Source organism: Dasypus novemcinctus, chromosome 10 (assembly GCF_030445035.2).
Source record: "Dasypus novemcinctus isolate mDasNov1 chromosome 10, mDasNov1.1.hap2, whole genome shotgun sequence".
NCBI classification, from domain to species: domain Eukaryota; kingdom Metazoa; phylum Chordata; class Mammalia; order Cingulata; family Dasypodidae; genus Dasypus; species Dasypus novemcinctus.
The window spans coordinates 9,468,247-9,529,746 of record NC_080682.1 but is presented as its reverse complement, the minus strand read 5'-3'; the positions used below and the strand labels follow the sequence as shown (position 1 = coordinate 9,529,746).

Sequence of the window (61,500 nt, the reverse complement as noted above, 5' to 3'; positions counted from 1 at the left end):
TATCCATCCATTTATCCATTCAGCTGAGGACATTTTGGTTGCTTCCAATTTATGGCAATAAAGAATAAAGCTGCCATAAACATTTGTATGTAGGTTTTTGTGTGGTCATACATTTTCAGCTCAACTGGGTAAATACCTAGAAGCACGATTGTTGGATCATATAAGACTATGTTTAACTTTGTAAGAAACTGCCAGACTGTCTTCCAAAGTGGCTGCACCATCCTGCATTGAACGTGAGTTCCTACTGCTCCACAACCTTGTCAACGTTTGGTGGTGTCAGTGTTTTGGACTTTTTTACCATTCTGATGGATGTGTAATGGTATCTCTTTTGTTTCAGCTTACAGTTCCTTAATGACATGATGAGCATTTAAAAAATTTGCTTATTTGCCATCTGTATGTCTTCTTTGGTCTAAAATAAATTTTTTATTTTTATTTTTTAAGAATTTTAGAAAGTCTAAACATACATAACCAAATACGCATATATACCTCCCACAACATGCTTTTTTATGTAGATGAAATTCATATAACATAAAATTAACCACTTTAAAAGGAACAATTCAGTGGCATTTAGTATATTCATAATGTTGTGCAACCGCTACCTCTATCTAGTTCCAAAACATTTTCCTCACCCCAGAATGAAACCCTGTACCCTTTAAGCAGCCACGCTCCACTCGCCTTGGCAACCACCAGTCTGCTTTGTTTCTGTGGATTTACCTGTTCCGGATATAAACAGAATCATACAATATGTGACCTATTGTGTCTGGTTTCTTTCACTTAGCATAATATTGTTTTGTGGTTCCTCCATGTTGTAACATACCAGTACAATCCTTTATTTTTATGGCTGAATACTATTTCATTGTATGTACATACCACAATTTGTTTAACCATTTCTCTGCTGCTGGACATTTGGGTTATTTCCATTCTTTGGCTATTGTGCCCCACACCCTTAAAAGGTAGAATTCCACATATCCTGTTGTGCACTTGCATTCAGTACATCTTGAAGATACCCATATATTCCTTTTTACAGCTGTATAGTGTTCCATGGTATGGATGTACCATAATATATATAACTAGTTCCCTCTTGATAGACATTTATGTGGTTTCCAGCCTTTTGCTATTCCAGACAGTGCTCCACAAGAGTGACTTTTAAAGGACCTCATGATTCAAATGTGTAAAGATGTGTAGAGTGAATTCCTAGAAGAATTGCCAAAAGGCATGAGCAATAGTCATTTTGATGATTTTTTGCAAGTGGCCTTCCATAGAGACTCTGCCTATTGGCTCACCTTCCCACCAGCAGTGCATAGATGCCTGTTTTCTGTCACACTCCTGAACCAGAGGTACCAGATTATTGATCTTTGACAAACTGATGAATGGACAATGGTATCTCAGTCAAGTTTTAATTTGTATTACATTTTCTTTCAAGCAAGCTCTAGCACATTTTCTTTTTTTTTTTTTTAAAGATTTTTTAAAAATTTATTTAATTCCCCTCCCCTCCCCCGGTTGTCTGTTTTCTGTGTCTTTTTGCAGCGTCTTGTTTCTTTGTCCGCTTCTGTTGTTGTCAGCGGCACGGGAAGTGTGGGCGGCGCCATTCCTGGGCAGGCTGCACTTTCTTTTCACACTGGGCGGCTCTCCTTACGGGTGCACTCCTTGCGCGTGGGGCTCCCCTACGCAGGGGACACCCCTGTGTGGCAGGGCACTCCTTGTGCGCATCAGCACTGTGCGTGGGCCAGCTCCACACGGGTCAAGGAGGCCCGGGGCTTGAACCGGGGACCTCCCATGTGGTAGACGGACGCCCTAACCACTGGGCCAAAGTCCGTTTCCCAAGCACATTTTCATATTCTTAAGAACTATTGGTCTATTGTGAACTACCCTTATCTTTTGCCCATTTCTCCACTGTTTTTGGTTTCTTATTGATATGGGATTTTCTATGAATGGGGGAAAGTAATTATTCAAGATGCAAATCATAAATATTTTCTTCAGTTTATCATTTTGGCTTTGCAGTATAGATTTTTTTTTTTTTTAAAGATTTATTTATTTATTTAATTTCCCCCCCTCCCCTGGTTGTCTGTTCTTGGTGTCTATTTGCTGCGTCTTGTTTCTTTGTCCGCTTCTGTTGTCGTCAGCGGCACGGGAAGTGTGGGCGGCGCCATTCCTGGGCAGGCTGCACTTTCTTTTCACGCTGGGCGGCTTTCCTCACAGGCGCACTCCTTGCGCGTGGGCTCCCCCACGCGGGGGACACCCTTGCGTGGCACGGCACTCCTTGCGCGCATCAGCACTGCGCGTGGCCAGCTCCACACGGGTCAAGGAGGCCCGGGGTTTGAACCGCGGACCTCCCATGTGGTAGACGGACGCCCTAACCACTGGGCCAAAGTCCGTTTCCCTGCAGTATAGATTTTTAATGTAGTCAAAAACTTTTTTAACAAAATGGCTTCTGGATGTTGTGTCATAGTTTAAAAAGGCCTTTCCCACACAAAATGATTTTTTCCAAAACTTCCCTTAGCTCCTGACTGTACTTTTGTGGGTTTTTTTGTTTTTGTTTTTGTTTTACATTTAAATTTTGGGTGGGCTTATTCTATAATGTGGGTTATGGATCCAACTTTATTTTTCCCAGATTGCCCCCCACTGCTTTCATAAAACCTTTTATTGAATAATTCATCTGGCTACCTTTATCATGTGCTGAATTCCTGTATGCACTTGGATCTTCTAGATGTTTCTTCCATTGATCTATGTATGCCAGTACTACTCTTTGGTTATTACGTTTTCATTACTATAGCTCTGTCATATTTTAATATCTGATAGGGTTAGTTTCTGTTCATTACTCCTTGTTTTAAGTATCCGCCTTTTCACTTATTTTTCCATATGAAACTTAAAAATCAGAATATTTACTCCCTTCCACCCCCCAAAAAAACCCCACTTTTTAATAGTGATAAACTCACAGATTAATTTAGGGAGAAAAGACATCTTTAGGAGGCATCCCCCTGCCCAGAATGAGGGTGCTCCCTCTGGTACCCCCATTTATTTGTGCACTCACCTGTGGGCGGATGGTTGCTGGACTTCTTCAGGGCAGGCGTCTCTACTCTGAGTGCCAGGCTTGTCCATCCACCGCCCCCCCCACCCCACCCTGAGCTATCTCCCACTGGGGAGCCCCAGGGTAGCTCCCAAGCCTGGCCCTCCACTACTGCTCTCGTTTAGTGCGTGCTCCTTCCCACGAGTCCACTCAGGTGCTCAAGGCAGGTCAGGGGTCTGGGGGTCACCCTCTATCCCCTCCTCTCTCCCAAGAGGCACAGCCAAGCAGGGATTAAGTCCTACTGCTGTTTCTTTTTCTTTTTTCTTTTTTTAAAGATTTATTTATTTATTCCCCCCGCCCGCCTGCCTGCCCCAGTCGTCTGTTCTCTGTGTCTATTTGCTGCGTCTTCTTTGTCTGGTTCTGTTGTTGTCAGCGGCACGGGAATCTGTGTTTCTTTTTGTTGCGTCATCTTGTTGTGTCAGCTCTCCGTGTGGGCGGCGCCATTCCTGGGCAGGCTGCGCTTCCTTTCGTGCTGGGCGGCTCTCCTTGTGGGGCGCACTCCTTGCGTGTGGGGCTCCCCTACGCGGGGGACACCCCTGCATGGCAGGGCACTCCTTGCGCGCATCAGCACTGCGCATGGGCCAGCTCCACACGGGTCAAGGAGGCCCGGGGTTTGAACTGCGGACCTCCCATGTGGTGGACGGACACCCTAACCACTGGGCCAAGTCCGCTTCCCTACTGGTGTTTCTTTTAAAACAACTTTACTGTAGTGAAACTGACATCAGTAAACCTCACATATTTAAAATGGACTGTTTTGGTTTTAACATAGGCATACACTTATGAAACCATTACCATAACCCAGACCATGATCATATCATCTCCCTGCTCAGTTTCTTCAAGCCCCTTTATAAATCCCTCTCCTTCGCCCTTTCCTGCCTGCCACCCCTCAGGCAACCACTAATCTGCTATCACTAGATTAGTGATCATTTTCTAGGATTTTCATATAAATGGAATTATATCATGTGCTCATTTGTTTGGCTTCTTACACTCACAATTATTCATCTATTTTGTTCCTTTTTATTGGTGAGTACTATTGCATTGTTTGGACATACCACAATTCATCCATTTACCCCTTGATGGACATTTGGTTGTTTCCAGCTTTGGGCTATTATGATTAAAGTTGCCATGAACATCCCTGTACAAGTCTTTTTCTTTTTTTTTAATTATATATGTAAACTTTTCAGAGTGGCTTCTTTTTTTTTTTTTAAGATTTATTTATTTATTCCCCCACCCCCCCACCCTGGTTGTCTGTTCTCTGTGTCTATTTGCTGCGTCTTCTTTGTTTGCTTCTGTTGTTGTCAGCAGCACGGGAATCTGTGTCTTTTTGTTGCGTCATCTTGTTGTGTCAGCTCTCCGTGTGTGCAGCGCCATTCCTGGGCAGGCTGCACTTTCTTTTGCCCTGGGCGGCTCTCCTTACGGGGCACACTCCTTGTGCGTGGGGCTCCCCTACGTGGGGGACACCCCTGCGTGGCATGGCACTCCTTGCGCGCATCAGCACTGCGCGTGGCCCAGCTGCACACGGGTCAAAGAGGCCCGGGGTTTGAACCGCGGACCTCCCATGTGGTAGGCAGACGCCCTAACCATCGGGCCAAGTCCGCCACCCCCCTGTACAAGTCTTTAGGTGGCCATACACTTTCCTTTCTCTTGGATAAATATCTAGGAGTTGAATAGTTGAATCATATGGTAGGTGTACATTTAACTTTTTAAGAAACTGCCAAACTGTTTTCCAAAGTGATTGTATCATTTTGCATTCCCACCAGGAGTATGTGAGAGTTCTATTTTCTCCATAACCTTGCCAACATTTGGGATGGCTAGTATTTTTATTTTAGCTATTCTAGTTGGTATCTCATACTGATATTAATTTGTATTTCTCTAAAGAGTAATATACCAATCAGTTTTTTTTCTTTTTTTTTTTTTTTTGAGGTACCAGAGATTGAACCCGGGACCTTGCACCTGGGAAGCAGGAGCTCCCAGTAAGAGTTCTTTATGTATTCTAGACACAAGTCCTTCATCAGATAAAATCTTGGCAATTATTTTTCCCTTGGTCTATGGCTTGCCATATTTCACTTTCCTGTTAGTCTTTTGAAGAACCAAAGTGTTTTACTTTCAAGTTCAATTAATTTTTTTCTTTTAAAAAAGTTTGTGCTTTTTGTGTCATATTTAATACATCTTTGCCTAACCCACCCAAGGTCACTAAGACTTTCTCCCGTGTTCTTCCAGAAGTTTTGTTTTAGGTTTTACAATTAGATCTGTGACCCAGTTTGAGCTCATTTTGGACACGCTGTCTCCTAAATCGTTACAACGTCCACCCACATGGCTCAGCTGTGCTCTCCCTGGACCCCTGCAGCAGCCTGCCATCTGGGCTCCTTGCTGGTCCTGTCCTCTCCGCCCCACTCCCCCTGCAGCCTCCTCCTTCTTTGTGCAGATCTGATCACATCAGCTAGTGGAAAACAGTCTAAACTCTACAGCCTGTTTGGTGAAGGGAGGAAGGCAGTCAGTGGCAGTGACAGCCGGTTTGTGAAGGTGACTGTGGGACACAGGGGCTGAGCCCGAGGGCTCTGCAGGGAAGCCACAAGGAACACCTGCAGTTTCCCTTACAGGTGTGTTCCCCAGCCTCTGGCTCTTCGCCCCCTACCTCTTTCTGCTTAGAACACTCTCCCCAGCCCCTTCTTGCCTGGTTATCTCCTACTTGGCCCTCAAGAACCAGCTTTCTCAATCCACAAAACTGGGCCAGGAGGGGGCCTCCCTGCGGCGGGTGGCCTGAGCCACCGGCCTCTGCAGGTTTCTCTCCTCAAGGTTGGCTGCCTCAACGCCGGCTGGAGAGGGACAAAGAGTCCACAGCACGTTCCGGTCCTGACTCACCAGGCGGAGAGAGCCCAGGCAAGCCACGCCCCTTTCGGGGCCTCAGTTTACCTCATCTGTAAACTGAGAGTGAAAATCGAGTCAGATGAAATCAGAGTTTAACCCTTTTGGATCATGAACCCTAAAATCCTAAGAAAGCTAGGGTCTCTTCCCCAGCCAAAATCTTGCGGACGCGTCCTCGGAGCTGCTGGGCCGGAGCCCCCAGGACAGATGACAAATTCTGAGCTGGGGAATTTCCGCCGTCCGCGAGCCCCTCGCCCCCCGCAACTTCCAGCACCGCGGGCGGCCGGCGCTCGGGGTCCGGAGTGGGCAGCCTCTGCCGCCTCCTCCTGGGTGAGGCGGCCCAGGGGCGCTCCTGGGCGGGCGGGGCCGCCCACCTCTCCGAGCTTCCAGGGTCAGGAAACCCCAGAACGGTGGGCTCCCGTCGTGGCGCCCCTCCAGCCCGGGCGCCGCAGGCAGCGGGGGAGCCAGGGCCGAGAGGCGCAGGGACCGACCCAAGGTCACGCAGCGAGCCCCGGCCCGCCGAGGCGTGGTGGCGGCACCCCGGGCTTGCGCCCCAGGGCGCGGGGGCGGGGAGCCGGGCTGGGCGCGGGCCGGGCGGGGTGGGGCTGCGGCTGGCGGCGCGTCCCGCACGGTCCCCTCGCCCGGGCCCCTTCTCCGCCGGCAGCTGCCGCCGCGCGAGGTAATCTCGGCGCCGCGCCGGGGGCGGGGGCGGACAGCTGCGGGCGTGCGGGGCGCCGGGGCGCGGGGCGCCCGGGGAATGCCCGCTCGGCCGCCGCGTGGGGTGGGGCCGCCGCCCGGGAACCCGAGCCGCGGGCCGGGGTTAAAAATACCCCCGGCCGGGCCGCGCCCTCCCCCGCCGTGCCCTTCCGCCCGCGCCCCGGCCGGGCTGGCGCTGGCCCCTCCCCGGGGACTGCTCTCCTCGGGCTGCCTCGTCCCTCGCGGAGCTGGCCCCGGACCTGCGGCGGCGGGCGGGAGGGCGGACGCCGGGAGGCCGGGAGATAGCCCGGGACAACCGGTGCCCGAGAGATAAGGCAGCGCCCGGAGGCCGCGGGCCGCAGCCCCGGCGGGAGGAGGAGAGAGGGCGGGCGGAGGGGCGCGGGCGGAGGGCGGGGAGCCGCGCTCTTCCTGGTTGGGCCCGGCCCTGAGCAGCCACCGGGAAGCCCGCTGCAGGCCCCGCCGCGACCCCCCAGGCACCCCTCCCTGCCCCAGGTAAGGAGCTGGGCCGCGGGGCCGGGACCCCCTGAGCCCGGATTGCGCGCGGGCTGCCGGGCTGCCCCCCGCTCAGCCCTGCCCCGGCCCTCTGGGTGTCTGAAACCCGGACGGGGGGACCCGGGGCAGTGGCCCAGCCCCGGCGCCGCCCCGGCCTGCCTGCGCTCACCGTTGTCCCCCGGGGACTGGGCTGGGGCAGGGCTGGAGGGCAAGGGACAGGGGTCCAGCGGCCTTCATCGCAGGGGCCTGGGGAGGGAGGACCCTGAGTGCCTGAGTGCTCCCCTAGGGAACGGACCCCGTGCGAGGGGAACTTGACTGCTCTGGGGAGGGGGTTGCAGGCTAGCCAGCAGGATCCCAGAGGCCTTCCCTGGGGTGGGTGCCTGTCACCTCCCTCTGGCTCCGCCCTGCCCCACCTGGGAGGGCCGGCTGACCCCAGGGCTGCAGGCTGCAGACAATGGATCGGGAGGGGAGAGGCAGTGGCTGAAGTGCGCCTCTCCTGGATGCAGGGCGCAGCGGGAGGGGGTGGCGAGGGAACCCCAGGTTTGGGGAGGAAGGGGAGGCCTGGGCTCTGAGCAGGCCGCCTGTCGCGCAGGATGGCGGAGGAGTTCATCGTCCCCGTGTACTGCACGGGGGTGTCGGCGCAAGTGCAGAAGCAGCGGGCCAAGGAGCTGGGGCTGGGCAGCCACGAGAACGCCATCAAGTACCTGGGCCAGGACTACGAGCAGCTGCGGGCGCGGTGCCTGCAGAGCGGGGCCCTCTTCCGCGACGAGGCGTTCCCCCCGGTGCCCCAGAGCCTGGGCTTCAAGGAGCTGGGCCCCAACTCCTCCAAGACCTACGGCATCAAGTGGAAGCGGCCCACGGTGAGAGAGGGGGCCCCGGGCGCGCCGGCCAGTCCCCGGTGCTAGGCGAGGAGTGGGGGCCACGCTCTGGGTCCCCAGTGGGGCACGGGGCCTGCGGTGGCTGGGGGCGCGTCTCTGGGAGGGACCGGCCCGGGGACAGGACTCTGGGTCTCTTGCAGGAGCTGCTCTCGAACCCCCAGTTCATCGTGGATGGAGCCACCCGCACGGACATCTGCCAGGGAGCCCTGGGTAGGCCCGTTCTGGTGCTTTCTCTGCAGTAGTTCCTATTCCTGGTCCTCGCCTGGAGCGCGCTCGGCCCCTCCCTCCTGCAAGCCTTGGCAGGCAGGCTCAGGGCTGGCTGGTTTGCCGAGAAACCTGGGTCTCTGCTGTAAGGCGGGGGTAGTCCGGGTGCTCCCCAGTGTGGGCACCCATGTGCACTGCCGGGGCGGGTCTGACGTGGGCTCCCTCCCGTCCCAGGGGACTGCTGGCTGCTGGCTGCCATCGCCTCTCTCACCCTAAATGACACCCTCCTGCACCGGGTGGTCCCGCACGGCCAGAGTTTCCAGGATGGCTATGCCGGCATCTTCCACTTCCAGGTGAGGCGCTTGCACACACCTGGGGATGGGCAGCGGTGGGGGAGGCGAGCAGGGAGCACAGTGGCCTGAAGTCAGGGTGGCTGGGGCCACGCCCTGCGGGGGCCAGCCCCTCCTCTGGAAGGTATTTGACCTCTCGATGCCATCCCAGGCCTGTCATGTGTGAAACGGTCTGGCAGGTATTTCTGCTGGCAGTTTTCCGGGTGGTTGTGCGTCTCTGCGAGCAGGTGCTTGGAAGAGTAGGAGGGCTCTGCTTTATGTCCTGTGCAGCAGATCCTTCTCTTTCCTTGGGCCTCAGTTTCCCTTGAAAAATAAGGGGCAATTTTCAGGGGAAAACAGACTAGTTCCCACAAGCCGTCTCCACCGGCAGCACCGTCCCCTCCGAGCTCCTGCACTTTGGCAAAGGATAGAGCCCTGCAGAAAAGAATGGGGAGCAAGGCTGTTTAAACCGGCTTTCCCTGACTTTGGGCCCTGGGCCCCTTTTTCAAGTCACACCAGTTCCTTTTCAGTGAGCCGGTGTTGGGAGGGCCACACCCACCAAATAAGCTGCTCCAGGACTGCTGGGTGCCCTCTGCTTCCTCCTAGGCAGAGAGCCACGTATCCCACCCCACCCTCACCACCTGTGGACCTGAGGTGCCAGGGTGCTGTCCTTTTGGCTGCACCTGCCCAAGCGGCCAGTCCCCAGGGGCGTGGCCCTGCTCTTTTCCCTGTCCCTTCCCACCTTCAGCCCGCCCCTCCTGGGCCTCTCCTGGGCCTGCGCATCCCCTTACCCCAGTGTTCTGCACCCGCCCCCCACCCCCCAGCAAGCGGCTTCTGGCCCCCAGACCACCCAATCAATCCCTCCTCCCGCCCTGGAAAACCTCCCCCCACCCCAGGACAAACCTGGTGATTCCGGGGCTGCGGGGACACCCCATCTTGACGTTAAAGGATCTGGCTACCACATTTCCATTCCTCGCCCAGTTTCCTTGTGTACCCCCCACCCCCAGGCCCAGGCCTCCGGGCCTTCCAGCTCTCCTTGTCTCTTCCATCCCCCCCTTACCGGAGGAGGCGCCCGGGTCTATTTCAAAAACAGACCTGCAGTCTTGCACGGATCTTGTTTAGGCTTCCGGAGGGGAAGGCGCTGCCCCTCCCACTTCTCGCTGGGGAGACCGAGCCCCCGTGTCAGGATGGTTATCCAGCGGTGGCAGAGCTCGGGCCCGCGGGACCCCCCAGCCGGTCTCACGGCGCCTCCCTCCCCCAGCTGTGGCAGTTCGGGGAGTGGGTGGACGTGGTCGTGGACGACCTGCTGCCCACCAAGGACGGGAAGCTGGTGTTCGTGCACTCGGCTCAGGGCAACGAGTTCTGGAGCGCCCTGCTGGAGAAGGCCTACGCCAAGTGAGCGGGGGCGCGGGCGGCCCGGCCAGCCTGGGGGAGGGGCCCGGCTGCCCCGCTGACCCCGGCCTGCCCCCAGGGTGAACGGCAGCTACGAGGCCCTGTCGGGGGGCAGCACCTCGGAGGGCTTTGAGGACTTCACCGGTGGGGTCACCGAGTGGTACGAGATGCGCAAGGCGCCCAGTGACCTCTACCAGATCATCCTCAAGGCGCTGGAGCGCGGCTCGCTGCTGGGCTGCTCCATCGATGTGAGTGCACCCCCTGCGCCCCCACAGCCCCTCGCTTCCCTCCTCGGCTCCATCGGTGGGTCCCTGCAACCCCCAGAACCTCAGCCCCTGGCCCCTGTCCACCTGCCTCTCGGCTCTGTGAGCTCCACGCCCACCCCCCGGCCTGTTGACGCCCCACCCTTCCCCGGTCTCCACTCTTCTCCTTTCCCAACCTCGTTCTCTCCCTTCACTGGGCTTCCAGCCCCCCAGCTCATCTCCAGACCCCCCTGACCTTGACCCCCTGACCTTGACCTCAGAGTCCACCCCCAACATCACTGCAGTTCTCTCCCAGCCCTCTCTCCAGTTCAAACTGGTCTAGCCTGTCCTTCCTCCGCCCTGTCTCCACCACGGTGTCCCTCTGGGGGCCCCTTGGCTGCGGGGTGCTGTGCATAGATGTGGGGGGCTGTGTACATGTGTGCTCACAGATCCTGGCCAGCCCCTCCCAGTAGCTCCCCGCCCTGTGGCGGCCTGTCTTTGGGGGCAATGGGCTAGCCCGGGTCAGGGCCCTGGCCTGCCACCCCCGGCAGCTGTTGCATGTGCCCCGGGGGCTCCTCTCCCAGCTGCGGATGGGGGCACTAACCGGGCCATGGGGCGCCCGGCTGTGCCCTTAGCACCTTCTCGTCTTTGCGTAGATCTCCAGCGTGCTGGACATGGAGGCCGTCACCTTCAAGAAGCTGGTGAAGGGCCATGCCTACTCCGTGACCGGGGCCAAGCAGGTACCCGGGGGTGGAGGCCGGGTGCTGCCTCCCTGCCGTGGGCCCCCCCTGCACAGCCAGGGCTGTGGGGGGCCTTCTCAGTGTCTGGGGACACTCCCGAGGTGCTTCTCATGCCAGGTCTTACCTGCCTGCGTGCAGGGCCGCCTCCCTTGCTGCAGGGTGGGCTGCACACATACCCCCTTCCTGCAGTGTGGAACTGGGTGCCCACGGGGCTCGGCTGGCACGGGAGGGGTGTTGGAAAGGGTGTGTGCCAGGGCCGATGCCAGTGGGAACTCTGGGCCCCAGGTCAACTGCCGGGGCCAGATGGTGAGCCTGATCCGCATGCGGAACCCCTGGGGCGAGGTGGAGTGGACTGGAGCCTGGAGTGACGGGTGAGCCCTGGGCTCTGGGGGTTGGGGTGCTCGGGGGTGGGCGCTGGTAGGTGCCCCTGGCATCTCAGGTTGAGCAGAGGGGCCCATCTTCATGTTCTCGGATCTGGGGACAGCGTGGGTGCTGTGTTGACCCCCCGAGCCCAGCCCTGAGAAGACAACCCCTGGTGCCAGGAGCTTGACCCTTGACCTTGCGGAGGCCTGGGGACCGGGCTGGGGTGGACAGGTCTGGGGCCTGGAGGCCAGGCGGGGCAGCCCCCAGCAGCCCCTTCGCCCCCTTCTCCCGCCAGCTCCTCGGAGTGGAACAGCGTGGACCCTTACGAGCGGGAGCAGCTCCGGGTCCAGATGGAGGACGGGGAGTTCTGGTGAGCAGCCCCCTCCCCGGCCCAGCCCCGGCCCGTGCGCCGTCCTCTGCGCCTTGGCTGGGGGACTGGGCCTCACCCCGTCCTCGGCCCCCAGGATGTCCTTCCGGGACTTCACGCGCGAGTTCACCCGCCTGGAGATCTGCAACCTGACGCCCGACGCGCTCAAGAGCCGCACGGTGCGCAAGTGGAACACCATGCTCTACGAGGGCACCTGGCGGCGGGGCAGCACCGCGGGGGGCTGCCGGAACTACCCAGGTGAGCCTCCCAGTGGCGCGGGGCGCGGCCGGGGCCCAGCCCGGGGGGCCAGCCCTGCAGCTCCGCCGGCCTCCGCCCTCACCTGCGCCGTGGGGGAAAATCGTGCAGCCCCCTCGCGCTTGCCTGCAAGAGTGAATTGTCGAATGCCCTTGTGAATTCGGAAGAGCCCAGGGTGCTAGCAAGGAAGAGGAAGGGGGAGGAAGGGGCTGAAGTGCCCTGCGGCCACCCCCCTGTCGTCCCCGCTCTCTCCCACAACCATCTCTCCTGGTCCACGGTTGTCCCCCCTTAGCCTGTGTCCACCTCCAGCGACCTTCTCCTCCACCTTAGGGCAGCCCCCACCCTGTGGGCACACACAGCTTGTCTTGCCCAGTAACTGCTCATCTCTGAATCCCCCTTTCCAAAGACCCCACCTCCGACCTCCACCTTTGACTGTCAGCTCCCTTACTCTACGTCCTCGTTGTGATTGCGTTTGGTTTTTTTGTGTTGCATCATTGAACTATCTCAGCCGATGAACCCACTGTTTTTGCCTTCTCCTCTGCCTCCCACCTCGCTCCATGTCCCTCCTTACAGGGCAGTGTCCACCATCTCATCCTTGCAAACACTGTTTCCTTGCCCTTCTCTCCCTCTGCTCTTCCACAACCACCGTCCTCGTTGAACCCGGCTCTCTACCTTCTGTGTGCCAGCACGGAAACGTGGAACGTAGCTGGAGAGAAATCACACAGCCCGGACAGTGTTCCCAGGAAATACATAGCCACAAACCTCAAATGAGCGCTTGGCACGGTCCAGCCATTTACTGCTGGTTAGCGAAGCTCCCACTCCCTCCTCAGACCTCCCTCTGCTGTTCCTCTCAGCTGAGGGCCTGGCCTTGCACTTCACTGGAAAGATGGGCTTCCTTCCATGAGGACACTTCCTGCGTGTCCCCACCTCCTTCTCCACCGCACCAGCCCACCCATCTCTCTGCTCACCTTCAAAGCAGACATTTCCAAGAGTTGCCGCACTGTTTTCCTTTCTCACTTCCAGTTCCTTTTTTTTCAAAGATTTATTTTATTATTTATTCCCGCCCTCCCACCTCCAGCCGCCCGTTTTCTGCTCTCTCGTGTACATTCGCTGTGTGTTCTTCTGTGCTCGCTTGCATTCTCAGCAGCACTGGGAATCTCTTTGTTGCATCATCTTGCTGCATCAGCTCTGTGTGTGTGCGGTGCCACTCCTGGGTAGGCCACACTTTTTTTTCCACGCAGGGCGGCTCTCCTTGTGGGGCACACACCTTGCGCATGGGGCTCCCCTATGCGGAGGACACCCCTGCGTGGCACAGCACTCCCTGTGCGCATTAGCGCTGCACGTGGGCCAGCTCACCACATGGGTTTGAACCCTGGACCTCCTATATGGTAGGAGGACGCTCTGTCCATTGGGCCACGTCTGCTTCCCTCCAGTTCATTTCTTAATCCACTGCTTCCACCCCCACCACGCTGCTCAAATTGCTCTTTGAAGGTGGTCACCAGCCGCTTCTTTGCTGCCCACCCCTGCTGTGCCTTCTGGTCCTCAGGGTGGCCCCCTGCCCTGTCTTGAAGCACTCTCTGGTGGGATCCAGGTTCATTTCCGCCCCCACATAACCCGTTTTCCCAGTACTGTTTATGGCGGAGTCCGTCCTTTGCTCACTGACCTGCAACGCCGGCTCGGACACGATGCAGACGCCGTGTCCATGGGGTCTGTTTCTGGGCCTGCCGTGCACTCTCTCAGGCTGTCGCTTAGCACATTGATTTAATTGCTCTAGATTCCTAGTAAATCCTGCTCTTGGGTAGGGTGAATTTCTTCTTCAGGCGTCTCTTGGCTACTCATGGCCCTGGGTTTTACCATATGAGATTTAGAATCAGCTTCCCAAGTGCTACCAAAAGAAAAGAAATCTTAAGATTCTGATTTGGAAATGCATTGACTCTGTACATTGACTTGGGCAGAATCGACAGCTTTACAATTTTGAGTCTTTTTAACCAAGAATATGGTTTCTCTTTCCGTTTATTTTGGTCTTCGTTAATGTCTTCTGATAAAATTTTTGTTTTCTTCTTATAGGGCCCATACATCTTTTGAGATTTGTTACTAGGTACTCTTATCATTTTGTTGTTGTAAATGGTATCACTTTTTAAATTACATCTCCCAGGTAAGAGTTGCTATATAGTAACATACAGTTTGACTTTTAAAAAATTATTCTGTAAAAAATTATTAGCAAACTCGCTAAACTGTAATTAATTTTACTAATTTATCTGTAGATTCTTTTTGCTTGTTTAACTTCAGTGGATACCATCTGCCAACAATGGCAAATTTGTTTATTTCCAATTCATACAGCTTTTATTGCTCTTTCTTGTTTAGTGTGCAGGTTAGGACTGCTAATGTTCAATGGTAGTGGTTACAAAGGACTTCCTTATCTTGCTCCTCTCCTAAAGGGAGACTTTTCAGCATTCCACCCCTAAATGTTGACATTTCACCACTGAGCCTTTTACTCTAAGTTTTGTGTAGATGCCTTTTATCAGATTGAGTTTTGTGTTATTCAACTTTATCGTGTTGATGGTGATGATATACCTTTTTTCTTTTATCTCTTGAAATGGTAAGTTACATTTGTCAATTTTCTGATGTTAAACTAACTTTACATTCCTGGGATTAAAACCACGTGGTCATGACATAACTGTTTTCTTTAATTTATCCTTTAGAGAAGTTGTGGGTTTTACAGAACAACCATGCATAAATTACAGGATTCCCAGGTAGTACCCTATTATTAACACCTTCCATTGGTATGGTATATTTGTTAAAATTGATGATAGCACATTAACTATGCTGTTATGATATGCTGTTAACTATAGTCCATGCTTTAATTTAGAGTTCACTGTGTTGCACAGTTCCATATTTAAAAAAATAAAATAAAACTTATTTTAATAACATATATATACCCTAAATTACATTCAAATATGTAATTCAGTGCTGTTAACTCTGTTTACGATGTTGTGCTACCATCACCATTATCAAAACTTTCCCACTGTCCCAAATAGAAGCTCTGTACCTTTTAAGCATTAATTCCTTACTCCCTAACTCCATCCCATCCCCTGGTAACCTGTATTCTAGATTATGACTCTGAATTTGCTTATTCTAATTATTTCATATCAGTGAGCTCTTACAATATTTGTCCTTTTGTGCCTGGCTTATTTCAGTCAACATGATGTCTTCAAGGTTCATCCATACTATCTCATGCATCAGAACTTCCCCTTTTTATGGCTGAATAAGATTCCATTGTCTGTATATTTTGTTTATCCATTCATCGGTTGATGGACCCCTGGCTGCTTCCATCTTTTGGCAGTTGTGAATAATGCTATGAACATTGGTGTGCAAATATGTGTTTGAGTCCCTGCTTTCAGTTCTTTGGGCTATATACCTAGAAGTGGGATTGCCGGGTCATATATGGTAATTCTATTCTTAACTTTCTGAGGAACTGCCAAGCTGTTTTCCATAGCAACTGCACCATTCTCCATTCCCTCCAGCATGAATGAGTGTTACTATTTCTCCACATCTTCTCCAACACTTGTAATTTTTCTGTTGTTTTATTTTATTTTATTTTTTAAAATTTTGTGGTAGTCATTGTAGTGAGTGTGAAATGGTATCTCATTGTGGTTTTGATTTGCATTTCCCTAATGGTTAATGATGTTGAGCATCTTTTCATGTGATTTTTGGCCATTCGTCTATCTTCTTTGGAGAAATGTCTCTTCAGGTCTTTTGCCCTTTTTAAAATTGGGTTGTTTTTGTTTTTGTTGTGGTTGAGTTGAAGGATTTCTTTATATATTCTGGGTATTAAACCTTTATTGAATATGTGGTTTCCAAATGTTTTCTCCCATTATGTAGACTGTTGTTTTACTTTCAAGGTAAAGCCCACTGAGACCCAAAAGTTTTAAATTTTGATCAAGTCCCATTTATCTATTTTTTTCTCTTGTTGCTTGTGTTTTGAGTGTGACGATGACATAACTGTTATTTTTAAAATGTTTATATTTCAAGAAGCTTGAGATTATATAAATGTTTCATAAAATGACAACTTTTTAATATACATTTTTATATCTAAGTTTGTGAGATTTGCCTGTAATTTTCTTTTCTCATGCTGATATTGTCTAGTTTTGATATCAGTGCTATTTTGCTTTGCTAAGGGAATCATGAACTGTCTTTTCTTTTTGTTTCCTAGAATAGTTTACATAAGATGGGAATGATTTGTTACCTGAATGTTTGGTAGAACTTGTCTGTAAGGCTGTCAGGCCTGTTCTTTTCCTGGTGTGAATATTCATTTTTGATGTTGAAGGTCTTTAATGGTTATTGGGCTATACAGGTTTCCTATTTCTTCTTGAACCTATTTTGATAAGTTGTATTTTCTAGGAATTTATCCATTTCATCTTTTTTCAAAGTTATTAACCTAACATTATCCTTAATATACTCATATCTCATCCATCATAATGCCCTTCCTTTTTACTCACAGTGGTCATTTGCACACCTCTCTTTTTTCTTTACTAATCCTGTGAGAGGTTTGTTGATATTAGTCCCGTCAAAGAAGCAAATTTTGCTGTGGTTGATCCTTTCTTTAGTATTATTTTTTCCTATATCATTAATCTTTGTTTTCCTGCTCATTATTTCATTCCTTCTATTTTCTTTGGATTTATTTTTAGACTTTATCATATAACTTCTTATAAACATAGGACATTAACTTGGATTGTTTTTCCTATAAGCACCTAAGGCTATACATTTCTGTCCAAGTGCACCCTTAATTGCATTACAACTTTGATGAGCAATTTTAAAAATTGAGATATATTAATAATTAACATCATAAAATTCATATTTTTAAGTGCACAATTCACTGGTTTTTAGTATTTTCACAAAGTTGTGTGACCATCACTACATTGAATGCCAGAATATTTTCATCACCCTTTATTAGCTATCGTTCCCTAATCCCTCTCCTCCAGCTTTCGGCGACCATTAATCTGCTCTCTGTCTCTTTGAGGTGGCCTACAGTAGACTTTTTCTGTAAATGGAACCATATACTATGTGGCCTTTTGTGTCTGGCTTTTTTCACTTGGCATAGTATTTTCAAGGTGCATCATGTTGTAGCAGGTATCAGAACTTCATTTATCTTGATGGCTAAATAATATCCCATTACATGGATATATCACATTTTGTTTATCCATTCACCTATTGTGTTGCTGCTTCTTTTTGGCTATTTTGGATAATGATCCCATGATCATTTGTTTGCAAGTATTTACATAAACGAATATTTTCAATGTTTGGGTCTATACCCAGGAGAGAAATTGTTGGATCATATGATAACTCTGTGTTTCAATTTTTGAGAAAAAATAACATTAAAAAAAGAAGTGTTTGAGGAACTGCCACACTGTTTTTCCTAGGTGGTTGCACCATTTTACATCCCTAGCAGCAGTGTATGAAAATTGCAATTTCTCCGTATCCTTGTTAACATTTGTTATTGTCTGCCTTTTTGTTATAGCCATCCTAGAGAGTGCGAAGTGCTATCTCATAGTTTTGATTTGCATTTCCCTAATGCCTGATGATGTTGAGCCTTTTTTTTTTTTTAAAGACTTATTTTATTTATTTATTCTCCCCTCTTGTTTTTGTGCTCGCTGTCTGCTTTTCTGTGTCCATTTGCTGTGTGTTCTCTGGGTCTGCTCATGTTTTCTTTAGAAGGCACTGGGAACTGAACCTGGGGCCTCCCATGTGGGAGAGAGATGCTCAGTCACTTGAGCCACCTTAGCTCTCAGCTTTGTTGTGTCTCTCATTGTCTTTCCTCTTTGTGTCTCCTTTTTACGTCATCTTGTTGCACCTGCTCGCAGCACCTGCCCATTGCATCAGCTCACTGTATTGCTCATCTTCTCCTAGAGGCACTGGAAACCAAACGTGGGACCTCCCATGTGATAGGCAGGAGCTCAATCGCTTGGGCCACATCTGCTTCCCTAGAGCCTCTTTTTGTGTACTTATTGACCACTTATATATCTTCATTGGAGAAGTCCATTCAAATCCGTTGCCATTCATAAAAATTGGGTTATTTGTCTTTTTACTGCTGAGTTGTTAGTTCTTTGTATATTCTGGATAGTTGGCCCTTATTGATATATGATTTGCAAATATTTTCTCCCATTTTGTGAATTGTCTTTTCACTTTCTTGATAGTGTCCTTTGAAACATAAAAGTTTTTCATTCTGATGATTCTCACTTTATTGTTTTCTTTGGTTAATTGTGCTTTGGGTGTCATATTTAGGAAACCATTGCTTAATCTCAAGCCATGATGATTTAGAGCTATGTTTTCTTCGAAGAGTTTTATTGTTATAACTCTCACATTTAAGTCTATGATCCATACTGAGTTAATTTTTGTATATGGTGGGGGGTAGGTGTCTGATATCATTCTTTTGCTGTTGGATGTCTGTTTGTCCCACCACTATTTGCTAAAAAGACTGGTCTTTTCCCTATTGCGTGGTCTTGGCACTCTTGTTGAAAACCAGTTGACCATAAACATATGATTTTATTTCCAATCTCACAAGTCTATTCATTGATCTAGATGTACATACTAGGGAGTGGGTGTGGTTCAGTGGTTTGAGTGCCTGCTTCCCATGTACAAGGTCCTGGGTTCAATCTCCAGTACTTCCTTAAAAAAAATAGATGTATATACTTATGCCAGTACCACACAGTCTTGGTTACTGTACCTTTGTAGTAAGTTTTGTGATTGGGAGTGAGTGCTCCAACTTTGTTTTTTTTTTGTTGTTGTTGTTGTTTGTTTCAAGAATGTTTTGGTTACTCTTGTCTCTTATATTTCCATATGAAGTTTAGGATCAATGTGTCAATTTCTGCAAAAAGCCAGCTGGCACTTTGATAGGGATTGCATTGAATCTGCAGGATGCTTTGGATAGTGTTATCATATTAACAGTATTTAACCTTTTAATCCATGAGCATGAGATGTCTTTCCATTTATTTTTTCAACAACGTTCTATTTTTCTTTTTCAGTGCACATCGTTTGTTAAATTTAATCCTAACCATTTTATTCTTTTTTAAGCTATTGTAAATGCAAGTTTCTTAATTTCATTCTCAGATTGTTTGTTGCTGGTGTATGGTTATAGTGCTCTTGTATCCACAAACTTGCTGAACTTGTTTATTAGCTTTAATAGTTTGTGTGCATGTATGTATCTATTAGAATTTTGTTTATACAAAATCATGTCATCTGCAAATATAGTTTTTCTTCTTCCTTTCCAAAATAGATGCCCTTTATTTCTTTCCTTGCCTAATTTCCTTGGCTAGCGCTTCCAGTACAATGTTGAATAGAAGTGGTATGAGTGGACATCCTTGTCTTGATCCTGATCCTAGGGGACAAGTGTCCAGTCTTTCATCATTAAGTGATGTTGGCTGTGGAGTTTTCATGGAGGCACTTTATCAAGTGAGAAATTCCCTTCTATTTTAGTTTGTTGAATATTTTTAGTATCGATTTTGCAAACGTTTTTTCTGCCTCTGTTAAAATGACCATGTGGGGTTTTTGTCCTTTATTAGTGTGACATATTGGGTTGATTGATTTTTGGATTCTAAACCATCCTTGATGACTGGGATAAATTCCATTGGTCTCTGATGAGTGACCAGGATAATAATAGTCTCAGAATGAATTGCAAAATGTCCCCTTCTCTCTAATTCTTGGAAGAGTTTTTGAAGTTTTGGTATTAATTATACTTTAATTGTATGGTAGAATGTATTGGTGAAGCCATCTTCTTTGCCAACATTTCTTTTTTTTTTTTTTTTTTTAAAGATTTATTTTTATTTATTTAATTCCCCTCCCCTCCCCTGGTTGTCTGTTTTTTTTCTGTGTCTTTTTGCTGCGTCTTGTTTCTTTGTCCGCTTCTGTTGTCGTCAGCGGCACGGGAAGTGTGGGCGGCGCCATTCCTCGGCAGGCTGCTCCCTCCTTCGCGCTGGGCGGCTCTCCTTATGGGCGCACTCCTTGCGTGTGGGGCTCCCCTACGCGGGGGACACCCCTGCGTGGCACGGCACTCCTTGCGCGCATCAGCACTGCGCGTGGGCCAGCTCCACACGGGTCAAGGAGGCCCGGGGCTTGAACAGCGGACCTCCCATGTGGTAGACGGACGCCCTAACCACTGGGCCAAAGTCCGTTTCCCAACATTTCTTTGTTGGAGTTTTTGATTACTAATTCAATCTCTACTTATTACAGGGTTTTTTTGTTTGTTTTTATACACCAGGGTCAGGGATTGAACCCGGGACCTCATATGTGTGGGAATCTGGCGCTTAACCACTGATCCACCTTGGCTTCCCTGAGTTTGTTTGTTTGTTAATTGTTTCATTTTTGGGAGGCACCAGTAACCAAACCTGGGACTGACCATGTGGGAAGCAGGTGCTCAACCACTTAAACCGCCTCAGGTCCCCTGTTAGATATTTAAATTGTTTCCTTTTGAGTTATTTTTGATAGTTTGTGTCTTTTAGGAATTTGTCCATTTCATCTAGGTCATCCAATTTATTGGCATACAACTGTTAATAGTATTCCCTTAGAAGTCTTTTTATTTCTCTTTGGTTGGTAGTGTCATTTCTTTCATTTCTGATTTTAATAATTTGAGTATTCTTTTTTCTTGTTCATTCCAGTAAACAGTTTGTCAACTTTTTTGATCTTTTTAAAGAGCCAACTTTTGTCTAACCTCTGTTTTATTTATTTGCACTCTACTCTATTTTTTCCTTCTGTTTGCTTCGAGTTTATTTTAATTTGCTGTTGTGGTTTCTTCAGGTGGAAGTTTAGGTTATTGATTGGAGATCTTTTTAAATATAGGTACATAATGTTTTGTTTTGTTTTTTAAAGATTTATTTATTTATTTTTAATTCCCTCCCCCCTTCCCAGTTGTCTGTTCTCTGTGTCTATTTGCTGCGTCTTGTTTCTTTGTCCGCTTCTGTTGTCAGCGGCACGGGAAGTGTGGGCGGCACCATTCCTGGGCAGGCTGCTCTTTCCTTCGCGCTGGGCGGCTCTCCTTACGGGGAGCATTCCTTGCGCGTGGGGCTCCCCTATGCGGGGGACACCCCTGCGTGGGGGCACTCCTTGCGCACATCAGCACTGCGCATGGGCCAGCTCCACACGGGTCAAGGAGGCCCGGGGTGTGAACCGTGGACCTCCCATGTGGTAGACGGACGCCCTAACCACTGGGCCAAGTCCGCTTCCCGGTACATAATGTTTCAATTACCATTCTATGTGATTTCTCTTTTCCATTATCATTACTTCTTTGATAAACTAATCATTTAGGAGTGTTTTTAAAATTCCTAAACATATTTTTCTTTTTTATTATTGATTTCTTTTTTAAAAAGATTTATTTATTTATCCCCTCCCCCCGCTTGTCTGTTCTGTGTCCATTCGCTGTGTGTTCTTCTGTGTCTGCTTGTCTTCTCTTTAGGAGGCACTGGGAACCGATCCTGGGACTTTCCAGAGTGGAAGAAAGTTGCTCAATCTCTGGAGCCACCTCAGCTCCCTGGTCTTTTGCATCTCTTATTGTCTCTCCTCTGTGTCTCTTCTTGTTTCATCATCTTGCTGCTCCAGCTCTCTGCTTGGGCCAGCACTCCTGCGTGGGCCAGCACTCTGCACGGGCCAGTTCTCCACTTGGGCAGCTCGCCACGCAGGCCAGCTTTCCTTCACCAGGAGGCCCCAGGAATCGAACCCTGAGCCTCCCATACGGTAGATGGGAGCCCAATAGCTTACTCTCTTGAGACGCTGTGACTTCCCCTGTTACTGATTTCTGACTTAACTTCATTGTTGCCAAAAAGTGTTTTCTGTATGAGTTCACAGCTTTGAAATGAGCAGAAGCTGGCACTGTGGTTCAGTGTGCGTGCCGTAGTTTTCATAAATGTTCTTTGTGTTTCTTGAAGAGGCTGGCTACCACTAATATACTGTTTACCATACTCTCAGTTTTCCTAACTTGTTTAACTCCCACGCTGACCCTATGAGCTAGATGCTATTATTATCCCCTATTTACCGATGGAGAGATTAAGCAATTTGCCTAAAGTCTTAATTTGCCTAAGTAGCAGAGCTGGGATGGCTTTGACCCCAGACTATGAGCCTTGGAGCCTCTTCTCTTCACTAGAACCCTATTCTCTAAGTGGTGGGGAGAGTGCTCTGTAGCTGTCCTTCATATCAAGCTTGTTAATTAATTCTGTCTGCCTAATCAATCAAATACTGCAGGTGATGAAATGTCAGCACCATTGTGGTGGCTTTGCCAATTTCTGTCAATTATTTTTTGTTATATATATATATTTTTTTAAGATTTTAAAAAAATTTCTCTCCCCTTCCCCCCTCCCCCCCAGTTGTCTGTTCTGTGTCCCTTTGCTGTGTGTTCTTTTTTTTTTTTTGTCCGCTTCTGTTGTTGTCAGCGGCACAGGAATCTGTGCCTCTTTTAGTTGTGTCATCTTGCCGTGTCAGCTCTCTGTGTGTGCGGCGCCATTCCTGGGCAGGCTGAACTTTCTTTCGCATTGGGCGGCTCTCCTTATGGGGCGCACTCCTTGCACGTGGGGCTCCCCTACGTGGGGGACACCCCTGTGTGGCAGGGCACTCATTGCGCGCATCAGTACTGCGCGTGGGCCAGCTCCACTCGGGTCAAGGAGGCCCGGGTTTGAACCGCAGACCTCCCATGTGGTAGACGGACGCCCTACCCACTGGGCCAAATCCACCTCCTTGTTATATATTTTGAGCTATGATATTAGGAGCATCAAATTTAGAATTGTTCTACCTTCCTAGTGCTTCTAGGATTCTAGTGAACCTAGGGGATTCTGCCAGTTGCTGAGTCTGTCTGTTCCATTTATGCAGAACTGGTGAAATAACCTCAGGCTGAGTTATAATCCCTGGACCCAACGTGAGACGACCTGAGCTCCAACTCCACTGACCACCCGACCTCCAGAAGCCCCTGCTCTGCCTGGTGGCCCACAGTGATGTTTTGGGTCTCCTGGAAGTAGTGATACTTCAGAGCAAGTGTAGAGTAATCCCCCAAAGCCTGATTATTTCCTTTTCCGCCATCCACAGCCACTCAGGGAAAAGGCTGAAGGTCCCTTTGGAAAAGGCTGGGAGGAAGAGTAACTGGATAAGTTTTTGGCAGTATAGCAGGGTCCTTCCTCAAGGGACCCGGCCTTCCCTTCTTTCAAAGATTTCGAAGTCTGTAAACTGTCTCAAACCTAGAAATTGACTAAGGGGTCAGGGCTCTGTTTTGCTGATTCAAGTTAGACTTCTGTTCACTTGACCTAGAACTCGTCCCCTTACAGATCAAATAAGAATTTAGTAGACTGCCCATCTGCTTTACCTCTGGGGCCTCATGATCAACTAGCCAGTGCCACAGGTCTCTGCAAGTCAGACTATTCCTGTTACTGCGCTGATCCTGCTGCCCATTACTGTAACCGTGTCCACCTCGTCTTTGGCAGTTAAGTGCTGCCCCTTGTCTTCTGCTAGCCCGGGGTCCGATCATCCCCACGGCATTTATGGATCCCAGTTCAGCTCTGTCCTGTGGACGCTCCTGGGTGGGTGAGCAGGTCTTCCACGATAAATCTGCTCTAGCATTCCAATCTCCCTGTGTTTTTTGGATACCTTCTTCTACATTCTATTAAGTCAGTTCTGGCATTTCAACATCAATTAGTGTTTTGGGTCCATGTTTCAGCCATCCAACAAACTGTTAGTGTCCATACTGTGATGGTTAGGCTATTGTATCAACTCGACCAGGTGATTGTGCCCAGGTGTTTGGTCAAGCAAGCACTGGGCTAACTAATACAAGGGCATTTATGGTCTTTAGTCACCACTGACTTTACTGCAGTGGTAAATCAGATTACTAGTTATAATTACATCAGTCAGGGAGATTGCCATCAGCAATGAGTGACACTTTATCCAATCAGTTGAATGTCTTAAAAGGGGAAGTGATTCCAGCATTGAGAAAGAATTTCCCAGCTCGTCTTTGGACAGCCAGCGTCTCCCAGAACTCATCAAGAATCTTCATTAGACTTTCACCAGAGCTCCTGGTTGCAGCCTGCCTGCAGAGCTGGACTTGTGCATCCCACGGCTGCATGAGAGACTCCGATAAATCTCTTACTATCGACAGATATCCCTTGTTGATTCTGTTTCCCTAGAAAACTAATACAGTTCCGAACCTTTATTCATTATCTAGAGACCACCTTCATCTCTAATAATTCTATGATTATTATTATATAATACAGCCCATGTTTATTTGAATTACCCACATAATAACAGTATTTTTGCTCACCGTTCTCAGACTTTGGTCTGAAATCATCTCCCATTTGCCTGAAGTACATCCTTTTGTATTTCTTTTAGTGAGGGTCTTTGGTGATAAACATTCTTGTTATTTACCTAAAATTAAAATGTCTTTGTTTCTTGCTCATTCGTGACAGCTTTTCTGGAAATAGAATTCTGGGTTGACATTACCTTCAGCTAACTGAAGATACAATTACTCTGACTTCCTCTGTTGTTGCTCCTGTGAGTGGGCATTCTGTGTTGTATCCTCTGAGGGGTTTATCTTTCTCTCTGGCTGTTTTTATGATCTTTATTATTATTATTATTTTTTAAGATTTATTTCTTTATTTAACTCCCCCCCTTCCCCAGTTGTCTGTTCTCTGTGTCTATTTGCTGCATCTTGTTTCTTTGTCCGCTTCTGTTGTCATCAGCAGCACAGGAAGTGTGGGCAGCGCCATTCCTGGGCAGGCTGCACTTTCTTTCGTGCTGGGCGGCTCTCCTTACGGGCGCACTTCTTGCGCGTGGGGCTCCCCTACGCGGGGGACACCCCTGCGTGGCACAGCACTCCTTGCGCGCATCAGCCCTGCGCATGGGCCAGCTCCACACGGGTCAAGGAGGCCCGGGGTTTGAACCGCCGACCTCCCATGTGGTAGACGGACGCCCTAACCACTGGGCCAAGTCCGTTTCTCTATTATTATTATTTTTTAATTTAATGTTTTACAGTTTCACCATGATGCATTGAGGTATGGATTTCTTTTTAATTATTCTTTTCTGGATTTGTTGAGCTTCCTGGGTTTGAGAATTGGTGTCTTTCAACAAATCTGGAAAATTCTTAGCCAGTATCTCTTAGACTATTGCCTTTTCCTCACTTGTTTTATTATCTCCTTCTGGAATTCCAGTTAACTGTAAGCTGGACCTTCTCATGCAGTCTTCTATGTCTCCCAGCTTCTCTCTTTTAGATTTTCCTTTTCTTAGTCTCTGGACTCACTGAGTAGTTTCCTCTGGTCAGTTCTCCAATTCGCTGATTCTCTTTTCTGCTATGCCATATCTGGTGGTTAATCCTTTCAACATGTATTTCATTTCAGTTCTTTTATAGCTTTGTTTCTTTGGGTGTTTAGAGATTTTTGACTCATTCTACCTAAAAGTCCATCTGTGGGAATTCTTTGAATCCTGGGGTGAAGTTAAATTCTTCCAGATTGGATTTGTGTGTATTTCTGCCAGTCACCCGGGATGCCAGTACCTCTGGTTTCTTTAAAAACAAGTTCTGCTGAAGGCTTCCTTGATTTCACAGGAGGCGCGAATTAAAACTTCATACCTGATGAAGGCTGACTTGTGGTTATAAACTCTCAAGGAGAATTTTTTCTCCTTCCTCCCACTGGGGCTTATTTCTCTTTCACACTTAAACATCTGGTGTCCCCCCTGGGACCCCCAATTTTATTGTAGAACTCTCCTGTTGGGTTTATCTGTTGCCCTCCATGCCCAGTGCCCAGGGTCCCAGGGGTGGTCAGAGCCCTTTAAAATAATTTACCTTGCAGAACTCCTCGTTTCAGTTTTTTTAAAAAAAGGCAATCTGATTGAGATGTAATTCACATACCATATGACTCACCCATTTAAAGTATACAATTCAGTGGTGGGTAATATATTCAGAGTTATGCATCCCGCATTACATCAATTTTAGAACATTTTTATTACCCCAGAAAGGAATCCTGTGCCCTGTCGCTGTCACCTCTCTAATCTGCCATCCCCTTCTCCAGGCACCCCCAGACCCACTTCCTGTTTTTCTGGTCTTACCTGTTCTGAACATTCCACATAAATGGAGTCATACGTGTATGGTCCCCTGGGTATGGCTTCTCTCACTTAGCTTGTTGACGCAAGGATCGGCACTGCATTTCTTTTTATTGCCAGATGCTCCATTGTATGGCTTTACCACATGTTGTTGATCCGTTCATCACTTGGTGGATATTTGGGGTGTTTCCACCACTGGGTTGTAGGATAATGCTACTATGGACATTTGTTTTCAATTCTCTTGGATCTATACGTGGGAACAGAATTGCTGGCTCCTGTGGATGCTCTGTCTTTAACCATTTGAGGAGCGGCCAGACCGATTCCCAAAGCGGCTGCACCATTTTGGATTCCCACCCTCATCCCCAGTGTGCGAGGGCTCCGTCCCCATCTTCACCAACACGTGGTGTCGATTTTTGCGGGGATGGGGGTGCTGGATGCTGCTCCTTAGTAAAAGCATTTAAAAATAGGTTTTTCCTCTTCTGTCCAGCATGTGGTGGTTTTGTCCAGCGGGGACATCACCTATCAGAAACGGAAGCCCCCATCGTCGCTTGTCCTCTGCACCCCCTTATCGGAGCCCTGCTCTCGCTCTTGCCATCCTAAGCTGTTCTCCACACTGCAGCCGGGTCACCTTTATAAAACTACGAACCCCGTCTCGTCCCTCCCGCCCGCAGGCTGTCAGTGGCTCCTCCGGCTCTTGGATTCGGTCCTCGCTCCTTGCCACGCACAGCTCCTTGGGCCCGGCCCGCTCCCCAGGCCGTGACGGCTCCTTAGCGGCTGGCTGTCCCCTTCGCCGTCCCCCGCGTGCCTCTGCTCGTGTGCCCCGCGACTGGCTTGCCTGATCTCCCGGGTGGAACCCGAGCCCCCTGAGGTCAGGGGCCGTGTCGGTCCCCGCTGGACGGCTGCCCCCGGCTGTCAATTATAATGGTTGAGATCATAAGTGGGTGCACCGGGGAGCTGTGGGGCGGCCGCCCCACCCCTGATCCCCACCTCCCGGCCTCCCACAGCCACCTTCTGGGTGAACCCCCAGTTCAAGATCCGGCTGGACGAGGTGGACGACCAGGACGATGAGAGCGGCGGGCGCGAGTCAGGCTGCAGCTTCGTGCTCGCCCTCATGCAGAAGCACCGCCGCCGCGAGCGCCGCTTCGGCCGCGACATGGAGACCATCGGCTTCGCCGTCTACGAGGTGAGTGGGGGAGCCCCTGGGTCCCCCAGGATGCCCACGCCGAACGCCCAGCAGGGGGCGCCGGAGCTCCTCGTTGCCACCGCCCAGCCCAGGTGGCCCTGGCGCCTCGCCCCTGCTGGGGCCCTCTGCCTGCTCCCACGCGGGCAGGACCCCGGCTTCATCTCCAGGGGCGGGTGGAAGGACAGGAAGGCGTTTGGCGAGGACAGGAGGATTCTGGGATTGCCCCCCATGCCTCCCCCCCCAGGCTGGGAGGCTGCCCTTTGCCCTTTGGAAGAGGAGCTGGCTGAGCCGACTCCTGGGGGCAGCTCCTGGGGGCCAGACTCTGGCTCCGCTTCAGAAAGAAGGGGGCTGCTCCGGAGCGGGAGTGAGCTCCCTGTCTCGGAGGCGTGTAAGCAGAGGCTGGCCAGGCCGCGCTGGTGGCTCCGTGGCTGTGTGTCCAGGCTTTTCCTGAGCCGGCGCTCCCTCGCACTGTGTGCTCAGGACACAGCGTAGACGAGGACCTGGTGAAGGGAGGCCACAGCCTTGGCTCGGCCCGGGACCCCTCGCGGCAGAGTGCTGGGGGCCTCCGGCGGCCCATGGCAGGGGGGACCCTGACTCGGGACCCAGGCCCAGGGCATTCCAGAAACGACGCGGTCACTCGGGCCTGCCTTGCCTTTCCCTTCGGGGTCCCAGGGGCCCTCTCTGGCGTGAGGCCGGGAGCCGGTCCTCCTCATCCCAAACGTCTCAAAACTTGGGACCCCTGCCCATTACACGCCTCCCACACCAGCACCCTGGACACGCACACATTTCTGATTTCCTCCGTCTCTCTTGCAGGTCCCTCCGCAGGTAAATGTGGTACCTGACTCCCCTGGATTTACACCCCCCAAGTGCACGCTGCCTGATGGTGCCACACGTGCGAGCTCTGAAGTCGCCTTTGTTTTACTGCTCGTGAAACGCCCTCTGCCCCAGTTATCTGTTTGGTGGGTGGAGCAGGGGATGAGCCAGGGAGCTGGATTTGAACTCTGATCCTCGGGGCGGCACCCACGACAAACACATAGGCGCCTTCTAGCTTCCTGCCCCGAGTCAGTTCTGGCTCGCAGCAATCTGGGGTCGTGGGCAGGCGCCACCTGGGGCAAGTTGTCTCTGAGCCTCAATGTTCACGTCTGTAAAATGGGGGTAACCGCAGCTCCGCACAGGGCTGTCGTGAGCGGGAAACGAGGGGCTGCCCGTAGAGTGCCTAGAGTGACGGGCGTTGGGGCCGCTTTGAGTAGAGTTTCAAAAACGGCGCATGGTAATAATAACGAGGATGTTACTGAAACGGTGCCGCGGCCTTTCAACGCGCCTTGTCTGCGGTCACCTGCTCCCCGCCTGAGCTGTAGGTAGGGGCGGTGGTACCCCGTTTTGCAGGTGAGGAAACTAGGGCAGAAGGACTCGCCAGGGCCGCGAGGCCTGCGGGCGGCCGGGCCCTGACGCGCCTCTCCGGCCCCCCGGCCGGTGCTTGGGCCCAGGCGCCCGCGGGGTGGGGTGGCGGCGCTGGTTGCCCCACGAGCCGCCCCCCTCGCCCCCGCCAGCTGGTAGGCCAGCCGGCCGTGCACCTGAAGCGCGACTTCTTCCTGGCCAACGCGTCGCGGGCGCGCTCGGAGCAGTTCATCAACCTGCGGGAGGTGAGCACGCGCTTCCGCCTGCCGCCCGGCGAGTACGTGGTGGTGCCCTCCACCTTCGAGCCCAACAAGGAGGGCGACTTCGTGCTGCGCTTCTTCTCGGAGAAGAGCGCGGGGACCCAGTGAGTGGCCGCCCCCGGGGCCCTGCCCCTCTGACCTTCCCCCCCTCTCCTGGGGCCCTGCCCCTCTGACCTGTCCCCCCCCCTCCTGGGGCCCTGCCCCCTCTGACCGGCCCTCTCCCCCCACCCTCTTGGGCCCTGTCCCCTCTGACCGGTCCTTCCCTCCCCCCCACTGTCCACAGGGAGCTGGACGACCAGATCCAGGCCAACCTGCCCGATGAGGTGCGCGGGCCCCAGGCGTCCTCCCCCTGCAGGGCAGAGCCCCTCCTGGCGGGGGTGGCAGGAGCGGCCTGAGCCTCCTTTGCCCAGCTCGGTGCTGTTTACAGAGGACCCCGATAGCCATGGCACGGTCCCCAAGAATCACGGTGCCACGTCTGAGCTGAGCCTTCGACCCGGGTACCCCCGCTTCCTCCCCATGACAGCCCCGTTAGGGTGTTCTCATCCCCCCTCTGAAGAACAGGAACCTCAAGCCCAGAGGGGTCAAGGAACTTGCCCAAGGACACACAGCAAGGATCCAACCCTTCATCTTTGTCACTGAGCTCTACTGCATCCCCTGGTTTAGGACGCAAATGTCCTGGGTGGGGCCGGGGTGGGGACGAGACCCCTCCTTTCAGAGGCTAGGAAAGTGAGGCTCAGAGAAGGGAACCTGTAGCTCCCGAGCGGTCCCAGCCCCACCTCCAGCTGTCCGTGCTGCCAGGGCTGGGGCGCCCCTCACCTGCTGTCCACCCTTTCCGGTCCAGCGAGTGCTCTCAGAAGAGGAGATTGACGACACCTTCAAGACCCTCTTCAGGCAGCTGGCAGGGGAGGTAGGTCGGGACCGGGGGAGCCCGAGGGGCAGGCCCTCCGCAGGCCAGGTGCCACCCCCGTCTCTCCCCAGGACTTGGAGATCAGCGTCAAGGAGCTGCGGACCATCCTCAACAGGATCATCAGCAAACGTGAGCGTGCCCAGCGGCGGCGCCCCACGTGCTCCACGGCGAGCTCAGCCCGGCCGCCGGGGCCTGCCAGGGCGGGGGACCCTGCACTGCCCCGCTGCGCCCTGCTCACCCCCCTTTCCGCCAGGCCGCCACGCACCTCACCCCGACCCATCTCAAACCTGCCCTTTGTGCCGGGGCTCCGGACCTTTGTGTGGTTGGGAGGGGGCGCCCCTTTGGGCAGTGCAGACCCCAGGCCTGTGGCACCTCTGTGCAAAAGGAAGAGGCCCCGTTCCTCCCCGAGACGCACCCCCGGCCGCGTTGCAGGGCCCTGGGAGAGGCACGGGACACACTTCGCCCCCAGCGGGCACCCATGACGCCTCCGCTCTCCAGCCCTCCTCTCCCTCCAGGCCTCGGGGGCGCCCAGCGGCCCGGCCCTGCATCCCGGAGCTGGTGACCGCGCGCCCCAGCCATGCTCCCTCTGGCCCCTCGGCGCAGCCAGCCCCGCTCCTGACCCGCCTCATCTGTCTGCCCTGCACCCTTCACTGCTCCTTAGTGGGTCTCGCTTCGCTCTGGCCTCCTTGCTGGGACACAGGCTTCAGAGCAGCGCACGCACTGCCCCCGCCTGCCATTAACCCCCGGGGCAGCACCGAGCCCCCATGCCCCCCGCCGCCCCGCTCCCCGTCCCGCTCAGGCCCAGGAAGCTCACGGAGTGAATTGTAGGAACTGGCTTCTCTTGCAGACAAAGACCTGCGGACCAAGGGCTTCAGCCTGGAGTCGTGCCGCAGCATGGTGAACCTCATGGACGTATCCCGCCCCCGCTTTTGTCCCGGGTGGGGGGCGTAGGCGTGGGAGAGGCGTGGGGCGGGCGGCAGAAATGCACGAAGCTTGTGGAGTGCGGGCACCTCAGTGCCCCGTGTCCAGGGGCCTTCCTGGGCATCTTCCTACTGATGAGGGGGAAACTGAGGCACGGGCCTTGCATCAAGTGAGCGGTGGAGCAGGCGCTGGGTCCGCCAGGGGCCCTAAGGCCCCGCCCCAGCCCGCGCGCGGCTTCCCGCCCCCTCTCTAAGCTGTCCGCTCTCCCATGGCGTCTCCCCGTCTCCCCTGGGGCCCGCGTGCACCCCCACCCCTGCTCTCAGCTGTGAAGGTTCCTCCCTAACGGCCCCCCAGCGTGACGGCAACGGGAAGCTGGGCCTGGTGGAGTTTAACATCCTCTGGAACCGCATCCGGAATTACCTGGTAGGCGCCCCCACCCTGGCCTCAGCCAGGCCCCTCGGCGGGGCTTGGCCCTCCTCGCCGGCCTCTCCCCGCTCCCTCCCACGTCCCGGGGCAGCGGCAGGTGGGCAGGATGGGCGGCGGGGGCCTCGCCCGGCCTCACCCTGCGCCCCCACCCAGGCCATCTTCCGCAAGTTCGACCTGGACAAGTCGGGCAGCATGAGCGCCTACGAGATGCGGATGGCCATCGAGTCTGCAGGTGGGGCCCGGGCAGCACGGCGGGGGCGGTGGGGGGGGGAGCGCCGCCCGCGTTTGCCCACACCCCTGCGCGCTAAGGCTCTGCTGCTCTCCCCACGGGCCATGAGAGAAGTGGGCTCAGAGAGGCGAGGTGGCCGGCTCAGGCCACACAGCCAGAGAGGGGTGAAGCAGGACCCAGCGGCCCCCCCCCCCCGCGCGCGAGAGAGGCCCATCGAAGGACAAGGCCGGGGCGCCCCGGGCAAACCCAGCAAGCCCCTGGCGTTCCCACTCCCGGCCCAGCCCAGGAGGTCTTTGTGCCCCTGAGCCGCCCTGCCAGCCCCAGGCCTTTTGCCCGCCCCCTCCCCGGGCCTCACGCTGCTGCCCCGGGCCAGGCTTCAAGCTCAACAAGAAGCTGTACGAGCTCATCATCACCCGCTACTCGGAGCCCGACCTGGCTGTCGACTTCGACAACTTCGTGTGCTGCCTGGTGCGGCTGGAGACCATGTTCCGTGAGTGTCCCCGAAACCCACCTCGTGCGTCACTGGCAGGGCAGGCCGGCGCGGTGGGGAGGCCGCGCGCAGGTTGGGGGCCCGCCGCCGTCACCCCCTGGGTTCCCGGCCTCACGGTTTCTTTTCTTGGACGCACAGGATTTTTCAAAACTCTCGACACGGATCTGGATGGAGTCGTGACCTTCGACCTGTTCAAGGTGGGAGCCTCGGCCCCCGAGCTCTGGGGCGACCGGGGAGGCTCTGGATTCTGGGAGAGGGGAGCTGGGGGCCTCTGGAAGCCGACAGCCTGGTCCCCGGGAAAAGAGGGGTCTCCACGCGAGGTGGCTCCTGAGCCAAGGGGCCAGAAGGCTGGGCGCGGGGGGCCGGGCCAGGGGGAGGCAGGCAGCACAACGAGTGGGTCCCTGCTGCCCCGCCCGCCGCTGACTTCCGGCCCCTCTCCCCGGCAGTGGTTACAGCTGACCATGTTTGCGTGAGGCGGCTCTCGGGCCCTCCCCGCTGTGCCCCCGTCCCTCCTGGTCTGCCAAGCCATGCCTTCCCGCCGGGCCACGCCAGCTGCAAGTGCCTTCCTCCGAGCAGAGGCAGCCTCTCCCTCCCGCCCTCTCCCCCGGCCCCCACGGTTCACCTGCTCCGGGCAGAGCGGGGCAGCCTCTGCCCCTGCGGGCTGCGGGCTTAGGATGGGCGCCCCCAGCCCCTCTTAACACGCATGCGCCTGCCTCAGGGGCCTGGACTCGGGGGTTGCCGCCAGCCACAGGCCCCCCAGCGCCCCGACCCCGTCCCCGCCCTCGCACCACGTCGGGCGCTGAGAGGCTGCCCACCCAGCCCCCGGCTGCCCCAAGCCCCGCGTGTCTCCTACACACTTGAAGCATAACCACTATCTCTGCCCGGCCGTTGTCAAGGCGGCGCGGAGCCCCCTGCCCGCCTGGGGCCTCCCCCTCCGTGCGGAGGCCGGTGCCCGCTCTGCCCCCGCAGCCTGCTCCTCGCGGCCCTGCCCGGCCTCCTGCCCCGGGAGTTGCCCGCCTGGCAGGTGTTCGGGCCTGCCCTCCGCCCCCCTCCTTTTTTGTATTGGTGATTTCACAGGGGACTCTGCTGGGATAGAATCAGGGCATATGGGGTGCCAGAGGCACGTGGGTGGAGGGGTCTCATGTTTCCATTCAGAAGAACCCCAAATAAAAGGAAAAGGGCCCCAGGTCTGTCTCTGCAGTGTGTTTTTGCACAAGCCTGCTGCCTGGGAGGGTGCCAGCGAGCCGTGGCCTCGGGGGACAGCTTCCAGGGTGCTTCCCTGGTCATCTTCCCTCCCCAACGCCCAGAGGCTCGCGCGCCTGCTGGAGAACGGGCCCTGGGTGAGATGCGGGGACAGGCCTAACATCTGGGAGCCCACGTGGGCCTGACCCCACCTTCTCTGCACACTCCAGCCCCATGACGTGCCAGCTGACACCCAAACCCTGCTTAGCCGTTGCTGCCCCCCAGGGAGCTCCCCTGAGCACAGAGTCTCCTTCAAGTCTTCTGGGGGGCGGGGGTGCCTCTGACCCAGACACCTGCAGCTTATGTAAGCTGCCGCCGCCGCCTCGGGGATCCGGGCTTTTCTTATCAGAGATCAGTGGGTTGAGGAGGGGGTAGAGGGCGCTGGGCGGGGGACGGGGCCACGGACTAGGGCCTGGTCTCAGAGCAAGGGCTAAGGGAGCCTGGGCAGGGTGGGGGAGCCCCCGGGGTGGGGAGTTCTTGCTGGCCTGGGTGGCACCGACTTTGGACACTGTCACCAGCTGGCACAGGCCACCCGAGCCCGGTGACCTCGTCGGCACCCGAGAGGCTCGTCACTTCCCAGGGGTGCAGCTGGTTTGTGAAGGGCCAGGTGGGAGGACACACAGGGATCCCCTTCGTTAGTCTCTGTACTGGGGTTTGGTTTTTTACGTTCATGAAAGAATTTTTTCTTTTGTACGTTTAATAATTGAAACTATAAACAATAATTTAAAAATAAGAGTTGAATAAAACCATACATTTCTCAAAAAGACTGGATACATAGAAAAAAATTTTTTCGAAGCATACAATATGTTACACAATATGTTTGGTGCATAGTAACGCAATCATACAGTATTTGTCCTTTCGTGTCTGGCTTGCTTCACCCAATATAATGTCCTCCAGGTTCATCCACGTTGTCATGTTTTCCGACTTCATTTCTTCTGACAGCTGCATAATATTCCATCATGTGAATACACCACAGTTTGTTTATCCTTTCATCAGTTGGTGGACACCTGGGTTGTTTCTGACTTTTGGCAGTTGTGAATAACGCCTGTGTGAACATCAGTGTGCAGATGTCTGTTCGTGTCACTGCTCTCAGTTCTTCTGGGTATACACCCCGTAGTAGTATTGCAGGGTCCTGTGGCAACTCTATATTCAGCTTCTTTAGGAACTGCCAAACCGTCCTCCACAGTGGCTGCACCATTCTGCTTTCCCACTACAGTGAGTAAGTGTTCCTCTCTCTCCACATCCTCTCTATTTCTCTATCTTTTTAATAGTGGCCATTCTGATAGGTGTGAAATGATATCTCATTATAGTTTTGCTTTGCATTTCCTTAATCATTATTGTGTTGTTTTTCTTTTGCCATTTGTATTTCTTCTTTGGACAAATGTCTAGTCAAGTCTAGACACTTGACTCTTCAAGTCTTTTGCCCACTTTTTAATTGGGTCGTTTGTCTTTTTATTGTTGAGTTGTAACATCTCTTTATATACCCTGGATATTCAACCCATATCCAACATATGATGTCCAAATATTTTCTCCCGTTGAGTCGCCTGCCTTTTTACCCTTTTCACAAAGTCCTTTGAGGTACAGAAGTGTTTAATTTTGAGGAGGTCCCATTTATCTATTTTTCCTTTTGTTGCATGTCTTTGGGTGTAAGGTCCAAGAAACCACCACCTACTGCAAGGTCTTAAGGGTGTTTCCCTACGTTTTCTTCCAGTAGCTTTATGGTCTTGGCTTTTATATTTAGGTCTTTGATCCATTCTGAGTTGATTCCTGTAAGGAACTGAGATAGCGGTCCTCTTTCATTCTTTTGGTTATGGATATCCAGTTCTCCCAGCACCATTTGTTGAAGAGACTGTTTCGTCCTGTTAACATGGACTTGGTTGCACTTTGTTTGACAAGGCGGGCGGAACCCCTGGGTCTGGATGACCTTGGGGCCCTACCCCCTTAAAACCCCCAACTCTAAGGGTGATTAGAGGGGGAGCCAGGGAGAGCAGGGCTTCCTCCCGGCTGTCCTGTTTGGGCCTTTATTTTGTTTTTTCTTTAGTTTTTATTGTGTTAACATACATACAGCGTAAAACCTCCCATTTTAACCATTTTCAAGTTCAGTGGTGTCAATTGCATTCATTTTGTCCTACCATCACCACCATCCATTACCAAAATATTCCATCACCCCAAGTAGAAACTACCAACTGGGCATCAATTTCCCATTCCCTTCTCTACCCCAGCCCCTGGTAAACTATATTCCAATTTCTGATTCTGAAATTGCATATTCTAATTCTTTCATATCAATGAGCTCATACAATATTTTCCCTTTTGTGTCTGGCTTATTCCACTCAACATGATACCTTCAGGGGTCATCCATATCAGCACTCCACTTCTTACAGCTGAATAACATTCCATCATGTGTGTATACACCACATTTTGTTTATCCATGCATCAGCCGATGGACACATGAGTTGCTTCCTCTTTTGGCAATTGTGAATAATGCCACTATGAACATTGGTGTGCAAATACATGCTTGTCTCTTTGCTTTCAGTTCTTTGAAGTATATACCTAGAAGTGGGATTGCTGGGTCATATGGTAATTTTATGTTTAATTTTTGAGGGACTTCAAAACTGTTTTCCACAATGGCTGCACCATTTTACGAGGGATCCTATTTCTCTACATCCTGCCCCAACATTTGTTATTTTCTGTTTTGTGTTTAATAAAAGCCATTCTTCTGGGTGTGAAGTAGTATCTCATTGTGGTTTGGATTTGCATTTCCCTAGTGGCTAATGATGTTGAGCATCTTTTCACGTGCTTATCGGCCATTTATAAATCTTTGGCGAACTGCCTATTTAAGTCCTTTGCCTGTTTTTTAACTGGGTTGGTCTTTTTGTTGTAGAATTGCGAGAGGTCTTTATATAGTCTAGATATTGAACTCTTAATCAGATATATGGGTTTCAAGTATTTTTTTTCCCCTTTTTTAGGTTGTCTTTTCAATTTCTTGACAATGTCCTTTGATGTAAAAAGGTTTTTAATTTTCATGAAGTCTAGTTTACCTTTTTTGTTGCTTGTGCTTTTGATGTAAAGTCCAAGTAGCCATTGCTTGGTACAAGATACCTGGGCACTTTTAGACATTTCCCCTAGTGTCTCGTGGGCAGCCAAGCCCCCAGTTTCTCACGGGGGTGGGGAGGGTGAGCGGCCCCCTGTGGTCCTGACTGCCCAGCACTTCCAGCTCTGCCGAGAGCTGCAGCCCAAGTACTGGCTGTGTCCACTGTGAGGCTGGCTCTGGCTCCCGAAGCAGCACCCCAATGGCCTCGGCAGGGAAGGGCGGTCGTGGTGCCCCAAGCATGCTGGGGGCCTGCAGACCTAGGCCGTGGGCCGTGAGCTGGCCCCCTGGGACCCCTTGCTTTTCTAACCCAGGAGGCAAGAGGCTGACGGGGTGGAGGGAAAGTCTCTGGGGCCAGCCTGCTGGCCTGGAGAGAGAGGGAGCCTGCAGACATGGGGGACACCCGAGGCCTCCCGTGAGGTGTAACCGGACTCCTCTGAGCTCTTGGACACCGGCCGTTTGCGGTCTTGACCCCAGGCCTCCTCTTCCTCTTCCCAGCGTCCCCTCCCTGCCCCTTTACATAAGGCCCCCAGCAGGCTGGGTCTCCGCTCAGCCCGTGGCCATGGCCTTCACGGACCTGCTGGACGCGCTGGGTGGCGTGGGCCGCTTCCAGCTCCTCTCCACGGCCCTGCTGCTGCTGCCCTGCAGCCTGCTGGCTTGCCACAACTTCCTGCAGAACTTCACGGCTGCTGTGCCCCCACATCACTGCCGGGGCCCGGCCAACCACACCGCGGTCGCTGCCAATCTCTCGGGCGCCTGGCTGCGGGCCACCGTGCCCCTGGACGGGCTGGGGGTGCCCGAACCGTGCCGGCGCTTCACGGAGCCTCAGTGGATCCCCCTGAACCGCACTGTCCCTGTCCCCGGGGCAGCCACAGAGGCCTGCAAGGACGGCTGGGTCTACGACCGCAGCGTCTTCCCGTCCACCATCGTGACAGAGGTCAGAGGGGGCCGGGGCGGCGAATGGGGGGCCGCCACCTCGAGCCGAGGCTGGAGCGTCCCTCTGTCCCCCCCTCCGCAGTGGGACCTGGTCTGTGAGGCCCGCACCCTCCGCGACCTGGCTCAGTCTGTCTACATGGCCGGGGTGCTGGTGGGTGCCGCCGTGTTCGGCAGCCTGGCGGACAGGTGAGCCCCTCGGCGCAGGCTGGAGAGCCCCCGGCCGCGCCCTTCGTTTTTCTTCATTAAAATGTACTTGTGGATTTTCAAAAAGCTAATACATGTAATACATTCGCCCTATTTGAAATTCAAGGGGGTACGAAGGCGTGCAGTGAAGCAACCCCTTCCCCGCTTGCCCTGCCCACCCCAGCTATTTCCGGAGGGCGGCCCGGTTTCTACGCATCTTCGCAGAGATAGCTCATGGTTTTGGGAATATTCGAGCAAACGTGTATATAAATACCCCGTCCTCCCTTTTATGCCAACGCTGGCACACCCCACACGTGGCTTTTTGTCCACTGAGCAATATGTCTTGGAGGCAGACTCTCTTTCAAAAAGGGCTTTCCAGTACTGTCTGGTATCTGCCCTGCATCCCATTGTGTGGATGAGTCGGACCGTACCCGAACTGGCCCCCGTGGATGGACAGTGTTCTCCAGAGACAGACTGAGGGCCAGCGACGCTGTGCGGCTGCGATGACGTCCACGCCCGCCCCTCTTTCTCTGCCCCTCTCTCTCCCTGCACTTGCTTCTATGTCCCTCTGTCCTCTCCCCTCCCCTCCACCCCTCCTCTCACCCCTGGGCTAGTTCAGGTCCCTGCAGACCCTCCCTGCGGGTCCTCCTCCCACAGCCAGACCCACCCTGAGTGAAGCCCCGCCCCCTCTGTGACCCCCTGTCTCCGCCGTGGGCCTCAACGCACCATGTCACGACATATCCTGGTCTCTCTTCCCGCCAGCTCGTGTTTTGTCCACAGTGTCTTGTCTGTCTCCAGCCCCCAGCTCAGGCCTGGCATTTAGAAGCCATCAACAAGCATTTGTGCAATGAAATGAATGAATGAATGAATGAATGAGTTATGGGTGTGTGGCCTGAGCTCCCCTGGCCCCGCTGGGGTGTGTGCCCCGGCCCCAGCTCTCCACCAACCAGCCTCGCTTGCACGTGCAGTGGGCCCACCCTGGCCTTGAACCCCCGCACCCCAGCTTTCGGGCACCCCAGCAGCACAATTCAAACGAAAGCTCCACCCTGGCTCCTGCGCCCACCAGTCCCAGGCTCCCCCCGCAGCGAGTCCCGGTTCGGGGCGTCCCTGCAGAGGGCCACCCACTCTCCGCCACCTGCTGGCCGCCCACGCCCCCCCCGGGCCCTGTCCTCCCAGAACCTGTTAGACTGGGGGCCTGGGGGCGTCCAGAAGCACCCCCTGAGCAGACCGGCACGCCGCCTCCTCACCACCCGTCCTGCCGCCAGGGCGCTGTCTTGGAGGCCAGGCTTTCCCAGGGACCCCTCAGCTTCCTCTTGGTTCCCGCTGCACCCCGAGCTTCGGTGGCGGGGGTGGAGGCTGCCGGGTGCCCCTCTCCCTTCAGGGTACGCGCTGCTGCTCCCAGCACCTCCCCACCCCCCACCCTTCATCCTGCCTCCCTCGACCCCACCCCACCCCCCCAGACTGGGCCGCAAGATCCCCCTGGTCTGGTCGTACCTGCAGCTGGCGGTCTCGGGGGCCGCCACCGCGTACTTCAGCTCCTTCGGCGCCTACTGCGTCTTCCGGTTCCTGACGGGCATGACCTTCTCCGGCATCATCCTCAACTCCCTGTCGCTGGGTGAGTCCCGGGTCGCGGGCCCGGGCGGGCGTGGGGCTGGCAGGGGCGCGGGGAATGGCAGCCCCAGAACCGCGCGTCTTTCCGGCTGCGTTTTGCGTGGCCTCGGGCGACGAGCTCAGGTAAAAGCCTGCGTCCAGGTGGGGCCTGGAGGCCTGGGCTCCGCCACGGCCCGGGCAGCAGGCAGGGGGACGCCGTGCGACCTTTTCCCACCAAAGGGCGGCTCTTGTTTCACGCACGAGTTAGTCAACGGCAGCCCTCGCTAAGTGCCCCTGCGGGACAGGCCCAGTGTGGGGCAGGTGGGTGAGGCCTGAAACCTGCAAAGGGGAAGTGAGGTCAGCCAGGCTGCGGCGCCGGCCTTTCCTCGGCTCCGGGCCCCACACCTGCCCCTGGAGGCTGGTGGCAAGTGACGGGTCAGCTGGCACTCTGGGCAGGCTCGGGGCAGCTCTGGGGCCATCCTGGACACCGGCCTGCAGGCTGCCTGCACTCCACTTGAACTTCTTAGCCTGCTCCTGGGAACACCACCGGCCCCAGGATCCAGAGACGGTCCCCATCCTTGGCTGTCCGGACAGAATGGGACCTTCACTTCAGGTCGGGGAGAGATCTTGGGGGTGGCCTGCCTGAGGTCACCTGTCGGCATCGGGACCTCACACGGTGCTGAGCGCACAGTGGGGCATCAGCAAGCCTCCCCTCCACCCGCCATTCCTCATGGAACCCCAAGGCGGGAACAGACCTCCTAGGCCATCTCCTGTGGGAAGCCCCTGCCCCCACCCATCAAGAGTCGGCCCGGCCTCGGGGACCCCCCGAGGCCCCCACTCGGGTTGGCTCAGCCCCTAGGGAGGTGGGGCACAGACTCCAGCCGGAGTCCTTTAGCCTCCAGCCGCAACTTAGGGGGCACCCTGCACCAGTGAAGCACCCCTCCAGCCGAGGTTGCTGGCACTTAGCCCCATCTTTTGGTCTCCAGGCTCAGTGGCTCTTCTCTCACCTGCTGCCTTATCAAGGTCCACATCCCTCCACCATCCTGGCTACTTTCCTCCCCTTCCCCCATCCTTCTTTCCTTCCTCCCTCCCTCCCTCCCTTCCCTCCTTTTTTCCTTTCTTCCTCCCTTCTCTCCCTTCTTTCTTTCCTTGCTTCCTTCCCTCCTTCCTTTCTTCCTAATGAAATGTCTTTTTTTTTTTTTTAAGGAGGTACTGGGGATTGAACCCAGGACCTGGTACATGGGAAGCAGGTGCTCAGCCACTTGAGCTACATCTGCTCCCCTGAAATGTCATTTATTTATTGTTTCCCTGGGGCCTTCACACTCACAAGGTTCCACGATCAAAGGTCCCAAAGTGTGTACAAAATGAAAAGCCTCCTTCCCACCCCTGCCCAGAGGAACTCGCCTTCCGGCCTCCTTGTGAGCATATGGCTTTATGCAAACGCCCATGCCTGCGTGTGTTCCTCTCCTCTCTCTTGTTGCTGTACACACTGCTCTGCATCTAGATTCTCCCACCTAACACTGTTGTTGCTCTTTCGCTTCTTGGTTACGGGCCCCCTGGTTCCGGGCACAGTCCTGGGTGCCAGAGACCCGGCAGTGAGCAGGGAGGGGCTGCTCCTGGGAAGTTCATGTGCTAGGGAGGGAAGCAGATGTGAGTTGGCAAGAAGTGCCACCAAGGCAAAAATAAAACCAGGAAGGGAATAAGAAGGGCCGGGAGGGCGGTGCTTGTTGTTCTATTTAGGATGGTCGGGGAAGGCCAAGCAGGGAGGTTCTTTTTTCTTTTTTATGGTAACATACATACCACACACCATTTGCAAGAATACAATTCAGTGGAGAAGTTTCACTTCGAGCAAAGGCTTGAAGGAGGTGAGGCGGTGAGCCCTGGGCCTTTCTGGGAGAGGGCATTCCAGGCAGAGGGCCAAGCGCTGGAGGAGGCAGGGTGCCAGGCGGGATCAAGAGACAGCAAAGAAGTCCATGGTGCAGAGCGGGAGAGGTGATGCATGTCCTGTAGCCATTTGAAGGACTTTGGCTTTGACTCTGAGTGAGATGGGACCTGCTGGAGGGTTTTGAGCAGAGACCTGAGCTGACTTAGGACTTGTCAGGATCCCTCTGGCCACTGGTCACTGCGTGGTCCAAGAGCAGAAACAGGAGGCCAGTTAATAGGCTATTGCTGGGAGTGGATGTAGCTCAAGCAGTTGAGCACCCGCCTCCCACATGGGAGGTCCCGGGTTTGGTTCCCAGTGCCTCCTGAAAAGACAACGAGCAGGTGACAAGCAGACAATGAACAAAAGCAATGAGCAAAAACAACCAACAAAGAGATGAGGGAACCATTAGTGCAGGGGGCGGTGGGGAGGCTATTGCCATCTTAGGTCAGGGTAGCAGAGAGAAGCAGAAGATCTGAGATCCTGCCTCAATTCTGAAGGCAGAAGCAGCAGGACTGGCTGATGAATCGGACGCAATGAGCTAGCTGCTCAGTGAAAAGAAGCTGCCTTTGAACTTGTTTCAGCAGCATTGTGAGGACACGTCATAATATCCCCTATGATGGACACCTAGGTTATTTCCCACTTTAGCTCTTTACCACAAAAATTGCTTCTTTTTTTCGTCTTTGCAGAAGCTGAGCATCTTGTCATACAATGAGAGCCTCTGCGTTTTCTTTTCTATCAACCATTCCCCTCCTTGGCCCATTTCCTTGCTGCTTGTTGGTCTTTCCTATTGATCTGTAAGAACTTTCCCCAAAGTAGGGAAATGAGCCCTTCATCTGTTGAGCTGAAATAGTTTTTGCAGGTTTTTGTTGGCATTATGACTCTGCTTATGGTGTTTGTTTTTTTTTCAATGCAGGCATTTCTTATTTCTACGAAGTCAGATTTGTTGATCTTTTATTGCTTTTGCATTTTGTGACATCCTTGGAAAGGCTTTTCCTATTCAAGATGATAAGAATCCTACCATGATTTCTCCTAATATTTTTGTGGTTTTACTGTTCCTGTTTGAGTCTCTGATTGTGGAGTGTGCCTGGGTGTGACGCCTCTGCCAGTGTCTCAGGGACCTCCCGGATTTTTAAAGCTACCCCAGGGTCATTCTCAAGGGGACAGAGTTACTTAGATCAGCACGTGGGGATGCGTCCCCCTGAGCACACTGTCGTTTTCTCCCCAGTCGTGGAGTGGATGCCCACTCAGGGCCGCACCGTGGCGGGCGTCTTGCTGGGGTACTCCTTCACCTTGGGGCAGCTCATCCTGGCTGGAGTGGCGTACCTGGTCCGCCCCTGGCGGTGGCTGCAGTTTGCCGTTTCTGCACCATTCCTGGTCTTTTTCCTCTATTCTTGGTATGTCCTGAGCAGAGTGGGGTGGAGAGGGTGCACCTGCGTGACCCGGCCCTCCCCTGGCTCCGTGGGGAGCTTGGGGTGTGTGGCAGCTGGGACTTGCTGGATTTGGTGGGGCCACAAAGGAGGGCGGGGGCTCAGGGGGCTCAGGGGGCTCAGGAGCACTGCCACAGGACTTTAGCGAGGGACTCCAGGACATGTGAGCACCTTTGCCTCCACCAGCCAACTCCTTTGTGCCTCCCAACTACCCGGTGGCATTTTAAAGGATGGGAACTGAGCCTCAGCTCCAACAGGGGCCAGGGCTGTACAGATTGAACACTGGGGCTGTTGATGACTTGTAAGTCGTATGTCGTCTCTAAGCACCCTTGATCGAGGGGCTGCAGGAAAAGGGGAGCTGTGTGTCCTCCAGCCTTCCCTGATCTTGCGGAGGAGGAAATGTCCCCTGGCTTGGGGCTGTGACAGGGCGAATGAGGGTTTTTCTTGGGCTGGCCATGGAATGGGCCCCACCCAGCCCTGGGTCATTCCTCGTTCTTCTCCGGGTCCCAGGTGGCTGCCAGAGTCCTCCCGGTGGCTCCTGCTGCACGGCAAGGCCCAGTTAGCCATGCAGAACCTGCGCAAGGTGGCTGCGCTGAACGGGAGGAAGGAGGAAGGGGAGAGGCTGACCAAGGAGGTGAGAGGATGCGGGAGGGCGGCCTGCGGCCTGCGGACAGCCTCGGCTTCTGGCAGGACCTGGCAGAACTCGCCACCAGCCAGGGCAGAGCTTGAGACTAAACGGGTGGGTGGAGTTCGGGTATCGAATGGCACGCTGATCAGTGGGTGATCTGGGATCATTTGACTGCTGCTTGGCTCATCAGTTACCATTTATGATGAAACAAGTCCCATTTGTTGAACCCAATCCCAGACACTGTGTTCAAGGGCTTTGTATATCTACCCTCATTTAATGCTTCGTTTTTACGGGTGAGAAAACTGACGTTTGGACGGGTTAGGCGATTTGCTCAGCGGGAAGTGATGGGACCACTCAGAACCCCGGCTCTTAACCACTGCCCAAGACTATCCGGGAGTCAGTGGCCACTTCAGCCCAATCAGCAGGCAGCTCAGGGGCGTTTGGGACTCACGCTGGAGACTCTGCTTCATCCCCCAGGCCGACAGCTCATCCAGAGCCACCGGTGCTGGGCTGGAGAGCAGACTAGGATGGCCATTTGTCAGGACACTTGGCCCCGGCCCCACTTTTTACAGATGAAGGGATTCCCAGCAGGGCCATAGGGTCCCAGATGCCCGACTGCCCCTGACACACCTTCCTTGCCCAGGTGCTGAGCTCCTACATCCAGAGTGAGTTTGCAAGTGGCCGCACCTCTAACTCGGTCTTGGACCTGTTCCGAACCCCAGCTGCCCGCAAGGTCACCTGCTGCCTCATGCTGGTCTGGTAGGTGAAGGGTCCTGCCCACGCCTTTGCCCGAGGCAGGGCCTCTTGCTCCCCCTGGCAAACCCTGGGCTAACATGCTCTTTTTTTTTTTTTTAAGATTTATTTTTCATTTATTTCTCTCCCCTTCCCTGCGCCCCCTGTTGTCTGCTCTCTGTGTTCATTTGCTGTGTGCTCTTCTGTGTCCGCTTGGATTCTTGTCAGCGGCACCGGGAATCTGTGTCTCTTTTTGTTGTGTCGTCTGCTGCGTCAGCATTCTGTGTGTATGGTGCGACTCCTGGACAGGCTGCGCTTTTTTCAGTGGGGCAGCGCTCTCCTTACGGGGTACACCCCTATGCAGGGGACACCCCTGTGTGGCACAGCACTCCTTGCATGCATCAGCACTGTGGGTGGGCCAGCTCATCACACGGGTCAGGAATCCCAGGATTTGAACCCTGGATCTCCCATGTGGTAGGCGGATGCTCTATCCGTTGAACCAAATCCGCTTCCCCAACATACTCTTAATATAAGGAGCAGGTGAGCCTTGGACAGCACATGCTCCCTATCCTTTCTCCAGCCCTGGGCTGGGTGCTGAGATGTGGAGATGAGGAGACATCTGCACTGACCTAGGGACCCCACATCTGGGCAGTGGTTCTCACCTGAGGGGAGGACAACCTGTTGGTGTCACCCTGGCAGCTTTTCCAAAATGCACCTTGTCCCATCCTGGTATGCCCGTGGGACTCCCCAGGGGATTCTGGGAAGTGTCTCACTCTGGAAAAACACTACTGGGTCAGGAAGGAGAAACACAGGGCAAAAATAATTTCCAAGCATCCTAACAGTAGTTTTCCTCCTTGGGGGTGGCTGAGGGCTTCTCACAAGAGATGGCATTTAGATGAGTTCTGAAAGGGGGTTAATCGACTTTGTCAGATGGGCAGGAAGAAATACCCGGAGAAAGGCATGACCGTGAAATGAATGAAAACACAAAGGCGACCGGCATTCCCTAGCACAGACCAAAAGTTGACAAAGCCTGAAGGTGCTGGTGAAAGCAGGACCGTTTCCATTGAGCTGGGAGGACTTTCCTGGGCCTTTGGATAATGCAGGTTGAGATCTACACAGTAGGGCTGCGGCTGTGGAGAATGTCCGTGCCCAGGGTGACCCCGGCCCTCCAGGAGAGGGCTTCTGAGCCCGGCTCTCGGGCCACCCCCCGTGTGACCTCCAGCAAGTCGGCGGCCCTCCCTGCCTCTGTTTCCCCCTCTTACCTGTGCATAGAATACCTGGTGGTGAGGAGAGGAGGAGTTAAGACTCTTTAAGTAAAGGGCTTAAACCCGCCTCTGGCCCCAGGGGAGTTCTCAGTAAATGAGTCATTGTGGTCTGGTTTGTCCAGGAGGCTGCTCCAGAGAGTCTGGGCTTCCACCCAAGTTTTTGTTGGATATTGGTTTTTGCAGATATCTTCTTCCACTCTAGAGTTTGTCTTTTTTCCAAAAAATTTTTTTCTTTTGGATTTGATTCAGATTCTCAGAATAATTGCAAAGGAGATCTCCCATCTATCTTTCCCCCAGCACCCCCCAATATCATCATCTCACCTCTTTTTTTTTTTTAAGATTTATTTCTTTCTCTCCCCCTGCCCCTGTTGTTGGCCCTCTTATGTCCATTCGCTGTGTATTCTTCTGTGTCCGCTCGCATTCTCAGTGGCGCCAGGAATCTGTCTCTTTTTCTTGCACCATCTTGCTGCGTCAGCTCTCTGTGTGTGCGGCGCCACTCCTGGGTGGGCTGCGCTTTTTTCGCAAGGGAATGCTTTCCTTGTGGGGCGCTCTCCTTGTGCGTGGGGCTCCCCTACGTGGGGGACACCCCTGCATGGCACGGCACTCCTTGTGCACATCAGCACTGCGCGTGGGCCAGCATCACTACATGGGTCAGGAGGCCCTGGGTTTGAACCCTGGACCTCCTATATGGTAGGTGGACGCTCTATCAGTTGAGCCACATCCGCTTCCCTCACCTAACTCTTGTACATTTGCCAGAACTAAGACTGTAACCCTGACCCCTCGCTGTTAACTCGAGACTTGGTGTGGATTTCACTAGTCTGGATTCCATATCATGCTCAGTCTTAGGTCTCCTTAGTGACCTTTGACTTGTGACAGCTTCTCAGTCTTGCCTTATGTTTCGTGACCTTGACAGCGTTGAAGACTATTGGTCAGGTATTGTGTCGAATGTCCCTTAGTTTGCATTTGTCTGATGTTCCCATGACTAGCCTGGAGTTATGGGTTTGAGGGTAGAAGACCAGAGAGGAGAAGTGCCCTTGTCACAGCGACTCGGGGCACCTGACGCCAGCGTGGCTTACTACTGCTTGACCTCTTGGTTAACGCGGTATCTGCCGGGCTCCTGTAAAATCAATATTTTTCTCTTTCCATATTCTCTCCTTTGAAAGTAAGCCATTAAATTCAGCCCACATTGAAGGAGAGGGGATTTAAGCTCCACCTCTTGAACAATCTACAGATAATTTTTTGAATTATTCTGTAAGAAAGATTCATGTATTAAGTTGTTTGTTTAAAGACTTAAGTGTATGTATTTTATACTTTGGGTTATAATCCAGCACAACATATTTATTTTGTTTCTCACATTGGCTCTTGTATGCGTTGACATTCTGCCAGCTTCTTCTATTTTCATGCAAGATCTCCAAGTTCATTTTCCTTACACCAGCCATAGAATAAATCATTTCTCCAAGGTGCTTGGGCTTCTTTTATTGGAGAATGGTATTTAGAAACCAAGATCTGGACATTGGTTGTGTTCACTACCACTGGAGCATCATTGCTTCTAGACCCTGCAGCAGACAAGGCTAAGAAATACATGTATGGATACTAATTCATGCCCACCTCTGTATCTGAAATTCTTTCTGTGTCTATCTACTTATATTCAGTTCCATCACCATAAAAAGTGCCCTATGTGGCCCCTTTGAAGTCAGCCTCTCCCAGCTTCTGACAATCATTGATCCGTTTTTCCACCCTACAGTTTTGCTTTTCCAAAATGTCGTATAAATAGAATCATAGAAAATGTAGTGTTTTGGGTCTGACTTCTCTCATTTAGCCAAAATACATTTAAGAATTATCCATAGTGTTGTGTGAATTAATAGTTCACTCCTTTTTTGTTGTGAATAGTACTTTATTGAATGGATGTACCAGAGTTAGTTTATTCACTCCCCTGTTGAAGGATATCTTGGTTGTCTCCAGGTTTTGGTGATTATAAATAAAGCCGCGATAAACATTCCCATACAAGTTTTTAGGTGCACATGATTTTAATTCATTTGGGTAGATATCTAGGAGTGGAATTCTGGGTCTATTGATACGCATTTGTTTAACTTTATATGGAACTGCCATATATTTTCCAGTGACTGTACCATTATGTTTTCCTGCCACCAATGAATAAGATTTCCTATTTCTCTGAAGCCTAATCAACATTTTGTGTTGCCATTTTTGTGAATCTTAGTCATTCTAATAGATGTGTAGTGGTGTCTCATCCATCACATTTCACTCTTTCCTCCACTTTTTTACTAACTGAATTCCAAACAGGCGAGTCTCTGAACATCATTTTTAATTTAACTAACTTATATTGGTAACGTTCCAAGCTTTATTTAAGACAACAAATACTTTAACTGTAAAATAAAGAACTTAAGTTAAAACCACTTACAGTGATGTGTTTACCTTTCACAACTACTCAATGCTTCCTGCTAGACTAAGACTCTTTAAGATACAACAGTTCTCTACTCCATTATAAACAAGGCTTAGTCTGCCAGGGGTACTCCATCAGAATCCATTTCCAATTCCAGCATGTGTGCTATTTTGCTTTCAGGTGCAGATGGCTGAAGAGTTTTCAGCAAATCGATGGGTTCCAGACAGGAGCCCTGAGTGCTCTACTGGGGGTGGACTGGGAGGTTCCACTGATATGTGTTTTGAGAATATGAAGACTTGCAGGGGCTGGTCCAAAGGGGTTTAAGTATAGGAGTGAAATAAGTGGCCGAGGCTCATGCAGGCGCTCTTTTCCTGACGGCCAGGCTTTTTGCAGTAGTTAGAACTTCCCCAATGTTTGTTTGTTGGTGGAAGGACTGGGGCTTGTACCACCTCTAAGTTTTAAGCTCTTGGGTTTTTTGTTTTTGTTTTTAAGATTTATTTTTTATTTATTTCTCTCCCCTTCCCCCCACTCCACCATTGTCTGCTCTCTGTATCCATTCATTGTGTGTTCTTCTGTGTCTGCTTGCTTTCTTATCGGTGGCACGGGGAAACTACGTCTCTTTTTTGTTGCTTCATCTTGCTGTGTCAGTTCTCCGTGTGTGCGGCGCCACTCCTGGGCGGGCTGCACTTTTTTCACGTGGGGCGGCTCTCCTTGAGGGGCATGATCCTTGTATGTGGGGCTCCCCTATTCAGGGGATACCCCTGCATGTCATGGCACTCCTTGCGCACATCAGCACTGCACATGGGCCAGCTCACCACACGGGTCAGGAGGCCCTGGGTTTGGACCCTGGACCTCCCATGTGGTAGGAGGACACCCTATCCGTTGAGCCAAATCTGCTTCCCCTCTTGGGGGCTTTTTTTGCAGGTACCTGAGAAGGTTTTCCCCCAGGTTTTTATCTCTTGAGATCCTTAGTGAGATTTTGCAAATTATCCTAGGTTTATGTGGTATTTATGACGGAGGTGCATAGAGATTTGTCTTTGTTTGGAGGCCTCATCTTCCTGCTAACGTCACAGCTCCCCTGTGGTCCAGATGGGATTTTTCTAGGTTTCCTCTTAGATGATTCAGGACATGGTGGTCCCAGGAGTCCTCAGGTAAAAAATGCCATTTTCAATGATCTCTTGACATATTTTGCATGTTTTATTTATGTATCTATTTCATAGCATGGGGACTCTACGGGTTTAATATAACTGAGCCCAGGTGGAGTCTTCCCCTTGCCCGCCCCTGGAAAGGCAATCTCACCTAGAGATGCAAATAGGGCACACAGAAGAGAAAAGAGAAAAAGCCTTTTTCTTTCTTTCTTTTTTTTTTTAAGAGGTGGGACCGGGTAATACAGGCAGGCAGGCTCAGTCCCGGATCCCTTCCTGAGATAAGCGAAGCCTTTCTAAAGTGCAGACAGGGAGGGGGCTGTGCTGTGGAATCCCTTGGCAGAGAAGGGGAGTGAGGAGGAGGATGGGAAGTTAGACGTCCAGGGCTTCACTGAGGGCCTTGTCCCCAGCCCACCCCGCCTCCTTCAGAGTCTGCACCGCTCCCCGCCCTGCCCAGGCCACGCCAAACCGTTGGGAAATAAGCACAGACACTTGAGGTTTCCAAAAGAAAGGGAGTCCCGTGCTCATTCAGAAGACATCAAGGGAGGGGCACATTAAGGATAATTTTTGTTGAGTTTTTACTGTGGCATGAAGATCCTTTGATTATGGAGAGTGGAAGGCGGTTTTCCCACCCTGAGTGTCTCCCACACCAGCCTTGGAGCCCAGGGTCGGGGGAGCTGGGACAGGAGAAGCCATTGAGAAGGGAACGGCCGGGGTGGACGAGGGTGGGGTGGACAAGGGGCAAGGACATCGAGGAGGTGGGCGCATGTCCAGGTGGGGTGCAGACACCGATGAAACCAGAACTGGTCTTTCCAAGGTCAACTGATCCGCCTCCAAGCACAACCCCCCAGACCAAAGAAGCCCACGTAGCGCCACGGCGCCTGCAGGATTAAGGGCCACGAGGCGGTTTCGCTGCCGCTGCTGCTGCTTTTGTTTGAGTGTTAAGGTGATTTCTTGGGGACCTTGCCTCCCATCTCCACCTGGCAAGGGCAGAAGCAGGGAAACGAGGCCACTTTTCTCCTGGCTCTCCCTCTGCCCTAAGGCCAATGAGAATTACTGGGCCACTTTTCCAGAAGTTTCCTCCCTTCCTCTCCATCTCCACTGGCTCCCATGGCTGGGGTTTCTCGGTAAGGTGCTTCAGGGGCAAATGCCAGACCCGGCTGGAGAGAGCCCACAGCCCATACTCGCGCCGCCGCCTCCCTGCTTCCCGGGACTGCACCAGCACGTGTCCGTGACCTGGCTAGCCCGCAGGGCGCTGAGAGCCAGCGCCCGCCTCCTTTCCCTCCAGAGCCCTGTAAATTCCTGTAGAAGCCTCGGATACGTGAATTCCAGGCCTTTGCAGTCAGCCCATCCTAGAGCACCGTCCCTTGGAAGAAGCAGCCATTGTTTTTTGTCTTTTAATTTTCATTGTGGTAACATATATGACATACAATTTACCATTTCAACCACTTCAAGTGCACAACTCAGCAGTGTTAATTTTATTCACCGTGTTGTGCTTCCGTCACCACCACCCACCACCAAAACTTTTCCATCACCCCAGCAAGAAACTCTGTACCCATGATGCAAAAGCCTCCGTTATCTCCTCCCCCAGCCCCTTGCAGCCTCTAACCTACTTCCTGTCTCCATGGTTGGCCTGTTATAGAAAATTCATGTGTGTGAAGTGATACAGTATTTGTCCCTTTGTGTCTGGCTTCTTTCACTGAGCATAGAGTTTTCAAGGTTCGTCCACCTTATAACCTGTATCAGAACGCTGTTCCTTTTCATGGCTGAATAGTATTCCACCATCTGGTTATGCCACATTTTGTTTCTCCATTCATCTGTCGGTGGACACTTGCGTTGTTTCTGGCTTGGGCTGCTATAAATAACGCTGCTGTGAACATGTGTGCAAGTATCTGTTCAAGTCCCTGCTTTCAAGTCCCTGCATATACGCAGGAGTGGATTGCAAGGTCTTATGGAAATCTGTGTTTAACTCTTTGAGGAACCTTCAAGCAGTTTTCCAGAAGCAAGTCTATGAGGGGTGGACAGTGGAGCCGACAGGGAAGAAAAACACCCGCATGCTCCAGGGTCCAAGACAGAGAGCTGGAGGGCGGCTCTGGGCCCCACAGCCAATCTCAGAGACTTAGAAAACCAGGAGGGAGGGGTGCAGTCGGTCCCTGAGGGGAGGGCCCTGTACACGCATCCTCGTGTGTCCCCCGCCCACCCAGAACGGTGCCCACCTGCTGGGCGAGACAGAAGCAGCCCCCCGTGCCTCCTCTCCCAGGTTCTCCAACTCCGTGGCTTACTACGGGCTGGCCATGGACCTGCAGAAGTTTGGGCTCAGCATCCACCTGGTGCAGGTCGTGTTCGGGGTCATCGACATCCCGGCCATGCTGGTGGCCACCGCCACCATGATCTTCGTGGGCCGCCGGGCCACGGTGGCCTCCTTCCTCGCCCTGGCCGGGGCCATGGTCATCGCCAACCTGTTTGTGCCAGAAGGTGAGCCGTGGGCGGGCGCGCGGCCCCAGGGGACCTGCGGGGACGAGGCCAATGGCCGGGCCTCCGGATCGGAAAGGAAGAGCCTGGCCATCGGGCCAGTTCTGATTAGGCGCTGGGTGCCTCGCACCCAGGGGGGAGGCTCTGCAGAGGCCCGCGGCTTTGTGGTCAGGCAGACCCGGCTCAACTGGAGCTGGAGCGTCAGGAACTGGGCCCCCCAGGGGCTCGCAAGCCCGGGCCCGGCTGTTGGAATCTCAGGGGGTGGCACCCAGGCCTTGGAAGTTTTTAAAACACACCCAGTGATACCAGCGTGCAGCCAGGGGTGGGAACGAGCGGCCGAGGGCAGGCACAAGCCACTTCCGCCCAGGTGTGACCCCAGCTTTACCACCACGGCCTCGGGCAGGTGGCCCAACCCCTCCGGTGAAGTGGCTGTGTTAGCATCGCTGCTGTTTGGATGTCTCTCCCCCAGCCTTTTCTCCTATTTGGAGATTTTGGTTTTGACGTTATTGAGATCATGTTATCTATATCGTCTACAGACGTTTAGATGTAATATATTTTGTGGTATCTTCTTTTCACTCTACGTTGTAACATAAACGTGCTCTTCTGTGTTTGTACACCTGCTTTGCAGATCTAATTTTTTCACGACTACTAGTTCCTCTAGAATGCAGTTTGTCCCCACTGGCTGCTCATTAGCCTCTCCTGGGGACCTTTTCAAAATGCCAAACCTTGAGCCCATCCCCAAGGGACTTCGATGTAATGGAGACTGGGTGGGGCCCAGGTGCGGTGTTTTATAAAATCTCCCCTGATTCCAGCAGGCAGTGGGGTGGGCCTGCCACCCGCCCTGGAGGACACAGCACAGCTGCCTCGGCCATTGCCCACTGCGGACGCGTGGTTGGGGCTTTGCTGTCTATAAGTGACCGCCTGGCCGGTGCAGGACCAGGGCGGTGACAGTGACCGTTCCGTGGGCTCTGCGCCCATGGAACTCGTGGCCTCATGGCCACCACGGTGACCTGTGAGGCAGGTGTTGGCATTTTCCTGGCTTTACAGGTGAGGATGGGGAGGCTCAGAGAGTGACATTGACAGAGGTCACCCAGGTGTGCCTGAGGCAGGATTTGAACCCAGGCCTGTCCCAAAAGCTCATCCTAATGCCCAGCCGGGCTTGGTGGCGCAGGCCAAGAAGGGAGCAAGGCGGCTGAAGGGCAGCTGGGGGCCTCTGGGTCCTGGTGGGAAGAGGGGCTCCGTGGTTCTTCGCCGCCGGGCTCTGCCACCCCCACCCCCATGCTCTGTCTCCCTCCCTCTCTAGATATGCAGACCCTGCGCACGGCGCAGGCGGCCCTGGGCAAAGGCTGCCTGGCCAGCTCCTTCATCTGCGTGTACCTGTTCACCGGGGAGCTGTACCCCACGGAGATCAGGTGTGTGCACAGCTCCCCCGTAGCCGGGAGCCCCTGGCGCTCCGGGCTGAGACCTGCTGGCCTGGCCACCATGGGCCCCCTCCCCGTCCCCTCTGCTCTCCCGCGCTCCAGGCCCCCGGCCGCTGACTGCTGCCCGCTTCTCCGACAGGCAGATGGGGATGGGCTTCGCCTCGGTGAACGCCCGGCTCGGGGGGCTGGCGGCGCCCCTGGTCTCCACGCTCGGGGAGCTGAGCCCCGTCCTGCCGCCCGTGGGCTTTGGGGCCACCTCCATCCTGGCCGGGCTGGCTGTCTGCCTCCTGCCCGAGACGCGCAACGCCCCCCTGGTGGAGACCATCGAGGCCATGGAGAAGAGGTGCGGGCCCTGGGCACGGTGGGCTGGGGGGCAAACAGGCTGCGGGTACCCAGGGAGCCACTGGAGAGCAAAAGGCGGCTTCGTGCCGTTCCTCTAAAACGTCCCCTAAAATGGGCCTTCGAGACGCACCTGGAACAGGTGTGACGGAAAGCTGTGCCAGGCCCACCTGCCTCCATCTACACGAGGCTGAGCTTTCCACCAGCACCGACCAGTAAAGGGCAGTAAAACAGAAATAAGAATAAGCCGCAGGCGTATGGAAATGTGAGCTGGGAGTGCAGCCTGGCAGAGAATGGGGGCGATGGTGGGGGGGAGGAAGGCGGGGCAGTGTGGCCACACCTGCCGCTGAGAACTTGGCTCTGAGCGTCCTGGCAACAGAAAGGGAGACCTGTTAGGGACTTTGTTTCTCATTGTGGGAGAGGAAAAAGAATACCAGATCCTTAGGGAAGGCAAAGCTTTCCTTAGCAATTAGCGCTGGAAGATGCGGCCCGCGTGGGCCTTCATCTAGACGTTCCTGAGCGGGTGGCAGCGACGTCCTCGACCAGCTTCTAAATTAAAGGCAGGAAGGGGGCTGAGAGGGCTGCTTCCGGCAGCATTGCCCAGCAATGGTGAGCTCGGCAGAGACCCTTGGTTTTGGGGCGCAGGGGCAGGGAAGGCGAGGCCCGGTAGCTTCACCGAGCATCCAGGGTGATCCCAAAGCTGGAAGCATCTCTCCTGGATGCCCGAATAGGGGACTGGGCTTGCAGCCCTTATGTAACCCCACGGACAGCCCATCTTTCCCCTGAACCCTGGACAAAGGCTGGAAGCACACAGACCCAGGGTATGTGCTTTGGCAAGTCCTGTCAAGTCTGACTCCAAAATATATCCCGAAACTGTCACTCCTCTCTTTCCCGTTGGCCACCACCCTATTCCAAGCCAGCATCTTCTCTTGCTTGGATGCCAAGAGCCTCCTATCCTGCCCTGTCCTTCTCCATAGCAACTAGTGTGATATGTTGATTTTAAGTGGGATCACGACACTTTCCCCCTCAAAATGCTTCAATGGCTCCCTACTGCTTTGAGGATAAAATGCAAAATCTTTTTTTTTAAGATTTATGTTTTATTTATTCCCCTGACCCACCCCTTGTTTGCACTTGCTGTCTGCTCGTCTTCTTTTTAAGAGGCACTGGAAACTGAATCCAGGACCTCTCATGTGGGAGGAAGGCATCCAATCACTTGGGCCACATCTGCTCCCTGCTTGTTGAGTCTCTCATTGTGTTTTTCCTCACTTTGTCTCCTCATTGCATCGTTTTGTGTCAGCTTGCCACACCAACCCATTGCGTTAGCTTGCTGTCTTGCTTGTCTTCTTTAGGAGGCACCGGGAACTGATCCCTGTGGTGGGCGGGTGCCCACCTGCTTGAGCCACATCCTCTTCCCTCCAAAACCTTACAAAGCCCTCGTGGCCTGGCCCCGCCCACCTATCCCCCTTCCTCACCACAGTCACCCAGGCCATTCCCTCTGCCTGGAATGTTCTTCCCTCAGCTCGTTGACTCCTCCTCATCCCCAGGAATGGTTCCAGTGTCCAGGCACTGGATAACTACCTGTCCATAGCCCAGTCATGAGCCAGGCTTGCAGGTATTCTGAGCTGTTGCCTGGGGATCCAAGAACAAAAAAAAGTGATCAGAGAGCTGCCCTCGCTAATACAACAGAGAACAGCAGAGTTGATTCTGGTGTGGCCATTTTTTTTTAAATCAAATTTTACTTACCCCAACTACAGAAAAAAATTGCAAAAATGCCAAATGAAGGCCTAGTTTTAAGTAGCAGGGCTTCCTGTAGCCCTGCCAGGAAGCAATTTACTATAAAACTCAACGTGTTGTTCTTAGATATGGACCAATAACATTTTGGAGATCATTTACTAAAAATAATTTCAATTTTTATAGTACTTGATAACAAGCCATTCTTCCCCAAAACCATTTGCTGTTTGGGCCTGATCTAGTGATTCTGACAGGGGTCCATTCCTCCCGGGGGGTAGGATGAGCTTGGAGAAGCTTAAAATACGAATTAATGTGGGAAGTAAGAGAGCTCAACAAATATTGCAGAATAGTCTCATATTTTTATTGCTGCTATCATTTATTTTTTAATGATATATAAATGATAGATTTATAAATGCATATATACATACCATATACATCTATATACATATATACATACAACATATATACTATATATCCTTGCTTTCTGGCAGAGCATATATATACGTAATTTGGAAATATGTATAATTTGGAACAATTTCAAATTTACAGAATAAGTTCAAGTGTAAGACAAAGAACTCCTTTTCCAAACCATTTGAGAGACAGTTGTTGATATCACAACTTTCCAAATATCCAAATATTTTATTTATTATGTATTTCCACCAAACAAGGACATTTTCCTACTTAACCACAACACAACCATTAAAATCAGAAAATTAACAATGATCCATGACTAGCGTTTCATCCTTGGACCCCATTGCAGTTTTGCCAGGTGCACCTCCAGGGTCGTCTCTCAGCACTCAGAGTGTGCGTCATCTGTGAATCACAGGCCCCCAAGAAGAGCAGGAGATAGTTCAGTCTCGGGGAAGCCAGCACACAAGTTTATGCAGAGTCTTATATCCCGCTGGCCCATAGCCAGAACCAGGCTGTGTCACCCATAAACCAAGTGCAGACCATGTATCTATATGTTTTCAATGAACAGTATAGCCAGGCTGGTAGAGTCTCGTTTTGTTCAGTGGGTTAGACTCTGCTTATTTTGACGGTCAGTTTTTCCCAGGTTTGGCCTGTGGGAGCATTTGGCTTCTGTGTCCTTTAATGCTCTTTAAGTGCAGCCTTGCTTTCTGGCAGAACAAGATGTTCTAGGCTCATTCTATTCTTTCTTTCTTTCTTTCTTTCCTTCCTTTCTTCCTCCCCCTCCCCCTCCTCCCCCCTTCCTCCCTTCCTCCCTTTCTTTTTGTTAAGATTTATCTATTTTCCACCACCACCAATGCCCCCGCCTGTTGTCTGCTCTCTCTCTCTGTCCATTCGCTGTGTGTTCTTCTGTGTCTGCTTGTCTTCTCATTAGGAGGCTCTGGAAACTGATCCTGGGACCTTCCAGAGTGGGGGAGAGGGGACCATTCTCTTGTGCCATCTCAGCTCCCTGATCTCTGTGTCTCTCATTATCTCCTGTCTCTTTTTGTCGTGTCATCTTGCTGCGCCAGCTCTCCGTGTGGGCCAGCACTCCTGCGTGGGGCAGCACTCTGCACAGGCCCGCATTCGGCGTGGGCCAGCTTACCACACAGGCCAGCTCGCCTTCACCAGGAGGCCCTGGCATTGAACCCTGGGTCTCCTATGTGGTAGACAGGAGCCCAGTTGCTTGAGCCACATCCGTTTCCCTCCTGTACTTTCCCTGCCCCAGTTCTGGAAGTGGCTGTTTGTTGTTTGTAGAGTCCTGGATTGTTTCAGGAGAGGATGGAGTTGAGAAGCCAAGATCTGCATGTGAGGCCTGCTCAGTGCTCTCAGACCCCCAGAGGACAGCTTTATTTCTCTAGCTAGAGACCGTCCTGGAAACTGAGTCCTCACCAGTCCTTCCAATCCCAGCACACACCAGGCTTCCTTCTCGTTTTCTCCCCTTTCGTATTTGTTAACACCCTTCTCTGACGCTGCGGAATCCGACTCCCTTTTCCTTTAATATATTTACTAACCTGACTAGTCCTCCCGTACGTAGCCCACCTCTCACTGCTGCCACTGCCCCCCTCTCTGCTTGCTCTCTGCCCCCCACCCAGGCTCTAAGCCTCCACTCAGGCCACCCCCACATGGTCACCTCCTCACCCACTCGGGCTCTGACCCCCACACCAGGCCACCCACGTGTGCCACGCCCTCCCCACCATGCTGGGCCCTGCTCCTGAGCTTGGCCACTCCCCCACCCTTGACCTGTCAACCCCCACACCCCATGTCAGGCCAGCCCCCCACGTGGCCCCCTACCTTGCTCTGCCCCCACTAACAGCTTCAGGATTGTTCAGGAAGCGAAGGGAAGCATCCGTGCCTTTCGGATGAGCCAGGTCGTCCGTCTCATAAGCAGGTAAAGGACAACCCCTTGACCTCTCAGCACCCCCGAGCTGACTTCTGGCTCAGAGTCCCCTCATCCTCACAGATCGGCCGTGAGATTAGAGCAGGTGCAGTGGGGGCACGGGGAAGAATTGCCACGCCAAGGCCTGCTGGCGTCTCCTGTAAACTTTCGCGGGAGAAATCAAAGCCTGCGGTTTCCAGAGAAGGAAAGCGCACGGAGCTTACCAAGTCAGCAGAACAAACAACGGGCCGACACCTGCAGCAAACAAAGCCCAGCCTTGATGAAACAAGGTGGACGCCACCCTGAGTCCACGCAGCTGGCAAGTGCAGTGCAGGGGTTGGGAAGCTAGAGACCGCTGGCCGGGGAGGCTCCGCAGAGTCTTGGAGCCCAAGGACTTTCTCTGGTGTTTGAGTCGGCTTTTGGAAATGGGAGCCATTGATCCACCTCGAGTTCCTGCCAGGTGGCAGGCGCCAGGCTAAACGTTGGAGGTAGGGTGGCTAAAGCAGACGTGACCTCTGCCCTCAGGCAGGGTGCAGAGAAGGGAGACACACAGACAGCTAATGTCCATAAATAACATGCAAGGAAGGGGATACCTGAGCGGCTGGGGAATGCCTCAAGGCGGAAAGAGTGGGTAAGTGCAGACGTAAAGGAGGAGATGGCCAGGCTGAGGAGGGAACAGTGTTCCTAGAGGAGGGAACAGCCATGCACAGAGCACATTAAGAATTTAGGCTTTTGTTCTTTGTGTCTATTAATTTTAATTTTAAAAAGTATAAAATAGTAATAATTTAGGCTTTTCTTTTCAGTCATGCAGAAAGCACCAGAGAATTTGAAGGAAGGGATGGTTGGGTCTGATTGACATTTTGTAAAGAGCTTTCCGACTGCCATAAGGACTCCCAGCACTTAACGATTTTTAGAGCCACTGATAAAATCAGGTGCACATGTAATATGTCCCTGGGTAGCTTCTGGGGTGTCCTGGCCCCTGGGTCCCTTAGTGACCACTCCCGTCCAATCAGGAACTGGAGGGTGAAGTTCTCATCCAACCAAACGTGAGGCAGAAATGACCCGACTTGTTTCAGTTTGGCAGGAAACGGGGTGGGGGAGGTGAGGGAGACCCCTCTCAGGTGTCAGTCAAAAGTTTCAGCTATTAGAACAATATGAATTCATGAACTCCTCACCCCATCTCATTTTTCTCAATTTCTAATCTCGTTAAATAATTACGGGTGCCGGCCACAGGCCTAGGATGTCAAGGATTAAGATGAGAAGGAAGTGGCCTCTTTCTCCAGGGTTCAAGATACCCATCCCCGGAATGGCGGCAAGCCGAGAGGAATTAGTGCCAACATTTAATACCTCGTAGCACTGGTTCCTGCGGAAAAGATAAAGCGAGCCTCCCCCAGATTTGTTTCATGGCTGTTTAAATTGTCAGATACTTCTTTAATCATCAGACCAGCTACCGTTTCTCCAGAATGGTCTGAAGGCCCCGTGTGATGTGGTCCTTCTGAGTTGCCCAGTTGGGGTTACGTTCCGACTTTTTGTACCAGGATAACAAAGGAAAAGTTGGTTGACCCTGTTCCAAAACATCCTTCTGTGCAAGGATAGAATGCTCACCAAGCAGGAAATGCAATGAGGAGATAAATAGAGGAAAGTATCCACACAGTCACAATCCAAGCAAGCAGATTAAAACAAGGAGATAGCATTTTAAGATATCCAATAAGAAAAGCTCCTAAAGCAGGGTAATAACACGGGAGGGGGGTGTGGGCAGGAGAGGAAGCCGCTGCCACCTCTCTGGAAGGCTTTTTGGCTTTACTGATCACCAGCTGTAAAAATTTTCATATCCTTCCGAGCAACAATCAGTGGAAATGTCAACAAAATTGATACACAAAGACATCCATTGTCATGTTTGTATACTAGAAAGGATGTAAACTCTCTGAACATCTAACAATTTTCATTTCAACGCATTGCGCAGTTGTTAAGAGTTAAGTTTATGTAAGTTTTTAATAACATGGAGATGTTTACAATATACTGTTAAGCAACATATTAAAATTATTTGTATTTTCTTAAGTGGGTCAAGAAATAAATTCGACTTAAAAGGGAGAAATATTTCTAAATGGTGACAGTCGTTGCCTCCCAGTATGGGTGAATTTTTTCCTCTGGCTGCTTCATATTTTACAATTTATCTCCGAATTATCTCTATCGAGCAGGAAGCCCAGAACACAGATCGTCTCAGGGACCAGAGGAGGAAAAAGGAAAGGGGCAAACTTGGCTGCAGACTTGGCTCAAAGCAGGGAAAGCCCTATGGAGAGCCTTCAGGCTGCCTGGAAGCCAAAGGAACCTCAAAGTCCAGGCCACCTCCCTGCCTGTCCCCGCCCGTGGTGTCTTAAGAGTGGCCCAGGGCAGGGGCAGCCCAGAGCCCCCGCCTTCGGGCCTCGCTCCTACCTGGGGCAGAGCAGAAGGGAGGTCATGGGGCCAGGCCCTGGGGGTCTCTCGGGCAAGTGAGGCCTGCCCCACCCCCCAACTTGCGGGCGGGGTGACCTCGGGGATGTGTCTGACCTCGGGGTCGCCGTCTCTCAGCATCTGTTTGACTTCCGGGGCCTGCAGTCCTGCCACGTCAAGTGTCACCGCCTGGCCAGCTCGGGCTGTGAAACACGGCCTGCGGGGTGGAAGGCACCAGACGGCGTGTGCGTGCGCGTGCTGTGTGCGTGCGTGCGCGTGCGCGTGTATGTGTGCGCGCGCGCTGGGAGGCGCCCAGGAGCGCCCGGAGGAAACCTGTGGGGCCTCGGCTTCCCTCCTGCCCTGGGGCAGTGGAGGCGCGCGGGCGTGGCCCAAGGACCCCCTCGACGACCACACACGGCCGCCTGCCCTCGCCTTGTCCCACGCATGGCCTTCTCCTTTCTACAGAGTCAAAGAAGGCTCTTCCCGGAAGGACACGCGAGAGAAGAGCGAGGAAATTTCCCTCCAGCCGATGGGAGCCTCTCCCCTCAGAGAAACCGTCTAAGCTGGCAAAGGAGCCCGGCGCTGGCCCCTCAGCCGTGTCAGGCGCCCCCCGCTCGCCTGGACGCTGGCACCGGCCGCGCTCTGCGCCCACGCCCGAGGCCCCACGCACGGGCTGCTGGGGAGGCACCGCAGCGGAGGCCAGCGTGCGTCACAGACGAACGGAAAGAAACGCACCCCAAGGCCCGCGCAGGGCCTGTTTCCTGTGACAACGAAAGGGCTGTTTTCCTTTCCCACCACTTGCTTCTGACCCTTAAAATTGTCTCTGTTTGCTCTTGTTCCACCTGAAAACGCTGTGTTTTTTGCAGAATTGAGGTGACACCTGTGCCACAGGGTTGTCCCCAGAGCAGATCTGCCCCTCCTCTCACGCAGCCTGAAGAAGGCTTGGCCTCAGGGAAACTTCCAGAATTCATGCCACACCACTCATTGGTCATTTACTCCTTCCTGCCATGTATGATTAAAGCCTTTTCCTCCTGCGTGTGTGACTTACCTCCTCGACAGGCAAGTGTCTCCCCAGCAGGGCCTTGCCACCTGCCTGTCACCCTCCCACAACTCCTCCGTGGGAGTCCTGCAGGCAGATGGTACCTATTCAATAAATAGCTGATGAATAAATGATGAGACCAGGCTTAGGCCATGGATGGTGATCTTTACCCTGCACTGGCCTTCCTAGGAAAACTGCTTTGTAGAAAGGACTAGGGTTTGGTCCTCAGGAAGTCTTGCAGAGAGGCCACCCCTGGCATAGCACAGGGGTCCCCTCTGTAGATCCCCTCTGACTTCAGAGCCATTTCCAGCCCAGATGTCGTGGGGCCCTTGCCGCACTCTTGACCTTGGCCATCACCAGGAATTCAGACCGGAGCCATGAGGGTCTGGATTCAAATCCTGGCTCACTGGGTGACCTTTGGCAGTTTCCTCGTCTAACCCCTTCTGCCTGGAGTTGCCAGAGCATCACGTGTATCAGTGCTCAGTCCCCTATAGCCCAAGGAAAAGCACCATAGAGACAAAAAGTTGGAATATCAGTTTGGATGAAAGTCGCCGAAACCTGCCACTTCTCCAGGTCAGTCTTTCCGCAGGAACAGAGCTGAGATGTCCCTCTCAACAGTTGTCCCGAGGGCCTGGCGTTGATGTCACTAAGGCTCAGTCCGTCCCATGGACCCAACCTCTCTTGCTGAACACTGCAGGGAACACCTGTTAACAATCCAAAGCTTCCTGCTTTGAGTTCTCATCCCTCACCCCAATAGATTAGAAAATTAGAAAGGGGAGGACTGCATTAAGATGCACCTTGGGGGTCACCTCTTCCAGGCAGCCCTCCCAGACCTCCCCTGCCTGTCTCTGTGCCCCATGGTCCCTCTTCACATCCTCCCCTTTGCTCTTTTCTCAAGCAGGCAAACAACTTCTGGGTGCCCACCTCTCCTGGCAGCTTCCTGAGGACAGGGTTAGGTCTGCTTGGTTTTTGGTGCTGAGGCTGGCACTTAACATGCTCAGTCCACTTTGCTGTGAGTGACATGGTTGCAAGGAAAACTAAAGTGGCCTCTAACTGCTGGATGCTGAGGGAAGGGGCATAAAACCTAAATGGGAGGCCTGGGTAGAAGAATAAGATTTTGTGTTTTAAAAGCAAATCAGGGGAAGTGGATGTGGCTCAAGCAATTGGGCTCCCACCTATCATATAGGAGGTCCAGGGTTCGATACCCAGGGCCTCTTGGTGAAGGCAAGTTGGCCCATGTGGCAAGCTGGTCCACACAGAGTGCTGCCCCTCACAGGAGTGCTGGCCCACGATGTAACAAAAAAAAGACACAGAGGAGAGACAATAAGAGATGCAGCAGACCAGGGACCTGAGGTGGCACAAGAGAATAATCGCCTCTCTCCCGCTCCGGAAGGTTCCAGG

At 53.0% G+C, this 61,500-nt stretch overlaps 2 protein-coding genes across 3 annotated transcripts; both read left to right on the top strand.

Moving 5' to 3' along the window:
• The first annotated feature begins 6,500 nt into the window (after positions 1 to 6,500).
• On the top strand, positions 6,501 to 32,966 carry CAPN1 (calpain 1). Of its 2 annotated transcripts, none has more exons than XM_004478585.3 (22): positions 6,501 to 6,611; positions 7,734 to 8,001; positions 8,160 to 8,229; positions 8,458 to 8,576; positions 9,814 to 9,947; positions 10,024 to 10,192; positions 10,843 to 10,926; positions 11,212 to 11,297; positions 11,585 to 11,659; positions 11,754 to 11,914; positions 26,971 to 27,149; positions 27,963 to 27,974; positions 28,700 to 28,911; positions 29,091 to 29,130; positions 29,649 to 29,714; positions 29,786 to 29,843; positions 30,562 to 30,626; positions 30,990 to 31,058; positions 31,215 to 31,293; positions 31,664 to 31,780; positions 31,919 to 31,977; positions 32,227 to 32,966. In XM_004478585.3, the coding sequence occupies exons 2-22, from the start codon at positions 7,735 to 7,737 to the stop codon at positions 32,251 to 32,253; spliced, it is 2,148 nt and encodes a 715-aa protein (XP_004478642.1). In that variant the 5' UTR covers positions 6,501 to 6,611; position 7,734; the 3' UTR covers positions 32,254 to 32,966. The 2 variants fall into 2 exon arrangements, with proteins under 2 accessions (XP_004478642.1, XP_004478641.1); XM_004478584.5 differs by lacking the exon at positions 6,501 to 6,611 and adding an exon at positions 6,843 to 7,141.
• A 3,673-nt stretch (positions 32,967 to 36,639) lies between these two features.
• On the top strand, positions 36,640 to 59,909 carry LOC101447693 (solute carrier family 22 member 20). Its single transcript, XM_004478586.3, has 10 exons — positions 36,640 to 37,047; positions 37,129 to 37,232; positions 38,690 to 38,844; positions 41,969 to 42,137; positions 42,681 to 42,804; positions 43,442 to 43,557; positions 50,602 to 50,816; positions 52,117 to 52,225; positions 52,374 to 52,577; positions 59,526 to 59,909. Exons 1-10 carry the CDS (start codon positions 36,673 to 36,675, stop codon positions 59,620 to 59,622), a joined length of 1,668 nt encoding a protein of 555 aa, XP_004478643.1. The 5' UTR covers positions 36,640 to 36,672; the 3' UTR covers positions 59,623 to 59,909.
• The last annotated feature ends 1,591 nt before the right edge of the window (positions 59,910 to 61,500 follow it).

What these genes read in the sequence shown, in the direction of transcription:
- CAPN1 (XM_004478585.3), top strand. Translation starts at nt 7,735, where the DNA reads ATGGCGGAGGAGTTCATCGTCCCCGTGTACTGCACGGGGGTGTCGGCG. An exon ending in TGCTGGGCTGCTCCATCGAT is followed by an intron (nt 10,193 to 10,842) that starts GTGAGTGCACCC and finishes GTCTTTGCGTAG; the next exon opens with ATCTCCAGCGTGCTGGACAT. An exon ending in ATGGAGGACGGGGAGTTCTG is followed by an intron (nt 11,660 to 11,753) that starts GTGAGCAGCCCC and finishes CTCGGCCCCCAG; the next exon opens with GATGTCCTTCCGGGACTTCA.
- LOC101447693 (XM_004478586.3), top strand. Translation starts at nt 36,673, where the DNA reads ATGGCCTTCACGGACCTGCTGGACGCGCTGGGTGGCGTGGGCCGCTTC. An exon ending in TTCGGCAGCCTGGCGGACAG is followed by an intron (nt 37,233 to 38,689) that starts GTGAGCCCCTCG and finishes CCACCCCCCCAG; the next exon opens with ACTGGGCCGCAAGATCCCCC. An exon ending in TGCTGCCTCATGCTGGTCTG is followed by an intron (nt 43,558 to 50,601) that starts GTAGGTGAAGGG and finishes CTCCTCTCCCAG; the next exon opens with GTTCTCCAACTCCGTGGCTT.